Consider the following 72,089-nt stretch of genomic DNA (forward strand, 5'->3'; position numbering starts at 1 on the left):
CACAACATCCCCGTAGTCCAAGAGTGGCAAAAATGTGGCAGCTACAAGCCGTTTCCTCGCACATGTGGAGAAGCAGGCCTTATTTCTAAAAAAGAATCCCAGTTTTAATGTAGTTTTATTTACATGTAATGGTTTGGTCCTGCCTCCAAACACGGTGCGGCACCGGCACTTTCTAGCAGAGAGTGAGAGCATGTGAGGAGGGATGCTAGTAGGCTACTTACGTGTGTACCATCCATGTCTCAATGACTAACAAAGTCAGCCTTTCAAAAAAGAAAAGAAAGGAGAGAAAGACAAGAGAGAGGGACTAAAGGGGTGGGTGTCCATGAGTGGTGGAAATGAGTCTGTTAGCTAAGCGTAGTCCATTGTAAATAATAATTTACTAAGCTGACATTAAGTACGTACTGTTAAAATCTTCACAGAAAATTCAGAGGTTTTTCATTTCACTGCTCTTTTAGCTGACATTTAATAAATGCAGGTACATCAGCTATTCATACTAAATCAGTTGTCCCTCCCCCTGGTGCCAGGACCAACCGATCCCATCTTTAGGCTCAGCAGCCCTGCTGCCCCCCCATAAGGCTGAACCTGAACCAGCTTTTCTCCCAACTGAAGGAGGTGAGCAGCATTGTGTTGAATGACATGCCATTTATCATATCTGAAGGGAGACTGGAATACAAAATATATATATATATATATATATATATATATATATCAAAACAAAAAGCTAACATCTAATTTAAATTGTACATTTCAAACACAGTATTTTCCCACATATTTAAGTTATATTTATTTGGCTTTATGCATTCATGTTGAGAATGTTCCATTCAAAAATGTTATTATTAAAAAGGCATTTACACCATAAAAGATGACTATTGAGATCTAATGTCAGGAATGTTAGTCTTATATCAAATAGTGAATTCTACTGCAGCAGAATGTTGCACGTCTGCACAGTGTTATATTTTCACTGCTCAGTGCCAGTAAATATTGTGCAGTTAGTATTGGACTACAAGATAGATGCAAGCCTGTACAGGTAGAGTTATTTAAAGCATAAATGAGTCGGTTGGGTTCTGGAGGTGTGGTTACAGCAATTGTGCTTGGTTGGCATGGCCTGTGCCTGGTGGTGGGGCCCAATAATGTGATATCTTTTCATGGGGCCCAAAATCCCTGGCGGCGCCCCTGCGCACAGCGTAAAGCAAATACTTTTGTTGATCTGTTCGGCAAAGTTAGGTTTGGAAACTATATAATTTACTTTTGGGCGGGCATGCATAACACGGCATAATACCGGAGCCCCGCTGCGGGGAAACGTTGGCGCTGTTCTGAGTTTGTTCTAATCTGTCAACATGACGGACGGCTTTCAGATCTTTCCGTCATTGTTAAAAAAATGTGGTTAACGCGAACTCTGGTTCCAGTCAAACCTAAGGGGAATTGAATTTGATAATTTGTTACTACTCTATAGTGTGTCATTGTTTATTCGTATGTATCCAACAGGACTCTTTTTTTAAGGGACTAAAATAATAAAGTACAGTGTTTCCCCTAGGATGGAGTCATAGCAGCGGTGCTAAGGCGCGTGGGCCCAGCATAATGTGAGCGTGGAGCGTGTGGAATCTTTTAGTGTATGCGCGTGCGAAGTGCGCCCCGCCAATTTTTTTCTATGTGTCTGCCAGCACAAGAAAGGCTCTTGAGGCCTAGTACCAGGGCCGGTTCTAGCCAATTTGCTGCCCTAGGCGAGATTTTATATATAAAGAATAAATGAAAAATCTCTACAAAAGACAAATACACTACAAAAACAGAAACTTATTGACATAGGTAATATACGTCAAAATGGCTTCAAATGTATTGGGGGTTGAGGGCACGAGATAAGTTTGTGCACAGATGGAAGGCTGACAGGCAGGTAGGCCATCCAGTTATTTTAGCCGGGCCGGCTAAAATGATTGGTCGTACTTTTTACAGTACTACGGCTTCCACAGATGAAATCTTTTTATGGATTTTTTGTCAAAGCACTTAAGATATTCATTGCTATCGGGATGTTAAGAGCATTCCATGGAATATAACAAAAAGTGTATCTCGAGCCGGTTTCTCAAACTTACCTACCCCACCTTTAACATTTATTTATTTATGCATATTTTTGTATCTCTCCAACTTTAAACAATATTTTTGGTTTACTGTCTTATATACAGTGGAATGATTTCAAACCTGTTTTTATTTATCCTAATAATTATAAAGGAGTGCCTTGGAAATATGTGTTTACATAATTTGTAAACACATATTTGTTTGAGACCCACTGAGATAAAATTAAACACTCAGAGAGTCCTTTACCTCACTGAGCCTCTCAGTCTGACAGGAGAGCTCTCCTCCACCCTGGTTGTAGAAACATCTACTTCTTATATCCGTTAGCGCAGCTAGCACCAGATTATAATAACAACGGTGTTCTCTCTCTCTCTCTCTCTCTCTCTCTCACTCTCACTCTCACTCTCACTCTCACTCTCACTCTCACTCTCACTCTCACTCTCACTCTCACTCTCACTCCCATGCTCGCACTTTGGCTGCGGGCGCCTGATAAGCCAACATCCCCCACTTTCATCACTTACAGCGCCTATCGTACAGGGCAAATTAAAAGTGTAACCGGGGTGAAAAGGGTGTTACATTTACTTAATTATGAATGTTGTTACATCAAGGCCAAAAATTAGGATGAGCGCCAACGGTCAAAACAATATTTTCTCCTCCTAGAGCTACCCCAGATCTGGCGCCCTAGCAAAAAATCGGCGCTGCCAGTACATACAGTGGCAATGTCTCAAGATTTAGCAAAAATACACCATTACAATATTTGTATATAGGGGAAACACTGAAGTATGTAAGCTTTATTACATATACGGTGGCACTCTGTGTTGGGGTTGGCAGGTAATTTTATAGTTTGAATTCAAATGGTACTAAAGGAATGTAACAACATGATGGCTCACTTAATCAAAACAACTTGCCTAACAGGTTCATTAACTGTCCCAAGCATATGGCCCAGAAATGCCCCCCCCCCCCCCCACTACCACAATCACGCACATACACACACTCATACACACACATTTGAAAGCTCAACGTATCCACACGAATCACAAAGGTGACTTATGTTGGCTTCAAATAGACATTCCCAGGTCAGAGCGGGGGCCATTCTTATCTTTACTGTTGCTATTTTAATGATAGCAACGAGCTAACTTCCCCACAAGCTTCCATATAAACCAATTTGTGACAAACAACCCAGTGCTTCATCCACACACTCTAGCCACAGCGTAGGAAAGCACATTACAAGATGATTGACAATTGTATCTACTGCTAGGGTCCCCGCACTGGCATGTGTCACGTATTACGTTATGCCTGTTTTTGCATTTCATCAACTGCATGTGCAATTATGTGTCCCATATACCTGGTGCCTGTGTGTGACCTGTTTTCAATCTGAAGAAGCAGTTTCAGCCTTCTTCTCCACTTCCTAGGACATTCCCGCCTGATGGCAGTGATGGAGAACGAGACGTGGAGCCAAACTGCATACGTCCCCCATTATCTCCTCCATGGTGACCCTTTCGCCTCGAAACTCTCCAAAGAGGCTGATATCATCGCAGCAATTTACATCTGCATCATAGGTCAGTCCGATTGCAAAATGACCTTCTTTTATCCCTTCATTTATGTATTTTTCCCCCACTTGTTGTCTGAATGTTGCTGCAATCAAGCTGTATGCTTATGTGTTATCATCAGCATAGTGTATATCCAACATAATCTGCAAGGCAATATCAATCAATCGAAATACTTCAGAAATACTTCAGTTTCACTCAAGATGTGAGTCTGACTCCTGGCTAACACCGTTAGCTCGTCTGTCTGACTCATAGGTTACGCCGTTAGCTTGCTCTGCTCTGCCACCTCTCCTATCTGCATCTGGTTGCGTGTGCGCATGTATATCTTCTGTGATTACAGAACATTTTTCAAATTTAGCAGGCAGACTGCAACAGGCTGCATGCACGGTTGGCGCATGTGAACTTGAAATTAATAAACAAGATTATTATGATGATGACAATGCATTTGTGAAGTGACCCAATTAGAAGAAATTCAGTTCAATGTACAATTTATCAACTTTGTATTGTAGACTTTCAATGAGACGTACAGGCTGATTTAGATCAGATATCAATAATTATTTCCACATGAGCCCCCAAAAACATTTAAAATCTCTCTGATGAACCCTGGGACACTCCACCCATAAACTCTAATGGAAACATCACATACATTTTCAAGAGGGGGTGCTCCTGTAAAAACAGGGTGTTAAATTGCTCTTTAATAAGAAATCTGAAAGCTGAAACTGTTTATGCAGATTTCAACCAGGAAGCTTTTGCAGACACATTCCCAAGGCACATCTAGAGAAACACCTCAGTATGGAATCTACTTACGAAATATTGTGTTGTGATATAATTTAATTTGCTAAACAAACACGCACACACTGCCATTTGCATGCAGTGGAAGTGAGAAACAGGAAAAACAACCACATGAATTCAAACGTTTTAATCTGTTTGTTGGTTTGTGTGAACACACGTCCCACACAAACACTTGACATGAATTGTTTTATATATCATTGAGCTGAGGAGATGCTGGTTGAATGTAAATGCATTACATATAAGCGATCATAGGCTTATGTGCTTTTGGCTTTCAATTGTAGTCATCATCTAGCTCCTTCTGTTCCCCTGCGGCACAAATTGGCTGTCATCACCTTTATTCCCGCTTCACCTTTATCTGCTTTGTTTTTTTTATCTGCATGGAAATGCAGCCATAACCATTATTCCAATAAAATTAAAATAAAAAGTCATAGTGTAGGCATTATGTGTACAGATTATACACATGCAGCATGTTAAATAAAATGAAAGCAGTATAAAGCCTGTCACAAATCTTCTAGCAACCCCGGTTGGTGCCTTGACACAGTTAGGAATTCATTGGGAACATAAAGCCTTACTACAAATAGGAGATAAGAATAGAGATGTTTGAATGACTGTTGTGTGGGTTCACAGCTCAATAACCTCACGTTGACATTGTTTGACACGTTAATTGTTTGAGTTCAGCAATCGGATGGCTCAATCAATGGAGAAAAGAATACAAACCCCATTCAAAACTGGAGTTTACTGACTGGGATAATCGTCTGTTTAGAAAATGTGACTATAATTGGAAGAAGTGTGTGTGTGTGTGTGTGTGTGTGTGTGTGTGTGTGTGTGTGTGTGTGTGTGTGTGTGTGTGTGTGTGTGTGTGTGTGTGTGTGTGTGTGTGTGTGTGTGTGTGTGTGTGTGTGTGTGTGTGTGTGTGTGTGTGTGTGTGTGTGTGTGTGTGTGTGTGTGTGTGTGTGTGTGTGTGTGTGTGTGTGTGTGTGTGTGTGTGTGTGTGTGTGTGTGTGTGTGTGTGTGTGTGTGTGTGTGTGTGTGTGTGTGTGTGTGGTTGTGTGTGTGTGTGTGTGTGTGTGTGTGTGTGTGTGCGCGCACTGAGACAGACTTTATATGTTTTCTTTGTGGTAAGGATAAAAATAATTAATAATTCTGCACAATTACCACACATTATGCCTTTATTGCCCAATTCCATTTACAAACTTAAAAGAATGAAATCTGTGTTGAAAACGTCGGGTTACGTATTGTAACCCTTGTTATATAAACACAGGCGGAGCCCTCTACTGGACTCTATGGGTACTACCTTATCATGCAAGCATTCACCTACTGAGATTTCTATAGATGTAGCCGGCCCCGGGGCAGGCCTACCTGAATGCGTGCGCATCTCACTTCCCTATAAAAGGAGGCCTCGCCTCCTGACCACCATCCTACACCACTCTTCAGCGAGCGGTATAGGACAGACAGTGCCCCCAAGGTAGAGGGCTCCGCCTGTGTTTATATAACAAGGGTTAAAATACGTAACCCGACGTTATATCTCTCACAGGCTCCGCCCTCTACTGGACTCTATGGGTACAGTGGGCGGAGCCCCGATGTATGCACGCACTGTCGTCCATCACACCGTTCCACCTCACTGTCCCTGACCGGCTTTAGCAGCCACTGCGCCTCACTCACCTCTCCCTCGGTTGTAACCGTGGAGAAGTCCGGGCTGCGGCCGATAGAGCACACCCTGACGCGCTTGCCTCGCAAAAAAGTGTGCTCAAAAATAGTGCTGAGGACTCCCGTGCGTCTGCCCATAGGCAGACAGGGAAAGTCCGCAGCCCTGTATGGGTTCACTATGCACTCTCCCTCCTGAGTCCCTAAAGAGCACGGGGAGAACGCAAGTGCCCCCTCTGTCCCCCCACTCAGCCATTGACCCTGTGCAGAGTGTGTAGGGACTATAGTATGGAGGGCTCTCCCCCTCCTGCCTCCAGGCAGGCGAGGGGAGCCCTTCAGCCCTGTAAAAAAAACTGCTGTTTTCCAGGAAATACACAAAGAACAACATTATATACATTTATGTTGATTTATGTTGTATAAGTCAGTAAAAGGTCCATCTGTTCCCAAAGCTGAACTTACAGGGTGTGCCTCGCAGAGATTTTTCACTAAATCTGAGAATACAGCTGCATCCAAATCACAGTTATGACTCTTTAAAGTTGACTGAACCACATCTCTTAAAACTGGACCGGAGGCAGTGCAGGAAATGAACTGAAGCTCATCTACTATTTCATCAATACACTCGTTTGGCACATTGAAAGTGCTCTCTAGTTTTAGGAAGAGTTGGCCAAACTTCTCTTTTATGAACCGAGATAAATCTTCTCATTCATCAACAGAGGGCTCAGGATTCTCCTCATCTTCCATAACCTGACTCATCCTGAGCAACAGTGGGATCAGGGTATTTTTTTAAGACTTCAGTTTTAAAGTCTTCCGGGCCATGTGCAGAATGTTTCCTCCGTCTTTGAGAAGTAAAGGTTGAATATATATTGGTTTTGAAGCTGCAGTTTTTGAACACACATGCGACAACTTCATATCTCCTCAAATGTCTGCCAAGATGCTCAATGTTTTGTCTCTCTGAATGAAACAAACTGCATAGTAGACAACTAAATGAAAGAACTGCCCTTGCTGTTGCTGACTCTGTGTGCTGTCGGGAAAAATGGACATAAAGGGCATTACATGTTCTAAATGAACAAGGGCAATCATTGTAAAGACAAGGGACTGACTGGCTCCGGGAAAAATGTCCATGTTTTAGCTTGTAGTGCTTTAACAACCCTATCCTTTTATTTGATTGAAAGTCACAGGTTTTACACACCCATCTCATCTTGTGGAAACTGGAAAAAAACATAAATACAAATGTTAACCTTTTCAAATCCAAACCATGTTACATAAACATTTCTATGTCAACTTAAACATATAAAAATAATAACTTGATAAACGTACTCATTAGTTGTCGAGAGAATTTGCTGAAAGGTTAATTTCCTTTAGTAGCCTGTGAAATATAGAAAGTACAAAATGTAATTTAAATGGATGTTTTTTTCCTTCATAATTTTACATTGGTTTTAATGGTATTGACTAAGGTACGGTGGCTGGGAAGGGCAAACGAGAATTACAAAGTGTGAAACACTTTAACAAAGCTTGAGACAAATTTTAATTTTATAAAACAAAATTACATTAGCAAAACACTTTTACCAAGGACATAATAATTTAACATTAACAATACAAAATTAACATGTCCCGAAACACTTTAACATTTGTTTAAACACTTTTACAAACTAGAAAATAAAACCGGAAAGAGAATGTCCATCATAGCTGAAATGACGTGCAAGTGATTGACTCAAACATTTTTCATGATCTCCAATTCATTTTTATTATGAACACAATAAAATTAAGAGACATATTTAATGTCTGCCAGCAGTTTTTTTCATTTTACATTTTTATTTATTGTCATTTCCATTCAGTCACAGAAACATGAATTTGGTGATTTGACTCAACACAACACAAGTGTGTTAACTTAAGTTTGAGTCAATCACTTTCACGTTACTTCCGGTATGATGAACATTCCCTTTCCGGTTTTGTTCTCTAGTTTGTAAAAGTGTTTCTGGATTTGTAAATTTGTCTCAGTTCTCGTAAAAGTGTTTCGCATCTTGGGAATTTTGTTATTGATAATGTTAAATAGTTTTTCACACTTTGTAATTCTCTTTTGCCCTTCTCAGCCACCATACTATGGACTCATTTGGGCCTCTTGACTTCAATATGACTGAAATGTTGCAATATTGCAAATGTTTATTTTGAAAACATTTCTAATCACCCAGCTACACACCATACGAATATTTTGTAAACTTACCTGCATAGTCAGGTGTCTTTCATTACTGGTGTACTTTGACTGCAGACACTCACTGCTGGAGAAAAGAAATGTCTAAAAAAAAGAAAAGGGAGAGGAACAAATGCGAAAGATAAGCTTACACAATACAATCACATCTAGTTTCAACAACTCTGACATTAGCTGGCATGCAAGCCTCTAGTTTTAGGAGTTAAACTGGCATTCATGGCCAATAAGCCATAACCAGTGGGTTGATTTTACATAAGATACGCTAAATTGTAGGGATGGGTATCGTTAAGGTTTTAACGGTACTACTACTTTTATCGATACCGCTTATCGATCCGGTCTTTTAACTGTACTTTTGGAGAAATAAATAAGGTAAACTAACTAAACAAATTGTGAACAAAACTAACATTGCTTTTTATTTAAATTAAATACATAATATTTCACATCAAAATAAACAACAATGTTTTAACAAATGGTATTAAATAATCTGATGACAGAATTGTAAACAAAATAGCTGAAACTTTAACAAATAAATAACTCTGTTACCTCTAATCATTAATTCATGTTTGTATAATTGAGTTAACTCCGTGTGTTGCTGCTAGCATACATAATACCTGACGTGGAAACGTTACTCGTGGATGGGGCTGCAGAGCTACTAGAAAGACAGTCGAACCCGGTGCATTTCTCCGTCTGAATGTGGTGCACTTACATGCTAAATTCTTATTGCACTTTGGGTAACGAGCATTGTCCACATCGAGACGGCTAAAGTTTAACCACACGTCTGAGCGCGTTCTCTCCGCCATCTCCTCCGTGTGTGTGTGTTGCTGCATGTAGCAGCCGCGTGTGTGTAATGGCGCGGGAGAGAGATCTCTCGTCTGGATTGGAAAAATCGAAAATACTAAAAATAATCATAGACGCATTTTGCAGTCTTCTTGCGTATTAGAAACGGAGTTGGCGACACTAAAACTGCAATATAATGTTTGTGTAGCAATAATACATATGACATATTTTTTACATGTCTGCCTACCGATAAAAAGACCGATAACGTCGGAGCTTAACGGTACCATGGTCTTTAATAATTCAGCCCCGGGGCCCGTTTAATACCGGGGCTCGGTACCCATCCCTACTAAATTGTGATATGTTTTGTTATGTGGATAGAAAATCACTCATTAGCTATGGGGTTTTGGTCATATCACATTAGGTCACTGTTAGTATTAAATACTGGCTGCACCAGGCAGCGTGGCACACAATCTAAAGCTATATAGTAGCTGACACAGTATTTTAGTATCGTAATGTAGCGCGAACACCGGCTCCCCCCAATAAAAAACACTTTTTAAATAAGTGAGTCCGCCAATGCCATAGCTTTATCTGAAACGGCGAATTACCCTCTAGTCGACGGGTTTGAATCTCTGAATAACCCACTAAAAACTAACCCACATAAGTTGATATCTGATTTATCCCACGTGCTGAGTTAGCTAGCATGCTAACGAGCTAACCGGCTAAGCTGACTGAGGCGTCAGTCAGCTTAACGTACGTTTTTAATATCTGCATTCAGCTGACAAGATAACATGAATGTAACCAGTTAACCAAGCGCATAAATATACTCACATGACTCCAAATCCACGATTATTCAACACATTACCGGAGGTTCCATGCCATCTTCCACTCAGTAAATTGTCCTCTTCTCCCGAATCTCTGTACCGTGTGCAACTACTCTGACGTCATAGGGCGTCACCCACCTTCACTTAAGTTGCCCAGGTAAACTTTATTCGCTTTTAACCGTTTTACAATCAACACAATACTTTAGGTAATATTTACTTGGTTCTATGGTTAAAATGTACTTAACACAATGATGATACAAAATTACATGCAAAATGCAAGTAACACATTAAATAAAAGGAGACATTTTGAGTTAAAGCACTAAATTAGTAATTTCTTGTAGAAGTAAAATACATAATCTAAGTAATATTTACGTTTTTATCAGTGTAGAGTCTATGATGTGGTTGAGGTAAAGTGTCAGTGGGGGGGGCCGGGCCTTGTTTAAGAGGCCGGTAGCGGAGGAGAAGAAACTGTTCAGGTGGCGAGAGGTTCTGGTCCTGATGGAGAGAGGTTCAGGTCCTGATGGAGCGCAGCCTCCTGCCAGAGGGGAGGGGGGGGGGAACAGTTTGTGTCCAGGGTGGGAGGGGTCAGCCACTATCTTCCCTGCCCGCCTCAGGGTCCTGGAGGCGTGCAGGTCGTGGAGGGATGGCTGATTGCAGCCGATCACCCTCTCTGCAGAGCGGATGACATGCTGCAGCCTGCCCTTATCCTTGGCTGTGGCTGCAGCGTACCAGATGGTGATGGAGGAGGTGAGGATGGACTCCATGATGGAGGTGTAGAAGTTCACCATCATCGTCTTTGGCAGGTTGAATTTCTTCTGCTGCCTCAGGAAGAACATCCTCTGCTGTGCTTAAGAAACAAGTGGGTGTGGTCAAATATAATTCAGACGTCGAGGTTCCAACATTGGAGCTGTCACTGGTTATTGAGAAGGACTGGTTAGAGTGGGCGATGGAATCTGGGCTGATTATGAACATTTCTGATTTATTGCACTTGAGTTAAAGTAAGTTCTGATGCATCCATAACTGATAATCAGTCATACAGGAGGTGAGGGTCAAGTGGGTGGTAGGTGTGATGGTCTTTGAGGAGAGGTTCAGTTGAGTGACATCAAACTAGCAGTAGAAACAGACGCCATGATGCTAGAATTATCTGAGGGGAAAGATTTACACTAAGTTATTTAAATAATTATAACCTTATAATTCTCTTGTTATTGCTACCTTTTTGGACCTGTGGGTTTATGAGAATTAACTGCATGCAGCCACTGGAAACGAGGGTTAATCAGAATGACAGTAGACAGTAAATATGTGTATCATTACAAAATCAATTGATTTAATATTTATTCTTACAAGATCCAAAGAAGTAAAGCACCCTCTCACACAATGTTACAATATATATATATATATATATATATATATATATATATATATATATATATATATATATAGTTACATGTTCATACAGATTACCATAGTGACAAACTGTAAGCTATTTTTAAACTACATTATACCTCTCAAGGGATAAAGGTTAACCCCGTCAATGGTCGCTGTGTCAGTGCACATTATGTGTTCATTGTACTGAAAGACACAGGATCAATTCAAACTGAAATGTCTTGTTTGTCCTGAGGTTCTGTCACGTTCTTGTCAAACTGTTGAACAGAGAAACCTGAACTGTTGATGTCAAGTGAATACAAGATAGGCCATCAAAATCAATGGAGTTGTTAAGGAGAGTGTTAGACCATGAGATGGTAGCTACTGTCAACAGTGTAACATGTTGATGTAAAATGAGGTTTTAGTAGGAGGCGTTCCTTACCATGCTGCCATCTCGTTTTGTTTGCACTTTAAAATGGAATCACTTTGGACTAATATTTTAAACAATACTGTTGTTTACATTTCATTACATTTACAGTGTTATATTATGTGCTGAAATCGCTGGAGTGTTACATTCAAATTAGCCGTTGGCTAGCTAAATGACTAAGTAGCTATTTTAAACACAAAGCAGTCATGCTTAGAAGGGGTCATTATTTTCCAATAAAACATGGTGATAGGATAGAGGGATTGATTACCATACTGTCATCTCCTTGTGTTTGCTTTTTAAAATGAAAAATGAAATACTTTAAATAATACTGCTGTGTACATCACATCACATTGACATTATTATGTGGTGAAATAACTGGAGTGTCACATTCATATTAGCTTTTTGTTTGGCTAGCTTAGTATCTAGGTGGCTCTTTGTCTTTGCTTCATGCTTAGGTTGGGTTATGGTTTTCAAATGTAAGTTTAGCCTTTTCTCGCTCAGTGTATGTTTGTTTTATCGCAGTATTAACAAATGTTTGTTTTGATATCTTTGATCTCATGTTTTATCATGTTTTTTGATATATCTGCAATATCTTTTCAAACGTGTGTTTTTCATAAGCATTTACATGTAAGCAAGCCTTGCACCCTCCTCTGTAAAGTATGTATATTGGATGTCTGAAACCTCAAAGTAAGCTGTACAATGTGCTTTTCCAAGAAAATATGGATGTGCAGATGGAGAATCATGTACTTCCTGTCATATTAACTAGAAAATCAAATAAACCTGTGTCTGCAGGGTAGGTTCTATACTTATTGTTCACTGATTTCAGTATTTCTAGAATTGTGCTTGAATACAATAACTCAATATTTATATAATGCACACATATCCAAAATTGATAGCCTGTTTTTGGGCCTCCAGGAAAAAAACTAGTGTGCATTGAGTCAAAAGAAAATATATTCCATCTTGCCTTACAACCGCATTTCAGCGGCAATAATGCATTCAAATGTCTTAACAATTGTGTCTCAGAATTAAAAAATGGTCTCTCTCTCTTTGTCTTTGACAGGAATCTTGTCTGCAACAGGGAATGGATATGTTATTTATATGACCATCAAACGCAAGACCAAGTTGAAGCCGCCTGAACTCATGACTGTTAATCTAGCCATCTTCGACTTTGGAATATCAGGTACTGGCTTATTTGTGAAAAGATATATTAAAAGGATGAAGAATATGTATATAAAAAAGCATTAAATAAATAAATGTAATATAATATGGCTTGAAAAACTAGTGGAGGAAGATAATAGTGCCAGATTTGAGTCATTACGCGAGGAAAGTAGATCATTTTTAAATAGTGAAAATGTTTTTAAGATAAATAATGTAAATTCCTTCTATGATAATAGAGCCCCCCACTGATGAAATGCAGCAAGCCTGATTTTAAACTGCAATCATCTCATTAAGTGTCTGTTAGTACTTGGTAATACATGTTGATTTAATAGTCTCATATGCAGGGTGTCAGAGGAATTACATGATGTGTTATCCCCATAAATGTTCAGTGCTTGATAAGACTGGGCTGTCTGTTTGATGCTTTTTCATTAATTGTTTTGTTTTCTATTTCACCAGACTTATTCATTATCTAGTATTGCATTGTTCAAGTGTTTATTGGATTTCTACCCAATTAACTTTTGGGTTTGTTTTTTGCTACATTCTCCTTCAGCTAATACAAGAGGAACTGATTCGTAATTCATGTTTATAGAGAACCGCAGTGACGCGTCCTAAAACCCGGAAGTAAGTTAGCATTTTCACCACGTCCGGTTCCTTCGACAAAAAGCAATGCAATTTCTCCATAGGATTTTGGAAAATAGCTCGAAATAAGGTCTGTGTTTGACACAAATTGAAGAGACAGATCACGTTTTGTTCCACGACATTAAATGCATCAGCAGTGTCTCCGCTAGTGATTTTTGAAGAGTTTAGGTGTCTGAAAAACGATGGTTGTTAACATGTGGCTGAATAAGACTACAGAAGTTGTCCAGGCCGTTTTACGTCATTACAACGAACACGTAAAACACTCCCGCTAAGTTTGTTTGCCCTGTTCTGCTTGAAAGCAAGTACCTGCCTCCTGCAAACTGTTCAAACAAACGCTTCAACTTGTACCATTTAGAATCTGTATGTTTGAATATGGATCTTAAGTTGGCGTGACGTTGAAGCAGCTGTAGTTCGTTTATAGCATAACGTTAGCATTTTGCTTCTGGCGACTAGATTTATGATTAGAAAATTATAAAAGTAGGGTAGACATGTGGATATTATCCGGCTGAACAAAACGTGATCCGTCTCTTAAATGTGTGTCAACCACAGACCTTATTTCGAGCTATTTTCCAAAATCCTATGGAGAAATTGCATTGCGTTTTTGACGAAGGAACCGGAAGGAGTTTACTTCCGGGTTTTAGGACACGTCACTGCGGTTCTCTATTTGTGTACTATGCAATCAAATTGATTTATAAAGCCCAATATCATAAAGTACATATTTTCACAAACACATTACAAGTGTACAGCTTACAACAACATGTCTCCTAAAGGTAGTTGTAGTTGTCATGGGGAATACTCAGCCTGTGAAAACAGTTGATGAATGTATTTTGTAGCTCATAATGGAATTCGTGGCTATGGAGATGGTGCCAGTGATGTAACTGGTTGAGATTGTATTTTGCACTTTAAATCAGAATACCCCAGCCTCAGTTGCATATATTTATACAATTCTCAAATCTACAGTATATGTGACTTCATGACAGTACAACTATTACGGTACGTCTACACAGCAGCGTTAAAAAAATCTTGGAGGTGGGCGTATCTGAAGCTTGGGGATTTTTTGCGAACAACCAATCACATGAATCTCCCGCCCGCGACATACGAAGCAAAAAAGCCCGAAGTAAACTGGATATAAACTCCCCAAAACAGGCGAAAACATACCACTGTCTCTGCCACCTCCCTCCATGCCTGGCTCCTCCGGTTTATATCCCGGTAGGTCTGGTCATAAAGCACCGGGTGATTGATTCGCTACCGCTAATTTCTCCTCCATTTTTTGGAATATGAGGAAATGACCTGCGGTATGTCTCTCCCAGCATACACGCCGTTTGATTGGCTAGAGCTTGAACTGTCAGATTTGCGTACACGGGATTTGATTGGCTGACGCTTCCACCTCAGCCTCAAAAGTTGAACATTGTTCAACTTTGAATCCTGAAAATCCTGAAAATCTCCGCTCGCCTGCCCACAATGCATTTCGGCGAACAGTGAGGGAAAGTGACGTCACCCCATTCAAAGTGAATGGGCAGAAGCGTTTCAAGATTTTTTTAACGCTGCTGTGTAGACGCACCGTTATTGAAAAGTAACACAAAATGAAATAAATAAATAAATATAAAAAAATACACTTTTAATGTTTAACCTGTTAAAGGTGGGGTAGGTAAGTTTGAGAAACCGGCTCGAGATACACTTTTTGTTATATTCCATGGAATGCTCTTAACATCCCGATAGCAATGAATATCTTAAGTGCTTTGACAAAAAATCCATAAAAAAATGTAATCTGTGGAAGCCGTAGTACTGTAAAAAGCACGACCAATCATTTTAGCCGGCCCGGCTAAAATAACTGGATGGCCTACCTGCCTGTCAGCCTTCCATCTGTGCACAAACTTATCTCGTGCCCTCATTGGTCATGTGCGCGTTCGTGTGTGTTGGAGGAGGGGCTCTGTAAGGAAGTGGGAGATTTTTTCCGGCTGTGTATTTTCAAATTCTAGCACACAAAATTACCTACCCCACCTTTAAGCCAGAGAGACCCCGGTACCGGGGCACTGCCGCAACATCTTGCAGGAAACAGTGTCTGAGGGCATGTTCATTTAATAAACTATGAATGTTTTATATCCATGTAACGGGAAGAAAGTCATCTAACTGATCTTTTTTTTTTTTTTTTTAAACCACAATGCTAACGCTGAGCCTCTGAATTAGCAACGAGCGAAAAATGCTAACAGATTACTGCACCGAAAATCACTCACAAAACCTTATTATTTATCTTTTCTCCACATCCATGACATCGTTTCACATCGTGAGGTGACTCAGAATCGAAGGGTCCCCTCATTATCACTGAATTATACGAAATCGCGACGTTATAAACAAAAACAGACATCAAAACATGTGGCGCTAGGTAGCTAAAAACGCTAACATGGCTTACCTGTATCGTAGTCTGGTCAAAAGTGGTCTTCTATGGCATTAAAACGATAAAACCGCTGCTGAAGTTAATCCAATGTGTCTGTGTCCCTTTGAAATGATTTCTGATAATCCATGAGCAATAAAACTGCTTTTCCATTTCTAGATGTCAGAGCTAGAGTGTAGGTTCACTCTCATGCAAAACTACATGCGCAAAGCCCCCACCTTTTTGTTTTACAACGAGTGTGTGTGGGGGACTCCCCCTTCGATTCTATTGGCTCTAACGGTCAGAAAGAGGTGTCAACCATCAAAATCGACAAAGGGGGGCCAGAGATATGGAAAAAAAAACATTTCCACCCAAATCACCTCAGAGGTGGAGTGTTTTTGGCTAAACCTCTCTAAAAAGGTCAAATGTCACTTGTTTTGCATCAATCTTGATACAGGGTACTTATTATATGTTGTACTTTGGATTCCTAAAGCTTTTAGTCTACCTTACCATCATCCAAGGGTAGTATTCACTATAAGTAAAAAATAATTTTTGGATGGACACTATAATTTACAGTTTTTTACTATGTAAAATCTGAATTTTCTTTAAAATAAAAATCTATATTGTTCTGACTTTTCTACATCCATTTATTCATTGTTTGTTTGTTTGTAACCTTTATTTAACCAGGTTAAAAAATCCCATTGAGATCAACGATCTCTTTTTCAAGGGAGACCTGCGGTACATTACTTACACATAAAAACAACAGAAAACAAAAGGACATCACAACATAATTACAGGGGTATACCGTAGCAACCTATTTACAGTGACAGGTATCCAATAACATTTCATCCAGCCGTGCTTTAAAATGATGCAAGGGAATCAAAATGCTCAGTTTCATCAATCATTACTTTGAGAAAAAAGATTATTAATGCAACCCTTTTAGAAGGCTGCTGGGAGTCTTCCCAGCATCTTCTACTGAAGCTTTCAGAGTAAATCGCCAGAAGCGCCGACACCTCCTCATCATTCCACCGCTCCCATGTTTTCTTTTGTGTTGCCATAAGTTAGTCTCTCTCCGTTGGTGCGCTGGGCTAATGCTAATGCTAATAATGCTAATGTGAGCAAATAAAATGGCGGCTTCACCAAAACTTTTCTGAGTCTTACAGGGCGTGGTTTGCAATTCACCCAGCCAATCAGAAATTGGAACCTTTTCCTCCCCAGGAAAAAAAGTTCTTGTTCCAGATCTTTTTGGTGTGAACGCAAAATCCCAGGAAATATCGGAAAAATTCCTGGGAAAAGTACTCCGGTGTGAAAGTGCCTAATGGTAGGGAAACAATGCATTTAACATCATGTGACTAGTAGTATTCGACACAAAGGTTTAAATGATGCCAAGAGTCTACAGTCATAGTAGTGCCTCTATGAAGCTGCACTTTAGCATTTAGCTCAACACACTGGAATATAGTATGTTAACATACTGACAAGGTCAGTGCTAACATGCTGATATTCATCAGTTTAAATGCTTACCGTGGTCGGTAGTTTAGGGTAGTTTAGCGATAGCATGCTAGCGCATCGTGATCAGCACCAAACCAAAATTAAAGTTGATGCTGTTGTTTTAGCACGTGGTTGAGGTTGGGAAGGTGTTTGCAACAAAACGATTTGCAACAACACTATTTGCAAAAAACATCATGTTTGGTTTAAAATAAGCTATGACCTAACATCATATGACCAATAAGTGACATAGCATCATCAGTAAAGCTAACTCACCTAATGGTTTTACACAGGAAAAAAAAGTAGGTCCCCTGGGGGGAAGTTAGACAATGTTTGAATAATGTCCATTCATAAGCTGTAGCTGAAGGGGATTTACATAGAATCACAACATCCACAAATCAAACAGCTGGCAGAATGTAATCAATTGTTTTCGCATTTATGAGACGTGGCATTGTTTCTTGTCATGTGGTTTCACTCAGACTCCAGGCCTATGAATTTAAATGTATGGAGAACTTAGGCTGACCATAATATTTAAATGCTACTTTTAGTGGACTGCAGATTGTTTAGAACATTTTTGTATAAATAGGTTTAACATAATCATTGTAAGTTTAAGTAATGAGACAATAGGTCATCTTGTTCTTCTTCTAATATGATTTGAGCGTCGTAGTAGAAACCACGAGACACTGATGATCAAGGTCAAATTATTGTCAGCATTCAATTATTCTCTTTCAAGAGATGGTTCTAACTTTAGCAAGCTTAAAAATAGAAATTTAGCAGCATTCGAGAAGGTGCAGTCTGCTTATAAATCCATGTTTGGACCATTAGAAAACTGTATATGGACATTTCTAGAAACTACACATTTCCAAGAGGTTATATTAAGAAATAACTCATGTGTTTATTTTGCCCCTGATCAATCAAAAATTCTTTCAAGGATTGTTTTAAAATTTTGCACACATTTTAAACTTCAATATCAGGGATATTGTGTTAATTTAATTGTGCGTAGCCATGATTATGATTAATGTTTGATTATTGTTCAGCCCTACGTTAAGAAAATTGAAAAGAAAGCTAAAAAGCTCACTGTAATAATTTAGGCTAACGTTATAAAGCTCTTCATGGTTAGTACAAGTTATTTTCTGCTTAACATAACGTTACCTCACTTTATACGTTTGGTAAATTATCACTATGGCTTACACAATTTTAGACGTGACTTCCTTCACGTCCTTAAAGCCTGGTACGTGAAGTATTCAAGCATGGAGCTCTGCAGCAAGACATTTCTCAGGCATTCTGGTGAAGCGTGCATCAGTGTGAGATATTGACCTGTGTTTGCCCCGCTCTATGCAGTGTAAGGCCCCGGCTCCACGGGAACGCATACGGCAAAACGCATCGGAGTAACGCAAACGCAAAAAAGCTTCCGCCCACACGCAATATACACCGGATTGTGTCAAGCTCCACGAGACGGCTCCGTTTACATCCAACCGCTGGAAAAGCTGCAGTACATATGCCGAACCTGTACGTGGCGCTGTAACAAAAGCAGCAACTTCCTCCACAAAAGCAGCGAAGAAGAATGGTTGTCATGGCTGCACTTCTGTTTATTCTCCTTGGTGGGGGCCGACGGAACCGGGCAGAGTTTTTCGCCGGTCAACGTGTGTTAAAGTTTAAATCTTCCGGACAAAATTATAAAAGTGCCGGTCAAAGGTCTTCATTGTTATTTATTGAGCTTTAAAACAAATGAATAACGACGATATAATGATATATAATCATAAAATACACGGAGCCTGTCTCTTTTTCCTCTCTTCTGACAGCGTCAGTGTCTGTCTCATGCAGCAGCTGATCCTGTAATGAGTGACCCGACAGTAAAAATAAACATATTTATAACTAGTTTAGGTAGTTTGAGAGGTAATTAAAATAGCTAAGGGTGATGATCTGACTTGAAGTGTGTGTTTTGCTCCCGCTGCATCACAGCGGGAGGAGCTGCGTGTCTCCGTCCTGTCAGATTAGACTTCACTCGCGTTTATGTCCATATCGAGATAAAGATAAATAATCTGAATTCAGTGTGCAGTGTACTTTTGCGGGGGTGAGCAGCAGAGGCGGGGAGAGGCGGGGCTATTGCGTCGTCATTATCAGAAACAGATGACCGTATAGGCGACCACACGGCCCCGTTGGACCCCCCAGAGCGCTCCGTTCCCAGATCTATCCACCTTTGGACCCGTTGTCGTTTGCAGGGTCTGTTTCTACGTTTCCGTTACGGCGTCGTCTAGCTTAAAGGGCTATACGCATGAGAAATATGCGGATTCAACCCGTTTTCGTTCCCGTGGAGCCTAGGCCTGAATCAAGTAAACAAAGACCATTTGTGCTCAGGAAGTGAAGCCAGGTTATCAGCCCATGTGTTTGCCCCGTAGCTACAAATGCAGCTGGCTCGTAAATTGCCTTGTGATGCCATATTGAAAACAATTGAATACTTTTCTTCCAAAATGGGTCATCCAACCAGTTGAATACTGGCATAAAGGTCAGGACTTTTTGATAACTTGAATCAGCCAGTACACTGAATTCAGTCATCTGTTCTGTGCATGCAATAATTGAACCAGATGACAAATGTAATGCGTCATCAAATCCCACAATCCATAATAGGTTTTGATTGTATTCTATTCTTCCAGAAAGTTCAACAGCTTTCAATATATTAAATGTAAAAAGAGTAATTTTCATCCTTTGATTAACCATTCTGTGTTTACACAATGGTATTGAATTTATCAGCCCCCACCCCCTTATTCATTTAAATTACTGACACGTGCTTGACTGCTGCTTCTTTCCCCAACAACTGCTGCTGTGCTTTGTGCGCTATGCAAATGTTTTTGCTACTGCCAATAATAATATGCATATAATCCATCTGAGAGCATTTGGTAAATGTGGAATCTTGATTTCTAATTGTCATTTCAACCATGTCTTCTCATGCAGACTGTGAATGATTTGAAGGCATCAATATGTGTGCAGCACTCAATGGATTTTCGGTCTTTAAACGTTACAAACAAAGAAGCATGATCAATTAGGGGAAAAAAGGAATCACATTCATGTATACAAACCAACACATGTACATGTATATACTGTATGTACTGTACATCGCAATAAACCAATAATGGGTTATTGGCAATCCCATGGTTCCATTCCGATGTATGATTCAACTGTAAAAAACAAAATAGTTCTAGACTGATTCTTGATTGATTTAATTGACAGTGTTGCACCATGTTTAGGCTCTTCAACCACTGAAATGCATAGCAAACTTACTGGCAGGTAATTTAACAGATCTAGGTGAAGATCACTGTCTTACTAAACAATAACACAGTACACAGCTCTTTTACTTTGGAAAGTTAACTGCTATCATTTGGGGGTTAGGGTTTGGAAAAGATTTGCGATTTGTTCATTTGATGTCACATTACCTTTTTGGCTTGTAATGTCCAAGCTACCTAAAGGTCATTCAATTAATCATTGAATAAATTGCACTATTTTTACATTGAGAATGGATCAAATGAGTCGTGCATATTGAAAAAAGAGGCTACTCATCTTCAGGAAAAAACAAAAACAACAAAGCTCTGCAATTTCTCTCAGACCTACAGGGTATATTAGCCTCTTTCATTGGTTTTATTTAAGACCCCACAACTATTATGTCCAGGTGGACTTTCCAGCAGCAGCAGCGTGCAGCTATTTGCAGCATAAAAAAACTATAGTTACTCCACTGTACAGTACTTAACACAAACAAAGACAAAGTTAGCAACAAGCTTTTGCACAAACGGCACTCAAACCTTTTTATATGGTTTAACACAAGAGGTGGTGGACAGTCTGGCAGAGATGAACATTGGACTTAAATTAATCAGGTGGCCAGAAACACAAATCCAAATGTTGCTCATGTTGCTTCACATCTGCTGTGTTGCTGTATGCTATGAGGCATTATGGAACATATTAAGAGATAGGCTTAATAGCCAATATGACTAATATTATAAATGCATTCAAATGTATTAGACAGAACTTGCTCATGGCTGTTAAACTTTGACCCTTAGCACAGTGGGCACACAAGTTCTTGTCCACGTTACACTGAGTGTTTATGGTCCCTTCCATCCCCAAAAACTATCAATCAATCCGATTTGATTTATATAGCCCAATATCAAAAACAACATATACAAATACAGATAATGGGCGAGTGGGAGAGGGGATCTTGGTGTAGGTCCGCTAACGGTCTAAGCCCTCAGCAGCTTGACTAGGGGCTTTTTCAAAGTAAGCCTGATCCAGCCCTAGCTGTAAGCTTTACCAAAAAGGAAAGCCTTAAGCATACTGGTAAACGTAAAGGTGTCTATCTCTGTAACACAAACCTGGAGCTGGTTCCCCAGGAGAGGAGCTTGCGGACTGGAGTTTCTGGCTCCCATTCTACTTTTGGAACCTGTACGAACCACAAGTAACCAAGCCTTTTGAATCGTTTTCTAGTTAGGCAATAGATCACTATGAGCTATTTATGATCAGGGCATTGTAGGTGTGGAGAAAGATTTTTAATTCTGTTCTGAATTTGACCAGGAGCCAGTGCAGAGCAGCTATAATGGGACGAATATGAACTTGTTTCCTAATTCTTATCAGTACAGGCACCACAGCATTCGGGATCAACAGGAGTTTTAAGAGATTTATTGGGACAGCCAGATTATTAGGAATTATAATAATCCAGCGTAGGAGTGACACATCTATTGACTGTTTTTTTCTACGTCATTTGGAGACAGTGTGTGCCTGATTTTTGCATTGTTACGTAGGCGAAAGGATGCAGTTCGAGAAGTCTGTTGAGTGTAACATTAAAGATAACTGCAAATATATTAAGTGTTGCTGAATGCCATGGTAATTCCATCCATGTAATTGACATATTGTCAGTGTTTTACACAAGACAATTGCAGCACATCCAGGTTTTAAATGCCAAGTCACACTTGAAGTTTAGTTAATTGATTTGTTTCATCTAGGTTGATTGATGGATATAATTGGGTGCAATCTGCATCACAGTTAAAGTTTAGTTTTTTCTAATAATCTGCCTAAAAAAAGCATCTATACGGCAGATGGAGTAGGACCAAGTACAGAATGTTGAAGAACTCCGACTGAATTGGCATGTATGTCAATACATAGCACCTATATACAAACTGAGATCACTCAGATAAGGGACTTCAACCAGCTTAGTGCAGTCCCTTGATGCCAATCGACTGTTAGAGTCCATGTTATAGATGTGATGATCAATATTGTCCAATACTACGCTAAGATCTAACAAGACAGATACCAGTGAATTGTCTAATGAAAGAAGAATGTCATTTGTAACTTTCAACAGTGTTGTTTCAATCCTGTAATGCATTCTAAACCCAGAATGAAAATAAACTTCAATACAAAAGTATTGTAATGTAGAAAATCCCACAGCTGTTGCAACTTCTTTTCAAGCATATCAGAGAGAATGGGAAGGTTAGATATTGGTCAGGGGTGCACATAACTTTTTTAGTGAGTTACTCAGATGAGTACCAGGAGACAGCGTTTGGTACTCTCCAAATAAGTGCAGTCTTCCTCACTGTCCTCCTCAGTGTCTTCCTCACTGTCCTCTATTTACACTTCTTGCATGGTAGATGATGAAGATGCACCTCCCTGTCCCTGTTTAAACCTCCAATTTGCTTTCTCCAAACTTGTTGCCAAAACTGTGAAGTCCTTGCATTTCCTGAGGCCGCGTTGAAGGATCAAATACTAAGAAATGATCACATGACTTGAAGTAATATCTGATTTCAGAGGTGGGAAGGAACAAAGTACACTTATTCAAGTACTGTACTTACAGTAGGTACAATTTTGAGATACTTGTACGTTACTTGAGTATTTCTATGTTATGCTACTTTGTACTTCTACTCCAGTACAGTTCAGAGGTAAATGGTGTACTTTTACTCCCCTACATTTATTTAATACCTTTAGTTACTTTACAGATTCTGATTAATGATGTGAAATATCAAGTCTTAAATCAGACTTTAGTTACACCTGGAGTAAATTCACAAGCTACCCTGCAGTATACAAAGTCATTCAAACTAATTTTACAACACTTTAATGATCAATCATTATAAAACATATCATATATATTATTCTGAAATGGACCAATCTGCAAAATGACTACTTTTACCTTTGGTACTTTAACTATATTTTGATGATAATACTTTTCAAATTTTACTTGAGTAATATTTTGAATGCAGGACTTTTACTTTAAAGGTGGGGTAGGTAAGTTTGAAAAACCGGCTCGAGATACACTTTTTGTTATATTCCATGGAATGCTCTTAACATCCCGATAGCAATGAATATCTTAAGTGCTTTGACAACAAATCCATAAAAAAATGTCATCTGTGGAAGCTGTAGTACTGTAAAAAGCACGACCAATCATTTTAGCCGGCCCGGCTAAAATAACTGGATGGCCTACCTGCCTGTCAGCCTTCCATCTGTGCACAAATTTATCTCGTGCCCTCATTGGTCATTAACCTCTTAAGCACGGCGGTCCCCCCATTGGACCCCTCCCACCTTTTTGTTTTCGAGATAATGTCTCAGGGCTTCTTAACATTTATGAAACTATTAATGTGTAGCACCAGATTAACGGGAAGAATCTCAGCTAACTGAAGATATGAACCATTTTTACCAAAACAAAACACAAGTCTCATAAGAAGGGTCTAAATTACCCCTGAGCGAAAAAAATCTAACGCACTGCGGCACACAATTCAAGATAAAGATACCCTTATTACTTATCGTAGCTGCACATACAATAGAGCCTATTAAAGCTGAGACTCCACAGATTATTTAGGTATAGTATCATCACTGAGCGATCCGAACTTGCGACAGGAGAAGCAAACACAGACATCACAACACGTACCTTTACGGAGCTTTTACGGCAGATCGTCTCACCGTAGCTGTCAATTAAGTCAAAAGACGTGTTCAATGGCATTAAAACGAAGAAAAAAAATATCTACAACTGTTGATCCATAGGTTGATAATGTACCTGTACCTTTTAAAAAATTATTTATAATCCATAATTCCATTTTTTATGTAAAAATCGGAGCGGAAAAGTTAGCTGCTAATGGTAGCCACCAGAGTGTATGCAGCTTCCGGTTTTGGTCACGCGTCACTCTCACTCCTTATTTGTTAACGTTTTGGTGTGTATATAACTTTCCCTCGATTCCATTGGCTCTAGCGGTTATAAAGAGATTTCATTCATCAAAATCGAGCAAGGGGGGCCAGAGATAGGTCAAATCCACCCAAATGACCCCAGAAGTGGGGGTTTTTGGCTAAATCTCTCTAAAAAGGTCAAATTTCACTTGTTTTGCATCAATCTTGATACAGGGTACTTATTATATGTTGTACTTTGGATTCCTAAAGCTTTTAGTCTACTAACCCATCATCCAAGGGTAGTTTTCACTAAGTAAAAAATTATTTTTGGACGGACACTATAATTTACAGTTTTTTACTATGTAAAATCTGAATTTTCTTTAAAATAAAAAACATCTATATTGATTCTGACTTTTCTACATCCAACTCACAGGTTTATCATTACTTTGAGAATAAAGATTATTAATTTAACCATTTTAGAAGGGAAGATATGGTCATTTGTTGTGGGAATGTCATTTTCGAGCCTGAGACCTGAAAAACAGGCTCAGGGCTTAAGAGGTTAATGGACGTCCCTTTAAAATGACCGCTCAGAGGAGAGGAGTTCTCAGTTCTCTAACCGCCTGCTGTTTCCCCTTCTCTCTCCTCGGTTCCCCTCCTCGAGTCCTCCACTCGCATCTCCTGTGGGCGGGACTAAGTCTTGAGGATAGGAGTCGAGGAGGGGAAATTAGAGTATTGAGAAGCCTCTAATCCAGGCATCCTCAAAGTCCGGACTCTGGTCCGGATCCGGACCGAACCACAACTGTCTCTGGACTCTGAGCAAATTATACTTTTCATATGTATTATCTGTATTATCTGTGTTATCTGTGAGACATCGCCACAACGCAACGAGTCAAAATTCTCCGCTATGTCCACTGCAAACAGCGCTCTGCATGTACGACTGTTCCACTGTCTGTGTGTGTCTGTCAACGCATTGGTCCAATCACATTCAGCATCCCGTCAGCGTTTTTTCCCCCCACCTCTGCGAATCAGAGGCACAGTAGGGCGGGTCTTCGCGGAATGCGGGTGGGAAAAATGCGTGTGTGTTTAAAAAAAAAAAAAGTCAGAGCGAGAGTTAGCAGCTCATCTTGTCACGATCTGTCTGTGTTGTGTTTTGTCTTGTCTTTTTCTGTCTTTGGTTTCCTGACTTATTTTGAAAAGTGTTCACCCCCTGTCTTGCCTGTTGATTCCTGTCTGTTTTCCCTCCTACCTGATTGTCTGAATAGGCTTGTTTGAGACGAGCTGCGGCTCGCCTCGAAAGTAGACGAGAATAGCCGATCGCAGCCGGGGGAGGTCTCAAAAAGCTCGCCTGAAGTCGGACAGCTCGGAGTCGGCTTCTTCTTCTTCTTCTTCTTCTCTCGGTTTTTTGGCGGATTTCAAACAACTTCCGGAGTCGGCTTGACTCGGTTTGCATTTATAAATGCACACGGCATCTATTACACGTCTGTCCGTCCTGGGAGAGGGATCCCTCCTCTGTTGCTCTCCCTGAGGTTTCTCCCATTTCCCCTTTAAACTGTGGGTTTTTCTCTGGAAGTTTTTCCTTGTATGATGTGAAACGTAAGGACAGAGGGTGTCGTATTGTCATACTGATATTCTGTACAAACTGTGAAGTCCACTGAGACAAATGTAACATTTGTGATATTGGGCTATATAAATAAACATTGATTGATTGATTGATAAAGAATGGACAAATGTGTTTAATCGTTAATGTCAGATATGTACTAAGTAAATACATTTGTTCCTGCTCAAGATTAGATTCAACTTTATTGTTATTGCACAGATTACAGGTACTGAGACAACGAAATGCAGTTTAGCTTCTAACCAGGAGTGCATAAAGCAGTAAAGTGAAAAGTAATGTACACAATCTACAGAATAAAATATAGAATGAATTGAATGATGAAAAAACAGTGAGGGGTATGAATACACTATATACACAGTAGCCTAGCCTAGTATGAACAGTGTGTTGTATGAATATGCTAAGATATATAAAGTATGACAACGGTAAGCAGTGCAAGTATAGTATAAAATATATAGATATTAATGTCATGATGATAAACATTGTGGAACAATGATGAAAAATGTGAATGGAAGTGGCGACGTAAAACTGACACAAAACAACACACTTTTGCCGAGCCAATGGAGAGTTTCATCTCCAGCACGGGGTAAAACCCACCAATGAGCGCTCAGCTCGAGATACCAGCGATTCGTTTCCCATCAAGCATTTCGCTTCCGCAGCCCGGGGAGAGAAACTGCGCCGCCTCGCCACGCCTCGCTCTCAAGTCTGCGGGCGTCTTTGTCCCGCGAGATTTCAACGTCTCATGTAGGCAAGCCTCCAGAGCAAGTCGGACAAAATGACTAACCATCATGCAACGCACGAGCAAGACGTTGATCGCAATTGCGCAGGTCTGCGCAGGTCTCGCTTGTCTCAAACAAGCCTATTGTGTTCACCTGTTGCCCTTGTGTTTCTCCCTCCTTTACCCAGCTGTTTCTTGTTCCTTGATTACCCCTCCCTGTATTTAGTCTTGTCTCTTCCTGTGTTCCCCTGTCGGTTCATTGTTTGTTTTTCCTCCCTTCACGTCACGCTTCATGTTTGTCTCTCCGGTCTTCCTTCATGTTTCTCACGGTCAGTCTTTGTGTTGTCGTTTTCTGTGCTACCGTTTCTAGTTATGCCATGTTTTGTCTACCAGCTTTTAAATAAAGCTCGCTTTTTGTTTCAAGACCTTTTTCCGTTTTTGTAGTCTGCATTTGGGTCCTACCTTTTTCCGCGATCTTTACAGTGATCGTAACACATCTAGTTGCATCTGTACTGTAGCTAGTAGCATAGCTTCACCTACCGGGGTGGCATGGGGTGGCAACTGCCACCCTAAAAATAGGCCTTGCCACCCCAGTTGGCAGCTTTGTTTTGAAAGAAAAGTTGTGGCTCATCGGACATTTATGAGAGAAAGTCTCTAATGTCCGAGTGCAAGTGAATGCAGCACAAGACGCACGTCTTGTAACCCCTCCCCCGGCCCTGGCGCGAGCGTGGAAATATGATTGCCGGCGATTTCATTTGAACGGTACGGCACAAAACGAGAAGCATTCGGACCCAAGTACTGAAGGAATGAGGTATTTGCGGTCTACAATGACAGAGAAGAGACTGTCAAGTTTGGCTGTACTCGGCATTGAATCAAAACACACTAAAGCTTTGGATCTTACTAATTTTGTGAGGCGTTTTGCTGAACAAGATGGTAATCGCCACATTCAGCTGTAATAGACATGTCAACTTGATGCTCTGCTCACGGATGAGCATACAAAACTGTTAAGATGATGACCTTTGTGTGTATAACATTTTTCTTCTTTGTGGGGGTCTGCCCCCAAAAAACAGTTTTAAGTCCTGAGAAAGTCACATAAGACGGTGTGTAAAACTACACTGCCCAGCCAAAAGAAAGTAACCACTTTGATTTAACTAGGCCAGTAGGTAAGGACATTCCACTGGATAATAACTGAAGTATAAAAGAATGCATGACTGAAGTGATGGAGACCATGTTTGAAGGCAAACAAAAAGAGGAAATAACAGGTCAAATCAAGCAAATCCCCCTCTCAGATTCCACAGCAACCAGAAGAAAATAAATACTGGCTGGTGATTTGATTAATCAGCTTTGTGATGGAATAAAAAATGCACAGTGCATTTCCTTAGCTGTGGATGAGTTAAGAATCTTGTTGCAATTGTTTAAAAGTTTGAATGACCGTAATAAACGGACCTTTGTCTTATTGAAAAAAAAAATGTGGACTTTGTCTTTGGTTTTTTGGACATGTCTAGTAGTTTACTCCACTGAGTGTTGACAAGAAACACGTGTAGACGAAATGTGTTTTGTTTTGATGACCTATCACGTACGCAAAGGCACGTAGTGACACAAGTGACGTTACGCATTTCAGATTTTTGCCGCGCATGCGTACTTGCGTACCAGTTATGTGCACCCCTGATTATTATCAAAGAAGCTCATGAATACTGTACTACTGATGGCTATAGGAATAGAAGGCTCAATAGAGCTCAGGAGATCTTTCTCAGCCTGGTTACACTGCTGAACAGAAACATAGAATAATTCTTATTCTTAGAGTTAGTAGTGAGCTGCTCTGGCATTATAAGAACCCTTCTTTTCATTGTTAAGATTTTTTAGGCACACTAGACGAAATTCTTTCTGCTTGTTGAAACGTAATTATCCATTCAAGTTCTCAACTATGCTTCAGTTTGCATGAGCAATCCCTCATGTGTTATTGTCTTGTGTTTTGAAGGGTTGTTGGCATGGTGTTGGATTAAGTGCAGATGAAAGCACTTCCTTTAACTACAGCACTCCCAGAAAGACCTTTAGTATAATAACATAGGGGCACACCATTGGCTGCCACTCAAAACTAATTCATTGCTCTTAAGTAAGGGCCATTCAGCAACACACTTAAAAGTGGGGTAGGTCATTTTGGAGAAACCAGCTCGAGTGCGCTAGACTTTGAAAATACACAACCGGAAAAAATCTGCCACTTCCTTACAGAGCCCCTCCTCCAACACACACGAACGCGCACATGACCAATGAGGGCACGAGATAAGTTTGTGCACAGATGGAAGGCTGACAGGCAGGTAGGCCATCCAGTTATTTTAGCCGGGCCGGCTAAAATGATTGGTCGTGCTTTTTACAGTACTACGGCTTCCACAGAGGAATTTTTTTTATGGATTTTTTGTCAAAGCACTTAAGATATTCATTGCTATCGGGATGTTAAGAGCATTCCATGGAATGTAACAAAAAGTGTATCTCGAGCCGGTTTCTCAAACTTACCTACCCCACCTTTAAGTACTTGTTGTAGGTTAGGAGGCCTTTTAATAATTTGATCCCAATTTACAATGGAAAATGGAAAATTACCAATTTACCCTAACAATTTCTGGTCTCACTCTGCCCCTTTTGCATTGCACATGACCCATAGTTACTAACAATAAAGGTGTCAGCTTTAAAAGTCATGATCACATGATTTTGGTGATCTCATGACTGGTCTTTTTAAAGAACAAATGACAATAGACTTTGAGTTTGGTACTTATTATACCATGCTTCCATACTAACAAGCTATGCCAATATTTTTGGTAAACATTAGAATGTGAACATTGCCTTTGTAAGCATGTTGGGATGCCCACGTTAGCATCCTGCTGAAGCAGACTGCTGCTGCTATTACCAACACAGTACTGTCAGACAGATTATGAATTCAGGAATGTATTTTGTAACATTTTCTTACAAATTATAACATCACATACAGATGGAGCATCTTATTTCAGACTCCAGCTTACAGCTTCCTGCCTACTACCAGCCAGTTACCTGTCTAAGACCTGCCAAAGACCAGTATCTGGGAATGTTAAGCCCTCCCACTATTTTCCAAGAGGGCGTTGCCAGATTTTCAATTTCAGGATTTAACCAGGAGATGGCGCTATATATTAAATAACTATGGCCAAACTAAGACTTAGTTTTTCACAAGAGAAAATGCAGATATTATATAAAAAACTAAAGTTAAAATCTTGTTTTTAATGCCCCAAGAGCAATAAAAACACTTGTTAAAAAAATCCTGACTGAGGCTTTCATAAATTGCATTTAGCTGACGCTTTTATCCAAAGCGACTTACTATTTAATAAATGATAAATGATTATTCATAACAAATATGAGTGATGTGTGATTATTATTCATGCTATATACTGATATAGGGCTAAGTAAGCAATCAATCCTGCAAATTAACCCTTAGTTGTTCAATATATTTATTCAGACAATGTGAGTAGAAATACAGAGATTCTGCTCCCACCATCGCAATATTACAACATTTCCCTAAAAACTTACCAAAACGTAAACATTTTTAAAACTCTTTCATTTCTGCTCCAGAGGCCAGGGGTTAAATTGGGATTTGATATGTGGGGGGGGGCTCTGTTAGAAGGTGTGACGTGGGGGGGGGGGGGGAGAGAGAGTTAGACGCTCGTGAATTGTCAACGGGGGGGGAAGGAACACACGTTCACTAAGCCGAAAAAACTATATCCGGTCACAGTGATCTGCTATTTTAAAGTAAATTCAACACATATCGACCCTAAATATAGCATATATTAAGAACGAGAAAGTGTTAACATCGTTTTTTGTAAACATATGACAAATGTGCGAGGGTGATGACATCAGAGCATCGTCCTATGGGCTTAGCCCCGGACAGGTACAACAGGTATTCACTCAGAGGGGGGTAGGTACCCATTTACATGTCAAAAATCAACATACAGTAGGGGGGTGGGGGATGGTGAACGGTATGGTCAATGTTTGTAAACACAATCCCCAGGATGTGTCCTTATCAAACCAAAATAGAAAATGCAGATATTACGCTCAGACATTGGAAAAGTCTATGTTAAAAAGCCTCAGTCACCTTAATTCATGTAATAAAAACATCTCAGGTCAGTAACACTGAAAGCTAAATGTGCGTACGTAGCGCTGTAACTTCCTCCACAAAAGCAGCCTTCTGTTTATTCAACGTGGTGGGGGCCGAAGGAACCGGGCAGAGTTTTTCGCCGGTCAACGTGTGTGAAAGTTTAAATCTTCCTTATTGAGCTTTAAAACAAATGAATAACGACTATATATAATAATAAAATAAACACCGGCATTAAATAAAAAGTCATGAAAGAGATAAGGAGGAGAAAAGGTTTAAGGAAGTAAGCAAGGAATACAGAATGTCGAAATCCTCTGTTTCACGCGATGTTGAACATTGAAAAGTCCTTATAAAATGATAGAATTTAAAAGAGTCTTGAAAAAGCATGGTGATGGCAATAAATGCATTAATGAATCCCCAAAATCTACAGAATACATTTAATTTAAGGGGAGCAGTTACTGAGAAGTATATAATGAGAACTGCTACCAATGGTGGCCTATTTAGTTTATTAAGAAATACATATTTTTCGACTACAGGTCTCTTGGGTCAGTCTTTTCTTCCAAAAAGTTTGTGACAAGATGTGACGTTAACAGGTATTCACTCAGAGGGGGGTAGGTGAACCGGGCAGAGTTTTTCGCCGGTCAACTTGTGTGAAAGTTTAAATCTTCCTTATTGAGCTTTAAAACAAATGAATAACGACTATATATAATAATAAAATAAACACCGGCTGTTGTTATGCCTGCTGTAACGTTAAATTACTCCGTTCTCCGCTTAAGTCATTATGCCGTTACATGCTTCATAGTTGTATTTATCATCTAAATTTGCCGAAACAAGTTTAATATTCTGAAAGCCAAGACTTTGTTTATTTGAAATCAGATGAAAACAAACTGTAACGGACCCTGCCGTGTTATCTTGATATTTCCGGCACAGACCCTTTCATACCGGCAATGCGCGATAGAAACAACAGGAACTGCGACAGCATAAATATGCGAACACAAACCTACAGACTGCTGGAGAAGAGATATCACAGGGGGGGGTTGGGACACACACTTTCCGATGGCCAATTAGTTAGTAAGCTTGTCACTCAGAGTAACCTACAGTTAACTTAACTGTTGGAAAAGAAAGATCAGGGGGGGGAGAGAGCTGTGGGTGATGGGCCATTAGGTGTGTAAACACACAGCTGAGAACTGCCGTTTCATTCTGACTGTTTAAAAAACGGTAACAACGGACTATTTTTCTTCGCGGATGCATGTCAATTTCAATCAATACATACAACTATTTTTTAAATCAATAAAAACATTTTCTAAATCCATAAAAGCATTTCAATTAATATTGGGAGTCATGTCGTAACTTTGTTGAGAATGTGGCCATGTAATAAGCGGGATAATTTGCAGCGACTTCGTCATTATGGGGAAAAATAACACCCAGGGATCAAGATCCCTCCGCTACGCGGACCTTGATCTGCCTGACAAGGCTCCATTAAAATATAAATATTTTTAGTGAATTACTGAGTTTAGGCACGTTAATAACATTTTAATGAAGTTGAATACAGTATATTCATATTTGTCAGTGATTTCATGTCAATTCGGCGAACATGAACATAAATGATCGTGGTGAAGATGATGATTAAATTAGAATGAAAAATCGAGAGCCGGCTGCATTTCCTCTCGTTCGTTTTTTTCGACTAAACAACATTATTTTGTTAAATAACAACATGGTGATGTTTTGTAAATGATTACATGTCTTATTTAGCACAGACTATGATCCTATCCGTGACATATGGATCTTAACAAAGATCCGCTATACATTAGTACCAGACATACTGTACATCCAGCTTACTGTGTCGAAGTTGATTTCACATGACTCCAGTGTGGAAACCCACTGCACCCCCTGGTGGATCAATGATCCATTGCAGCTGGCTTCACAATAATTACATTTATTTATCACGGGGGCGGTATCAAGTCAGACTGGGGGCCGGCTCTTCATCACGGGCCGATCACGGACCAATCACGGACCAATCACGACCCTCGCGTTTCAAACTGTCTGAAATAAGATGCTCCATCTGTATGCACTACTAGTCAAACGTTTGGACAAACCTTCTCATTCAAAGATTTTTATTTATTTTTATTTGTTCTACATTGTAGATTTATACTGAAGGCATCAAAACTATAAAAAAAGACATATGGAATTATCTAGTAAACAAAAAGGTGTTAAAAAATCCAGAATATGATTTATATTTTGCTGGCTACTGCAGAATGCTGTGGTAGCCATGCTGGTAAAGTGTGCCTTGAATTCTGAATAAATCACCAACAGTTTCACCAGCAAAGCTCCCCCATACCATCATACTTCCTCCTCCATGCTTCACGGTGGGAACCACACATGCAGAAACCATCCGCTCACCTTCTCTGCGTATCACAAAGACACGGAGGTTGGAACCAAAAATCTCAAATTTGGACTCATCAGACGAAAGTACAGATTTCCACTGTCTAATGTCCAATCCTTGTGTTTCTTGGCCCAAACAATTATTTTCTTCTTGTTGTTCATCCTCAGTAGTGGATCTTTGCAGCAATTGGACCATGAAGGTCTGATTCACACAGTCTCCTCTGAACAGTGGATGTTGAGATTGTCTGCTACTTGAGCTCTGTGATCATTTATGTGGGCTCTAATCTGAGGTGCTTTAAGTTGCGGTTTCTGAGGCTGGTAACTCTGATGTATTTATCCTCCGCAGCAGAGGTAACTCTTGGTCTTCCTTTTCCTCATGAGAGACAGTTTCATCATAGCGTTCAATGGTTTTTGCGACTGCACATTTTCCGGATCGAATGGTCTTCATTTCTTACACCTCGTACACACGGTTCCGTTGGAAGCTTCAACGGAGAAGCTTCTCATTCACTTTGAATGGGGTGACGTCACGCTTTGCGTTACGTTGCTTCGCTTTGCCTGCGTTGCTCGTGGTGAAAGTTGAGAAAAGTTCAACTTTTCAAGCATCGACGGAAACGCCAGCCAATCAAATCATATGCAAGTACAAGCGCTAGCCAATCAAATTGCGTGCTTTGTGTGTGTGATTGGTTGTTGGTCGCGTTAACCCCAAGCGCCAGCCACGCCCACCGGAAAGCGTCAACGCAACGGAACCGTGTGTACGTAGCGTTAAAGTGATGATGGACGGTCGTTTCTCTTTACTGATTTGAGTGGTTCTTGCCATAATATGGATTACAACAGTAGTCAAATAGGGCTATCCACTGTGCACTAACCCTACATCTGCACAACACAACTAATAGTCTCAAACACATTAAGAAGGCAAGTAATTCCATAAATGTACTCTTGACAAGGCACACGTGTTAATTGAAAACCATTCCAGGTGACGACCTCATGAAGCTGATTGAGAGAAGCCAAGAGTGTGCAAAGCTGTCCTCAAGGCAAAACGGGGCTACTTTGAAGAATCTAAAATAAAAATAATATTCTGGATTTTTTAACACTTTTTTGTTAACTAGATAATTCTATTAAAATGTGTTCTTTCATAGTTTTGATGTCTTCAGTATTAATTTACAAAGTAGAAACCATTTTAAATAAACAAAAAACATTTAACCTGTTAAGCCCTGAGCCTGTTTTTCAGCTTTCAGGCTTGAAAATGCCACTTCCACAACAAAGACTATATCTTCACTTCTAAAAGGGGGAAATTAATAATCTTTTTTCTCAAAGCAAGGTTACATCTGTGAGTTGGATGAAGAAGTGTCAGAAATCAATATAGATGTTTTTATTTTAAAATAAATTCATATGGAACATAGTAAAAACATGTAAATTCTATCTCCGCCTAAAAAAAACCCATTACAGATAGTGAAAACCACCCTTGGATGATGGGTTAGTAGACTAAAAGCTTTAGGAATCCAAAGTACAAAATATAATAAGTACCCTGTATCAAGATTGATGCAAAACAAGATAAATTTGACCTTTTTAGAGAGATTTAGAAAAATAAAGTCCAGGCGGACTCACCTCTGGGTAATTTGGGAACCATCAGTTCCATTTGACCTTTTTCACTGTAAAAATCATTTTATTACTTTGAATTATCACTATAGGTATTCATTCCATCCAAATACAACTGTTGTAAAAAAAAATAAAAAAATAAAAAAAATATACAAAATGAAGTTTGACTCCAACTGGAGCAGATTTATTTAAAACTTTACAATTTAGCATGCCATTCCTCGTAACAATTTTTTTTGGAAGTGAAGCACAGAGGGACCTCACACTTCCTGCAGTACACAGCTGTCTTCACCTTCTTTTTGCCAGCATCATGGCAGTTCCTGCAGTTCTTCCTGATCCGGACATCTTTCCCATAAAACTTGGGCCCACATGTGAGTGGTGGTGGGGGTGGTGGTGGTGGTGGTGGTGGGGGGGGGGGTGGAGGTGTTCCAAATTCCAACATTTCTGCAGCAAGCTGCTCCCTGAAAGTCTTCTGTGTGTGTGGCTTTGTCCTGCTGGGGTCACTCGTCATCTTGTGCAGCTCCTTGTGGAATCACCTGGGAAATTGAAGTTATATGGCCATTTCTTCCTCCAGTAGTCCGATCGGTTGGGAACGGTGACGAGGCCTGAGAAAATTATAATGGACAGGAAAACATAGAAATCCCTCACAGTCAGCATTTTCCAAACATGCTTCTTTCCAGCCTGCAGTCTTTTCAGGGCGTTGGCGTTCGTGTTGGAAATGATTGTATGAACCACTGAAGCGCTAAAAAAAAGTCTGAAAATGGAGAGGGGAGACCATGCTACAGTGGGGTCGAGCGCTGGGCCTGGGACCCTGGCTGGTGTGAAATTCAGTGGCTCTGGTGTTTGGTCATTCTCCTCTCTGTTGTGCCACCCGAGTTCTTCTTCTGTCATTCTGGAAGAGGAAGAACCTTGGCCACGCTTCCTGCGTTTTACACATTTATCTGATGCTTTTCCTTTTCCTGGCTGAGGAGCGGGAGCCCCACCTCGGCCACGCTTCCTTTGGTTTACAGATGCATCTGACGCTGCAGAAAGCTGGTAGAAACCAGACGATGGTAAGTGAGTGCTTTTTGGATGCAGGCTGAGTGGCCAATACTGGTGCAGATCTCTTTCTGGAGGAATGTGATGGTGAGGCAGGTGTGGCAGGTGTGGTCTGGGTGAAAGTAGGCAGTGGTGAAGCCATTGCATCCTCATCTCCATCACTATGAAAAGAAATGTGGAAAAACAAAGAGATTAGATTAATTCCTGTAATTCCTGTTTCCTTGGCAGTAAACATGCCATTTTGAGTGTGTGAATCAAACCCATTTAGTGACTATAGAGCCATTTCATCCCCATCACTTTGAAAAGAAACACTTTTTTTTTTTTAGATAATGTCTCAGGGCTTCTTAAATTTATGAAACTATTAATGTGTAGCACTAGATTAACGGTAATAATCTCAGCTAACTGAAGATATGAACCATTTTTAGCTAAAAGAAACACAAGAGTAATACCAAGCCTTAGAATTAGCATTTTGCGAAAAAATGCTAACTAATGCTAACGGAGTTTTGCACAGCACTCACTCTCAAAATGCCCTTATTACTTATCGTAACTGCACAAACAAGATATCCGATTAAAGCTGAGACTCCACATATTCCATACATGTAGTGTCATCACTGTACGACCCCGAATTTGCGGAGCTTTCAGCCAGAAAAGAGAAAGTAAACAACATCCGGTTTCAAAAATATTACAATAATTACATCTTACCTTTTTTGATTTGTGATCAAAAGTTGTGTTCAACGGAATAAAAACGCTGCTCAAGGTTAATCCAATGTGTCTGTGTCACGTAGAATTTTTTACTGATAATACATCATCATATTTATGGCAATAAACTGGGTATAAAGTTTTGCAGTCAAGGCTTGTACTTTCAGATGTGCTTCGTTTGTTTCTCTATTACCTCTTAATTATTTATTAACTATATGAATAATCGTACACCAAATAACTAAGTAATAGATAAAAACAGAGAGATTACATACCTTTCCCGTGGTGGAATTTCATCATCAGAGTCACAACGCTCCGGGTTCCGTTCTGGCTGCAAGAGGTCCTCGTCGTCTGACTCAGAATCAACAGGTAACATGTCTGCATCGCTGTCAGCATTAGTCACCATTTCCATTGCCTGTAAAGTCGTAAGCATCTCTTTCCTGCAAGCCATTATTACAAGTATAGCAAGTATAGCAAAAGTCCTAAACGCCAATCTTGTAGTCTGCTCCGTTATCTGCTGTCCGCTCTGCGCTCTGGGTGCTGCTGCAATTCCTCTTGTTTACGTACTAAACACTGCGTAGAGTGTGGTGCGTAGTGTGTGTGCCGCTGGCATTCACAATTTATACTTTACGCAGGACCATATCTATGGAACCCATTGGTCGATTTGAGTGATTTACACCTTTTTCTTAACCATTAGATCCAATAGAATCCGATGGGCAGTTCCAAAATCTACGTAAACATTACCATTGCGGAGGTAATAGAGAAACAAAGGAAGCACATCTGAAAGTACAAGCCTTGACTGCAAAACTTTATACCCAGTTTATTGCCATAAATATGATGATGTATTATCAGTAAAAAATTCTACGTGACACAGAGACATTGGATTAACCTTGAGCGGCGTTTTTATTCCGTTGAACACAACTTTTGATCACAAATCAAAAAAGGTAAGATGTAATTATTGTAATATTTTTGAAACCGGATGTTGTTTACTTTCTCTTTTCTGGCTGAAAGCTCCGCAAATTCGGGGTCGTACAGTGATGACACTACATGTATGGAATATGTGGAGTCTCAGCTTTAATCGGATATCTTGTTTGTGCAGTTACGATAAGTAATAAGGGCATTTTGAGAGTGAGTGCTGTGCAAAACTCCGTTAGCATTAGTTAGCATTTTTTCGCAAAATGCTAATTCTAAGGCTTGGTATTACTGTTGTGTTTCTTTTAGCTAAAAATGGTTCATATCTTCAGTTAGCTGAGATTATTATTATTATGAGAGTGCTACACATTAATAGTTTCATAAATTTAAGAAGCCCTGAGACATTATCTAAAAAAAAAAAAGTGGGAGGGGTCCAATGGGGGGATCGCCGGGCTTAAGAGGTTAATGAGAAGGTGTTTCCAAACGTTTGGTACTGTACGTTCAAAGATTGAGACATGGCTCTGGTCAGTGAAGAAAAAGTGTTCAAAAGATATTAAAAAGTGGGGTTTGGTTTGACACATAAAAAGGAATAGATTGCACATTAATATAATACCTACACATATCAACAATAATTCCTATTGGAAAGTCTACAATAAATGTGCTTTGAATTTGAATAATGAGTAAATTATTTTTATTTAGACATTATACAACTGAAATGATGTAACTACTGCTATAATCCTCGCCAGGTTGACCTGTTTTCTATTAAGCCTTTTGAGGGTCCTAAAAGGACACGGCGTGCTGTTCCTAAATATCATGAAGATCCTATTCCGTAAATAAGATAATGCCTTAAAGATTTTCTTATACTGGCAGTTATATCTCAAAATATCTTGCAGTCCTATTAAGATGAAAATAATACATTTATTGATTAGAAAAAATAAAAGCATTAGTGATAGTTGTCGCTGACGATAATCTTATCTTGTCCGGAAGTGCATTGACCAATCGATATCAGACAGTCTACGGATCAAGATAGGCCAAATACATTATCATTATTAATATTCTACTGTAGATGACACATTTCAACTATGCACATATTCTCCAAACACAATAATCCTTGAGCTGGAGGACAAATAACAGCAATGGTTTTGTTACCAGGCTAGCCAAGCCAAAGGGCAAACAAAACAATGGCCTGATTTGTACGGCTGAAAGTTTCTTTGCTGTTTTGGTCATGCTATGACTTAGAATCTGTAAATATACTATTAAGCATCCGAACGTGTGAGCAACCTTGTGTTCTGGCCCTGCTGGGCTTCCAGCAATTCAAAGAATACATCACGTCTCATGTAATCTGATGTGCAGTATATCCCTTTCATGCCACGGCCGTTGGTCTGTCTAGGGGCCTCATTTATAAAGCTTTGCGTAGGATTCACGTGGGAAGGTGGCGTACGTAGGACAAAGCAAGTAAATACGCACAAACATATTCCGATTTATAAAACACTGCACACGCACGTCCTACGCCGGTTTCCCTTTATAAATCACATTCAACTCGAAATGCGGCGCAGCTTTTGCGGGCTTCACGTAACGCCCATAATTACCTATAAATAGTCAAAGAAACGGCCCGTATTAATATTCATTTAGACCAGGGATGGGCAAATTACTTGTAGTACTGATACCGTCCACTACACTCCTAGTTACGTCGCGAGCTGCGTACATGATTTTGTTCGGCAGCCAAATACTGCAAAATAATCTGTGACGCGTTTGTGTGTGAAACAGCAGAGTGCGGGTTGACAGGTGTCTGTGTTGACATTCCCCTTATTCTCATTATCAACTGAGTGGAGTCATGACTGGATCTGAATTGTTTTCGTGGTTTGTGTTCCAGCTGTCGATCAGCTGTGTGCAGCGTCTCCACTGCAGCCTGTGCATCTCAACCCCCCCGCAGCAACTCTATCCACCACTTAAATGAAATAAACCAAATGTGTTATATCAGCTACACAATTTACCAAATATGGTGTTCTTAGTTTCCATACCTCCTGTGTTTTATGAGCGACTTATCAAGTCTTGGCAAACGGCACAAAACATGATTAAACATGATAGTATATAAAACCATGCTCGTATCTATACAACCTATAGAAATGCAAAACGGCCTCAGTTTAGACATAATTCTGTCCTTCTGCTTACCGCATCATTTATGAGAAAACATTTCATAACATTAAAGGTGGGGTAGGTAATTTTAGAGAAACCAGCTCGAGTGCGCTAGAATTTGAAAATACACAGCCGGAAAAAATCTGCCACTTCCTTACAGAGCCCCTCCTCCAACACACACGAACGCGCACATGACCAATGAGGGCACGATATAAGTTTGTATCCATCCAGTTATTTTAGCCGGGCCGGCTAAAATGATTGGTCGTGCTTTTTACAGTACTACGGCTTCCACAGATGACATTTTTTTATGGAATTTTTGTCAAAGCACTTAAGATATTCATTGCTATCGGGATGTTAAGAGCATTCCATGGAATATAACAACAATTATAAAACGGACAAGTCAAATCAAGCAATCTGATTGGTTCTTAGCCGTGATATACTGAGCGTATACCACGGGTAGAATTGTAGTTACTTTTCACAACATTCAGTATCCCTCCGCGTCTGAGAAAAACTGTATACAGTTGGGCTGAAAAGCAAACTGCCTGCAGTTTGCTTTTCAAACTGGGACAAGAAAACAGCGGAGAAGTAACGGGGCAGAAACTCTCCTTTTTACGCAGCGGTCCAGACATAGACATCAAACGGCAAAACATATTCAGTGTGCAGTTCCTTTGGCATTAGGGCAGGGATATCTAGATACTTTCCAAGGTTTGACATAATGAATTGTGCTACTTTTAAAGCAAGCAACGATGTTTTCAAATCTAATCAAAAAGGTCCGCAAAAACGCTATCGACCAATCAGATTGCTTGATTTGACTTGTCCGTTTTATAAATATATTTACATTTCTTCCGTTACGAAGCAAACTTACAAAGCATAAGATGGAAACATTGAAGATTAACTTCGACCTCTGGGGGGGTCTTACTATGGAGGAGTGGATTGAGGAGTGCCTATCTCCAGAAAAAAAAGCACCTAAACGACGACATGCAGAGCTACGTGAAGAGCAGGTAGAGACCAACTGGAAAAGTACCACCATTCAAAAGCTTTCTGATGCGGGTCTTGAAACAAAGCAGAGAAATTATGACCGTTAGTGGCCACAGGTGCGAAAGCTCTCTCCAGAGCTACTGGAAGCCGAATCTCGGGGACCGGAGAAAGTGGAGCAACATTCTCGCCACGCCAAGCAACAGCCTAGAACAACCTCAACCTATACAAGTAACCACGTAAGCCATTCTAATGACAGTTTTTCAGTGGGTGCACAATAAATGGCAAAATACAAATCAATGAAAATAAATAGCCAAATAATGGATCAACGCTCTCTGTCTAATATGTTCGCTAGCTGTTAGTGTTGTTGCATAGCAACCACCTCGCGCTATGTTTTGTGCAGAAGGCTAGGTGCCTTCTCCTCTGCCAAAGCCCCTCTTACCTGTGGGGTTCCCCAAGGCTCGATTCTGGGCCCCATCCTTTTTCTACTGTACATACTGCCCCTAGGTTCAATTCTCACTAAACACAATATTCCCTTCCACTGCTACGCCGACGATGTACAGATATATCTGCCTCTCAAAGCAAATGTCAAACACTCACTACAGCAGTTGATGGACTGCTTAACAGAGATAAAATCCTGGCTGAGCAAAAACTTTCTCAACCTCAACGAGAGCAAGACTGAGGTAATCTTTTTTGGACCCCAACCTCCAGCCTCTCCGGTTGATATTCTGGGCTCTCAATAAAAACATCCTCCCCTCAGTCATGAACCTTGGAGTGACCTTCACTAGCACTTTTAAATTCGACAAGCAGGTCAGCACCGTAGTCAAATCCTGCTTTTTTTAAATAAGACTATTGGCCAAAACCAAGTCGTATTTATCTTTTAATGACTTAGAAAGGGTTATTAACGCCTTTGTTACCTCAAGACTGGACTATTGCAACGCTCTGTATGTGGGTATGGACCAGGCCTCAATTAAACGCCTGCAGCTAGTCCAAAACGCAGCTGCACGTTTGCTGACTGGCCACAAAAAGCGTGACCACATCACCCCAATTCTGGCCTCACTACACTGGCTTCCAGTTCGGTTCAGAATTGATTTTAAAATCCTTTTATTTGTTTTTAAAGCACTAAATGGGCTGGCTCCGGCCTATATAGCTGAACTCCTCCATCGCTACACCTCAGCCAGAGCTTTAAGGTCTGCTGACCAGGCTTAAAACCCGAGGGCACCGAGCCTTCGCAGCAGCTGGCCCTAGGCTCTGGAACACCCTGCCCCTCCATGTGAGGTCGGCCCAGACCCTAGGGGTTTTTAAATCTACACTAAAAACACACTTCTTCTCTCTGGCCTTCTAGTTAGAGCGGAGCATGACTCCTGACTTTTCCCTGTGTTTTTTCTTTTATATATATCTGTTGTAATTTATTGTCTTTTATTGTGATTGTAATAATGTGTTTTTATTACATGTACACAGTGGCGTTTTTATATGTACAAAAGTGGTGGGGCACAAAAAACTTAGATGTCTATAGCTTCTGCAGTGACGTGCAGTGAGGTTCATGGCTGGTGAGGCACTGGCACTGACTCTTCAGGTTTACAAATATTATATTTTGACCTAAACCAAAATATAATATTATTTTCAAAAGCTTTTTTTGTCTGATGCTTCGATTAATTTTAAACAGACAGTTCAACAAAAGGATACCCAAAAAATGTAATTTTATCATTTAAATATTGAATTGTTCTCTCTTAGTAAGATCCCATTTTCAATAAAATTGCGGTCTTACCTTGACTTGAAGATGAAGTCCATTTGCCTATCCTTCTGGACAAACATTTCTATTACTTTTTTGTAAAAGTCCTCCTTGTAGTTTCAAAAGTCTATCATAAATCTAATCGATAGATTTATGATAAAAAAATTATAAAAGTAGGGTAGACATGTGGATATTATCCGGCTGAACAAAACGTGCATTTATCTAACAGGTACGTTTCCCACAGATCTTATTTCGAGCTATTTTCTAAAATCCTATGGAGAAACCTCATTGCTTTTTTGTGCTTACTTCCTGGTTTTAGGACGCGTCACTGCAGCTCTCTCGTCTCCTCTTCACACACACCACACTTTTCGCGGCACACGTACTTACAGCCAATCAGCTCTGAATGATGTGAGATGACGTATGGTGGGGATGGCAGCTCCGTGCCCCTCTGGTCATTATTTTTTTGCCACACACATTAACGGGGGGAAATACTCTGAGCATGCGCAGTGTAGTTTTTACAGTCATCGTTCACTTCACAGCGAGAGGAAGGGGCATGATCAGGTTTTGTCCCACATGGCTCTAAACAGCTCAATAGGCACACACTGTGACTGTAGACACACTAATTAGAAGAACACAGACTAAAACAGCAATGTACAGACGAATCAGATGATTAAACATGATCTTAAAATATATTTTATATATTTTTTTATTTTTTTTTTGCATTTTTTGTAATCATTATTTGTAATACTTTCTGCTGACACTAGGTGGGGCTGTGCCCCACCTGCCCCTAATGACCAGTCGCCACTGCATGTACAGCACTTTGGCTCGACCAAAAATCGCTTTTAAATGTGCTTTATAAATAAAACTTGATTTGATTTGAAGGCAACGGAGGGACTATTTTATTTTGAACATCATAATTTACTAATAAAAACTATTTAAATTAGAGTGTATTTTTCTTTCCTATTGCCACACTTGGTAACCGTTTTATAAAAGCAATAGCTCACTTCAGGCCGTGATATATGCTCATTATATCACAGCTAAGGGGGTTGTCGACCCTCCGCGATACCACGGCCTGTCGTGAGCTATTGCTTAAGTGTATTTCGAGCCGGTTTCTCAAACTTACCTACCCCACCTTTAAAACAACATATTCAAGGTGGTTTTCAATAACATTTCCGTATTTATTTATTTCTCCAAGTTATGTTTTTGTGTGCACGGAGGAGTCTCAAACAGGCGTTTGTTTAATCATTTTAAGATTGGCTTTAATAATTTTTTGCAAATTAATTCTTCATATATGATACATGAGAGGTAACATTATATTTATGGTTTTATTTTCACATGTTTCTCTCCATTCTTCCTTCTGCCAACTGTGTCGCAGTTTCTCATCTCTCCCATTTTTGTGCGTACGCATGGGCCAGAGTGTCCGTGGAGGACCGCACACATTTGTTTTTTATAAATCGCAAAGATTGCTTAGAAACTGGCGTACGCCATCTTTTGAGCGTACGCCACGTTTATAAATGAGGCCCCAGGTCTCTAGGGAGAGCGTCACATCTGACACATAACACAACAAATTGTGAGCCGCTGCGGTTTGCTGCAAAAATAAGTACACTTGAGCCTTGTGCTTAATGCTTATATCATTAACCCTGGTTTGTGTGTGAAGGTTATTGCCTATTTCAAGGAAAATGCTATTACAAATCCCCCTGAAGATACCATAGCATTGACTGGAATTCTTAAACTGCTGAAACATTATACATTACATGCCTTGTGTGGATAACTTGGAGTTCTGAAAAAGAGATTATCGTAAGTGCAAGGCGTAAGACAGAATCACAATTTTATTTATTCATTCTTAACCTGTTAAGCCCGAGAGACCCCAGTACCAGGGCACTGCCACAACATCTTGCAGGAAACAGTGTCTGAGGGCATGTTCATTTAATAAAACTATGAATGTTTTATATCCATGTAACGGGAAGAAACTCATCTAACTGATCTTTTTTTTTTTTTTTTCAAAAGAAAACCCACAATGCTAACACCTTACTGCACCGAAAATCACTCACAAAACCTTATTATTTATCTTTTCACCACATCCAACACATGGATTCACATCGTGAGGTGACAAAGAATCTATTGACACCGACATTACCACTGAATTATACGTATTTGCGACGTTATAAGCAAAAACGGACATCAAAACAGGTGACGCTAGGTAGCTAAAAATGCTAACATTTTTACCTTGGCTCTGTAGTCTCTCCAAAGTGGTCTTCAATGGCATTAAAACAATAAAAACACTGCTGAAGTTAATCCATAGGTTAATCTAATGTGTCTGTGTCCCTTTGAAATGATTTCTGATAATCCATAAGCATTAAAACTGCTTTTCCGTTTCCATATGTCAAGGCTAGAGATAGGTTCACTCTGATTGAAAATTACATGCGCGAAGCCCCCACCTTTTCTCTTCACAACGTGTGTGTGTGTGGGGGACTCCCCCTTCAATTATATTGGCTCTAACGGTCAGAAAGAGGTGTCAACCATCAAAATCGAGCAAGGGGGGCCAGAGATATGGAAAATCCACCCAAATGACCCCAGAAGTGGTTTCTTTTTGCTAAATCTCTCTAAAAAGGTCAAATGTCACTTGTTTTGCATCAATCTTGATACAGGGTACTTATTATATGTTGTACTTTGGATTCCTAAAGCTGTTAGTCTACTAACCCATCATCCAAGGGTAGTTTTCACTAGAAGTAAAAAATAATTTTTGGACGGACACTATAATTTACAGTTTTTTACTATGTAAAATCTGAATTTTCATTAAAATAAAAAACATCTATATTGATTGACTTTTCTACATCCAACTCACAGGTTTATCATTACTTTGAGAAAAAAGATTATTAATTTAACCCTTTTAGAAGGGAAGATATGGTCATTTGTTCTGGGAATGTCATTTTCGAGCCTGAGACCTGAAAAACAGGCTCAGGGCTTAACAGGTTAAAGGGCCCATGTCATGCTTTTCCGGTTATTACCTGTCCCCTTGTGTGTTATGAAGGTTTTTATGCATGTAAACGGTGTGCAGAGTCACAAACCCTCAAAGTACACCCTGTAGCGAGTAAAACTCTAACACAGAAAATACCTCCCCAAAACGCCTCGTTGGAGATACGTCATTGTCCATTTGATTCTTCCATTTCGTGGAGCCGTTACGTTACGTCCACGGAGCCGTTACGTTAAGCCCCCGCTGATTGGTCCAAATTGACCAATCCACGGACTTCCTCACACACACATATGTGTGCAGGGAGCAGGCAGCTCAGCTGATTTCTCCTCCCTGGCTGCAGGCTGATAACAGACAGTTGGGATCGCGGCGAAATTCTCTCTGCAGACCCATTCTCACAGGGTTTATCAACCTTTTTCTTACTCAATATCAAGCCACACTTATTGTTTTTATTTCGGCTGTGACTTTGTGTGTGCTCAGGATGAGTTTGGCTGTGTTTGGCTGTGTATCGCTAACAAGGAAACAACACCTCCACGGAGCTCAGCACGATTCACAACGTCCCGACCAATCAGAGCACACTGTGCTCACAGGGAGGGTGGGGGCTGGAGCTATTGGAGCTACAACGAGCCGTTAAAGGCAGAGAGTGAAATTCAGTGAATACACGTAGTTTACAGAGATGCTGTATGAGAAACCAATGTGAGTTTGGAAAATTGCACAGTATAAATCTATTCTAGTAGACCTCAACAATGGAATTATGATCAGTGGAAATGGCCATGACATGGGCCCTTTAAGTAACTTAGTATCTTAAGTATCTTCCTTAGATTCTGCATGTGATCTGTAATGAAGATGGTTGGATGTAGAGAATACGCATTTAATCTTATCATAGTCATGTTCCTTTTACTCTGTAATTGATCCTTTCTCTGTCAACCCCCTCCTCTCTTTCTTCAACCCCATTTCCACTCGTTCCCATCCTGTTTTTCCTTCCATTCCACGTTTCATGCATCTTATCCTTCTATCTTCCTCTCCCTCATCTCTGTCCTTCCCCTTCTTTGTCCTTGCAGTGACGGGAAAGCCCTTTTTCGTTGTATCTAGTTTCTCCCACCGCTGGTTGTTCGGCTGGGAGGGTTGTCGTTTCTATGGCTGGGCGGGCTTCTTCTTCGGCTGTGGGAGCCTCATAACAATGACTGTGGTCAGTCTGGACCGGTACTTCAAAATCTGTCATCTCAGATACGGTATGTCCGGATCTCCTTTGACGTTGTTCTCCTAAACATCATGTAGAGTGAATTACAGAAATGAATGGCAATGTGTTTGGGTGAGCTTTGATTTAAGAGGGTTAGGGCAAAAACAATTAAGTAACTGTCAACAACCTGGACCCAAACCTATGACTGGAATATACATCTTTCTGGTAATTCTAATACTCCCTTGTTAAATCTAATGCAATTACAAAAGCAGACTGAAATGTATCATAGAACTCCTTCAAGGCACATTGGGGTACTTCTGACTTAAGTATTAACGGCCCTGGACATGAATTACTATAATTTGTTCAAGTAAATCTCACAAATTTGAGTTATCCTCAACCTAGTTTCCCGCTTTGTCTACATCTGAGACCTGACATGCTGATGCAACTGCACTCAGAAAGCAGCAACTTAGATTATTCTTGTTTTCTACATTCTGTCGGATTTGAATTGTCTTAAAATGGGTTGCACATTATCAACTGAAACTAATAATTGCATGGTTGTATTGAAATTATGTCATTTCAGTTCACAAATGATCTCTCTCACCACTAGTCCACCATCATTCTTGTGTATTTTGTCACTCTTAGGCACATGGCTAAAGCGCAGCCACGCCTTCCTGTGCCTGGCCTTCGTGTGGGCGTACGCAGCCTTCTGGGCCACGATGCCCCTGGTGGGCTGGGGGAACTACGCCCCGGAACCCTTCGGGACCTCCTGCACACTGGACTGGTGGCTGGCCCAGGCCTCTGTCTCCGGACAGACCTTTGTCGTGGCCATCCTGTTTTTCTGTCTCATCTTACCAACAGTCCTCATGGTTTTCTCCTACGTCATGATTATCTTCAAGGTCAAGTCATCCGCAAAGGAAATGTCACAGCTTGATGCTCGCATCACCAACAGCCACAACCTTGAGATGAAACTCACAAAGGTGGGTGACTAAAAACAGACATAAGGGGATTCAGTATAACCTTTGAGCTATTGTTTGAATCTTCTTTGTATTCCAGGTGGCAATGCTGATCTGTACAGGTTTCTTAATAGCCTGGATTCCTTATGCAGTGGTGTCAGTGGTGTCAGCGTTTGGTGAGCCGGACTCTGTGCCCATCTCTGTGTCCGTCATTCCCACGCTGCTGGCCAAGTCCTCCGCCATGTACAACCCCATCATCTACCAGGTGGTGGACCTGAAAAACTCCTGCGTCAAATCCTCCTGTTTTAAGGCTATGAAAAAACGCAGGCATTTCAGAAAGCCAAGGTAAAACATGCGGTATCTTTCTTTGTTTTTTCATTTTTTTAGATGTGGTTACGGTTGGGTTTTTATTTCAATACCGTTTTCATATGCATGAACTCTAAACTGACAAACACAAAGAAAAACTGAAAGAAGGGTTACTATTTTGTTTGTATTATATTTAAAAAAAGAATGGTTGGAGGATATTATGTATTTATTTCAACAAGGGCCATGCATACAAATACATTAATCTCAGATTAATTAATCACAGGTTGGACTTTACACATTAATGTACTTTGAGTTAATGTATATATATACATACATATAAACATACCAAGCTAATTACAGGGAATGATCAGATACGTTCAATAATTGTCCCTGGAAAGAAGGGAGAGATTGTTTTAAAGGGGACATATTTCGCAAATGTTTTGCTTCATATTTATATTTAGTGCTTCTACCATGACATCTTTTTTTATGTTCAAATAGTGCTCTATTTTTCTCATACTGCAGCACCTCTTTTCACCCTCTGACTGAAACCAGAGCAAAGTCTGCTCTGATTGGTTAGCTGGCCGGCTCTGTTGTGATTGGTCAACCGCTTAGAGATGTGTTGTAAATTCACGTACAATGTGTATCTTTCTAGCCTTTATTTCTGTGATTAATGAAGCATGCCGTTCATGCGTGGCACAGTGCTGCCTTAGCATTAGCTCGCTTTAGTTATTTAATTCACGCTTCATATTCACTGGAACGTTGGTTTTTTGTGTGGCTACCAGCTGACTAGGAACTACAGATGTCATTGAGAATTTCCAGGGTATATTAAACCAATCATTGCATCACATTACAATACATTACATTACATGGTGTTGGGCTTTTATCCAAAGCGACCGTAGATATACCAGCAATTTACTATATTGCCCAATGACACCTTGACATGTTGATTGCAAGGAATGGGATTGAACGTGACCCCCTGATTTGCAGATCAGAGCAATACCCCCCTGAGCCCCAGATCAGATATAAAGCATTAGTTCGAAGAACTTTATTTTGGGATTATGATTTTCTGATTCATTTATTGCTGCCCTCACCTGCTAGAGAAGCAGCCCATGGACTCGGGGCTCAGTCGCAGCTGTGGCGGACCTGTGTTCAATTCCAACTTTGAGGCTATTTACATGGGTCTTCCCCTCTGTCTCTAATTTCTTTTAAGGATCTCTATTGTGCTGTTAGGGGTTTTCTATTTTTGGGTTTCTTTCCAGTTTTTGTGCATGTAAATGGTCTGCAAAGGCTAAAATCCTAAAGTTCCCTCCTGAGGGAGTTTCTCTTCCACACACTCCCTCCGACTGCCTGAAACACCTCCATTGGACCCCTTTGTTTACTTCTGTAACATAGTGACAACACTTTGTAACACTCGTGCTTCAATTGGCTAGCACTCTAACACATTGTATGTGATAGGCTAAGGGGCAGAACATTGCGCTTGGCCAATCACAACAAAGCCGGCTACCTAACCAATCAGAGCACAGGCAGTATGAGAAAAATAAAGACCTTTTGGAACATTAACCTCTTCAGTCCTAAGGCCCCCTCACAGGGGGGCCTCCCCAACGTTTTTTTTCTTTTTTTCGAGACTGTGTCTCAGGGCTTCTTAACATTTATGAAACTATTAATGTGTAGCACCAGATTAACGGGAAGAATCTCAGCTAACTGAAGATATGAACCATCTTTACCAAAACAAAACACAAGTCTCATAAGAAGCGTCTAAATGACCCCTGAGCGAAAATATTCTAACGCACTGCGGCACAGAACTCAAGATAAAGATACCCTTATTACTTATCATAACTGCACATACAATATATCCGATTAAAGCTGAGACTCCACAGATTATAAAGGGTATAGTATCATCACTGAGCGATCCGAACTCGCGACAGGGGAAGCAAACACAGACATCACAACACGTACCTTTACGGAGCTTTTACGGCAGATCGTCTCACCGTAGCTGTCAATTAGATCAAAAGACGTGTTCAATGGCATTAAAACGAGAAAAAACGCGGCTGTATAGGTTGATCCATGGGTTGATAATGTGAAAAATTATTTATAATCCATAATTTCCATTTTTATGTAAAAGTTAGCTGCTAATGGTAGCCACCAGAGTGTATGCAGCTTCCGGTTTTGGCCATGCGTCACTCTCACTCCTTATTTGTTAATGTGTTGATGTGTGTAGAACTTCCCCTCGATTTCATTGGCTCTAGCGGTTATAAAGAGATTTCATTCATAAAAATCGACCAAGGGGGGCCAGAGATATGGAAAATCCACCCAAATTACCCCAGAAGTGTTTTTTTTTGGCTAAATCTCTCTTAAAAAGGTCAAATTCCACTTGTTTTGCATCAATCTTGATACAGGGTACTTATTATATGTTGTACTTTGGATTCCTAAAGCTTTTAGTCTACTAACCCATCATCCAAGGGTAGTTTTCACTATAAGTAAAAAAATATTTTTGGACGGACACTATAATTTACAGTTTTTTACTATGTTCAATCTGAATTTTCTTGAAAATAAAAAACATCTATATTGATTCTGACACTTCTACATCCAACTCACAGATGTAACCTTGCTTTGAGAAAAAAGATTATTAATTTAACCCTTTTGGAAGGGAAGATATGGTCATTTGTTCTGGGAATGTCATTTTCGAGCCTGAGACCTGAAAAACAGGCTCAGGTCTTAAGAGGTTAAAGCATGGAAACAAAAATACGATATGGAAAATGGGCTTAATATGGTGCCTTTTAATAAAGGCACAGTTAGCAAAGAAAAAAAATATTGAAAACAAATTATTAATTGAAGTCAAACATGTTTTAAAAATGTTTTTATGTCCCTGCAGGTTTTACACCATCTCTGGCTCGATAAAGGACAGATCACCACCCAAAGAATCTCAAATGGAGATGTGAGAGACACTTTAGACTGTGTAACCCTTTTACCTATTCTACTTCGGACAGTTTGCCTTGTTCCCTGCCCTCTGTGCCCTACACTTATCCAATCACACGCTGCCTGTATCCTGCTATGACCTCATCAACAGCTCACTGTCCCTAAGTGTCGCTTCTTGTTTTTCACCCACGTATCTCCGTATTCCTACCACAGCACCTCACCGTCCCGCACACATCTTTCTGGCAAGGTTTTGATTATTCTGTGGAGTTGAGTTGTCATACAAGTGATGTGTTGTGTGAGTTTCTTGACGTTTTTCCGTAGACATACTGTCTTCTATTGCCATGAAGAAAAATACATCACAGATGTTCCTGACTGACTGACTCAAGTGTTGTTCTCACAACTCGGCTTGACTGAGGTTTGAAAACCTAAGAAGTTTCTGATCAAGGCGAGTCACATCCAAAGCTATAATTTTTTCTGAATCCAAATCTTACAAAAGTGTGAAATTGCTATAAAGATTTAAATATATTTTATATATATATTAGTTTCTAAACCTGCAAATAAAGCAGAAAAAAAACCCTGACGTGAGCCCTTTCTAAACAGGTTTTGGGTGTGACCGTCAAGCTCTAAGTCGTGTTTTTACTGTTTGTACTGGCTGTTGTGTTTTGTACTCTTACACCTGTTGCTTGTATACCCTAAATATGTCTAAAAAAAGGACTGAAATACACCATGCTTTACTTTCACCAGGTGTTACACACAATGAGATTTTTGAGTTATGTGTCTCAAACAATGAAACAAGACAAGGACAGTTACATTTTATTGCAAAACCATTCAGTTTGCATTTAAAACCGTTTATGGTGTGAGTAGGTAATGGATTGCTGCACAAACGTTTATGGAAACACAATATTCAGTCAAAGAATCAACTCCAGAAGTTGATTTGGTTTGCATAAATGGAATGGCAATCCTTAACCACCTACAGTTGGGGCAATGGGTACAGAAGCAATTGTGGTTGATTTAGGGACCATTTTTAAAAAGTGTAATTGTTGGTTTGATGTCTGTTTTTGCTATAGGCCAAAATAACTATCATTTTAAATGATAAATACAAATCATTGTTTATTTTTTGGTTAATATGCTTATAAACCTTCTTGTCTAGAGTAAGACGAGAAGATTGATGACAGTCTTTGTTGAGTATGAAGTTAAAGACGGGGCAATTTGCTTATCTCAGCATTAAGACTGGGAGCAGCTAGCCTAGCCGAGTTACAAAGTAACATATTATAATGTAATAATATAAAAAATGTTTCGTAACAAATAACACGTTTTTTGCTTTTTATATACCTACAAAAGCAAAAAAAGCACAGAAAGACAACATTTGTTTCCGAGAGAGGGTTATTAGCTGTGACAAAATGTAACCATTAGGCCTTATTGTCATTGCATGGTTGCAAGCATGCTACGCAGACACTAGAAGGTAACCAGCTAAAACACTGCATAGCTCTTTTCAGAGAAAGACAGTGAAGTCTTCAGTGAAGACATTCCTTTGTTTGACTGTCTTTGAAAGTTGTGAGTGGGTGTCACATTGACTCAGTTTCACAGAGTGCTGTATGACGATCAGCTTAGAATCGCCCCTACTCTCCGCCGTGGAAAACAAAATAGAAAAAAGACATGGTACCAAAAGAGTAGGATTTGAACCATGCAATGGAAATGAGGCAGTGGTAACAGGTGGCAAAGCGCTGTGTCTTCCTGTTTGTGAATGCATTCAAACAAACAAAATATTTAACATGTTAATTAGTTAGCATTTTCCCTGCTACCAGTTTATGCTAACCCACTTCTCCCTCCAACTTCATACTTAATAGAGATACAGTAAAGGACTCTGGAACAACTACGACCTTCAAATGCTACATTGTTAGTTAAATAGGCATAGCTAGCATGTCTACTTCAACCAGTTACCGTGCAAGCTTTTACAATACTACCTACCTTTAGTTGTTGTCCCCTTTACTCCCCACTTGCATTTGAAGAAAGTAGCTTTAAATTGTAGGGATGCTTAAACGTGGTTTTCAAAATGAGTTTGAGCAGAAGTAAACAAACCATTCAAGCTAGCTACAGAAACATAGCCTACTGATGCCTTTAGCCGTAAAAGTCTAATAAAAGACGAATGCTTTGAAGGTCGTAGTAATCATATGGAAGTCGCCCTTACCTTCGACAAGAAAGTGGTTAAGTGTTCCCTTAAAATGAACATGTACTTGGTTGAACGTTGTGCCTTTTGCACACGCCTGATGTCTCATTCTCAAAAATGTTCTATAAATGCATGTTTAATGTTAAAGTATGCACATCCATGGATTGAAGATAAGCAATACAAAAAATATATTGATTCGCTTTTGCACTTCTGTCTTGCACACCTTCATTCCATGAACCAATGTTACGACCTGCCCTCTACTCCGTGGTAGTGGCTCGTGGGGAGACCCGCAACATAAAACAAAACACGCAAAAACCAGTACTTGATAGCGATCATTTCTTTGAAGTACTCACACAAGCAAACCGGCAAACTAAAAGAGGTCTGGAGGACTGGCCAAAAGAAACAAAAAGACGGAGGGAACCCGAGCCAGCCACACCACGGGCCGTAGGAACCAGAGCTTCCCTCCCCTAACCAGAAATCAAATAAATACCCTATGGGAAACAAAATAAAACAGGCTAAACATAAAAACATCAGAAGATACACGGTCTACAGCTCAAACGTAGCAGACAGATAATCAAAAGAAGAGTGTCTCCCGGCGTAAGCCTCTTGTTTTCCTCCAGCACTCACCGCTGTGAAGGGGCTTGAGTCTTAAGTGTTTGGACATGTCCTACTGTCTGAAACACCTGACTGGCCTATGTCAAACACTTAGCTAGTGACACGTACTCAGCTGGTCTAAATGTATCCATTAGGCACATGCAGGGTCTCTTTGAAAGTTTAGGCACACAAGTCCACTAAAGACATATGATGGTCATGTTTTGGGACCTGAAGACTTTTTGGTTAATTCATATTCCATTTTCACTTTGACAGATCTATAGCAATTTTGGTACCACTTTACAATAAGACTACCCTTATAAAGGGTTTACGAATAGTTTGCAATTCATTTATTAATTAGGTTGTGAACACTTTATAAATCATTAATAAGTTTTATAAGACATGAGAAACAGGGCAACTGTGACCGGTTGCTTGCCAAATAGTGAGCCCACATTTATCTGTACTGCTAAGCCTTATATTGGCTACTTAGCTTACTTCGTCTTCTTCATCAGCCAGCATCCTTGGTATCTGTTGTTCACAGAGTTGATTCTCGCTAAGTAGCCAATATAAGGCTTAGTCATCTTGCCAAATAGTGAGCCTGTGTTGATGTATGAAAACTATGTTAGAACTGGTTTATAAATGGTTCTTAATGATTAATAAAGTGTTTACAACCTAATTATAAACCCTTTATGAATCCTTTATAACGGTAGTCTTATTGTAAAGTGGTACCGCAATTTTACTAAAGTAAGCTAGTTATGATTTGTGCCTAAGCAGGACAGAAATGGCTCAGAGGCGCATGCATACGTTTTCAGCATCAATAATTATTTAAAAGTAGTGTTGTTGTCATCGTAAGTTATGTGTGCTTCAGTCTGTGTTTTTTATTTAAAGATTCCCAAAACATATGTTGTCCAATCATGGCTTAACCTTGTACTGTCTTTGTATACCGTACGCTAAACTGTCAATCCATATTTTCATTTGGCACAGATGTGACTCTATACAGAGCTAAGGGACGGGCAATAAGGGTGTTATACTTACACAAAGCCATATTTATTGAATATTCAAGACAAAAAACAACAGTTTTATAGAAAATAAAGAACATTTGTACAATCTGATATAATCCAATCAAAAATACATGAATGTTAATTTGGCCACAGTTTGTACATTGATGGGTGAATTCAGTAAGCATGTGGCTGCTAATAGAGTGGTGCAAAAATGACGTTTTGTTGTCGTCCGACCCAGAAGTTAGCATCGTAAGAGCTCCCTCGACAAAAAGCAGTGGGATTTTTCCAATGGATTTCAGAATATTTCTGAAAATAAGCACCGTAGCAAACACATGTTTATGAAACTTACACATAATATTCAGCAGGATAATCTCCACATATTGTCAGAAGACACAGAGAGAGGGAGAGTATATAATGTCTTATACTCAAATTGCCTTTTACTCTTTAAAGTCTTATATGTGTTTAACAGAGACATATGTTTAGGTTTGACATTCCAGGAGGGTAAAAGGTGGAGTAAAAGGTGGATTTGCAAATGGTTAAGGACAGAGGGGTTTTATGGGTAGGATTTTTTTTTTTAAATATATATAGTGGGACTGTAAGCTGTGTTCGGGGTGCAGAACCTCTTTTTCCTCTGAGGATGAAGTTGCTCTGACACATTAAAGCTTCAGACATTCACCATTTACTGACGTATTTTATGAAGTAGAACAAATCACGAGAATCTCTTCAGCTTGCTTTAACCACAGATCTTATTTCAGGCATCTAACAAAAAAACGTAAAAAACAGTTGAGACAAGGGTACATATCCATGTTTTAGGAATCCTGCGCCATTCTATAGCACCATGCTATATTGCGTATTATCACTATCTGCCACGTATTAAGGTCTGATTTGCAAAATAAATTGCGCTAATTATATCACGATATATTCTCAAGATGTGGGTGCGTGAAATAATACACCTCTGCTTGGACCACTGCAGATTTAGGTTGCATTTTATCCTTTTGCATTTCTATAAATGTTCAAAATAATCTTCACAAAAGTATTCATAAAGTATTATTTATGGGGTGCTGCTGTATTGGATACCATTACATTCCTTTCTAAATGTCATCATGTTGTTTTGGCCACTGAAATGGTCTAATTAGTATGTTTTCTTGTAGATCTAGACCTCCATCCACATGTTCTTTGTATAAAATCCACTTAATGTAAAACAATGCTGCACCAAACCTTTTACACCCACCTGGCGTTGCTTCGATCATGTCTGCACTTTCTGCATTGTTCCAATATTTCTAGTCTAGTTTGACCCCATGACTTGCTGCTTGGCTTTAAATGCTTTATCAATGATGACCAATGTAGTAGTATATATTTTCAGACTATAGTGTTTTGTTTCCTATTGTTGTGGGTCATGTGTTTTGTCTGTACAAGTTTTTTGTCTTTGTACAAGTTAAAGGTAAAGTGACTTTTCATTTTCCAATAAGCACACATACTGGTTGGCTTGATCAGGACTGATACAACTAATGTTTATGCAAATAGTGTACGTTTTAACACAGGCTGGGGTGGGTGTGCTCTTGGTTCATTTGCCAGATCTACAAAAAGCTAAAAGTGGTCATGAATAATCATAAATTCAAGCCTTAAGGTTTTACAGATGACATGGTCGAACTGATCCTGGCCTGCTGTTAGACGATAGAGTAGATAGAACTGAACTGAATCTCAGGTATTGGATGTTTTGCTGTTTTCAGTCTGATGGTCGATGAGGAAGTATGGAGTCATGTTTGTGCAAAAAACGTTTTGCAAAGAAAAACAGTTTTGAGATTTCATCATGTACATTTCTGTTGTTGTATTTACACATTTAAATATGTAGTACTTTGTTTTGTCACTTCCATGCACACGCTGACATATTAATTGTAATAAACTGTTACACTTTATCCGAATTTACAGCTCTAATGTGTGTGCTTTATTTAAAATGTACAAAATGTAACATCTTTGAAGATACATTAATGTCTCCTGAAGTTGTACCTGGAACTCAAATTGTATTAATCAGTCACATGAGTTGCTGGTGTAAATAACTCTGAAAGTTATTTGAAATAAGATAATAATTAGCATTTCAGAGTCATCTCCTGAATGCAACAAGAGCTGTTTCATAATGTGAATAACCTGAGAATTCTAAAAAGCTAGTTATTCCTACAAAGAACACAGGGAATCATTGTCCCTTCCTGAGTGATATTTTACAGTACTGCTGTCTCAAATACTCACTAATTCACTAAGTGTATTCATCCACAGCTATTAAAATAATCCCTGTTTATCTTCCTGTCTGGGTAAGGCTTTCAAAAGACCCCAGCTGTTTTAGGTTAATACATTAAAAGAAATTAGAGTGCATATTTGTGTCCGGTTATTAAAGATGTATGTCATCAGCATGTACGGAAAGGAAACAACTGAAGTGATAAACAAGTAAAAACCCATAAATACAATACATAATGACATGTAAAAATAAAGATAACAAATGGCATCAAACACTTGAAAACAGAATACCTCAAGAAATCTTTGCCACAAATTGGCCCCCATATTTATTCTTCCTGTTAGTGTTCTATGTTACAACAATGCTGGTATTGTTTACACAATTTAAATGTGTCTTAAAGGTTTGTAATTCATGTGACAGTCAGGCGGTTCATTGATATTTATCAATGGTCAGTTTTACAGTTCAACACATCATTTGTTAAAAACCGTGCCCAAAACCACAATAAGCTTCAGAAGCACAGACATTATTTTGACTGAAATCTGCAAATTATGCAACAAAAATATTCCAAATAATTTCATTCCTTACATTTAGTTCCCATCTCATATGCATTTAAGTATCACAAGTAAGTAATATGAACTTCTTGTTAAATTATGTCATTAGTTTTTAATTAATTGAATCTGACATATTTTATTAGCTACTGCAATTTGATCAGAAATCAGTAAGAATCTTCTATTGGTAGAACAATTGTTTGTGCTATACCTGTTTTATAATGAAATAGTGAATGAATGACAGAAATGTTAACTGGAAATATTATTTACTGACATATTTTATGAAGTTGAACAAATCACGAGAATCTCTTCAGCTTGCTTTAACCACAGATCTTATTTCAGGCATCTAACAAAAAAACGTAAAAAACAGTTGAGACAAGGGTACATATCCAGGTTTTAGGAATCCTGCGCCATTCTATAGCACCAATGACAGAAATGTTAACTGGAAATATTCGCTTTTTCATTGAAATATTACTGATGTCCTAATCCAATGTCCAAATCTTTTTCCTATCCTAATGTGACCTGGGGCCTCATTTATAAAGCTTTGCGTAGGATTCACGTGGTAAGGTGGCTTACGTAGGACAAAGCAAATATGCACAAAAATATTCCGATTTATAAAACACTGCGCACGCACGTCCTACATCAACTCGAAATGCGGCGCAGCTTTTGCGGGCTACACGTAACGCCCATATTTGCCTATAAATAGTCAAAGAAACGCCCCGTATTAATATTCATTTTGACTGACTGCATGAAGAAGATCGCAGGAAATGACGACAGAACAGCTAAAAAAGACATCTCACACCGTGTCAGATTTTGGTTCTTTTGGGGAGGTCGAGATAAATCATATTGTTTGGTGGATGCAGTTTGAACCAGAGTAGCAGCATGGAGGTCGGATCGTCACCAAAATAAATAAATAAGTGGTCCGAAAAAAGTTAAAGACAAAATAAATACACATAACCTTCCTCAGGCAGTGTGTCAGTGTGTTTGTGCCGGGAACAGGAGACACCCCCTTGATGAGAAACTGTAAGAAATGATCGGGGAATCCCTCCGGAGAGGAGTCATGACGACTGGATCTGAATGATTTTTTGTATTTGGTGGTTTGTGTTCCAGCTGTCGATCAGCTGTGCGCAGCGTCTCCACTGCAGCCTGTGCGTCTCAACCCCCCCGCAGCAACTCTATCCACCACTTAAAGGAAATAAAACAACTGTGTTGAGTTATATCAGCTGCACAATTTACCAAATATGGTGTTCTTAGTTTCCATACCTCCTGTGTTTTACGAGCGACTTATCAAGTATTGGCGAACGGCATTAAACATGATAGTATATAAAACCATGCTCGTATCTACAACCTATAGAAAAGCAAAATGGCGTCAGTTTAAAGTAATTCTGTCCTCCTGCTTACCGCATCATTTATGAGAATACATTTCTTAACAAGAGAAAATAATCGAGGGGTGATCAATAATATTTCCGTATATTTTTATTTCTCCAAGTTATGTTTTTGTGTGCACTGAGGAGTCTCAAACAGGCGTTTGTTTAAACATTTTAAGATTGACTTTAATCAATTTGTGAAAATGAATTCTTCATATATGATAAATGAGAGGTAACATTTTATTTATGGTATTATTTCCACATATTTCTCACCATTATTCCTTCTGCCAACGGTGTCGCAGTTTCTCGTCTCTCCCGTTTTTGTGCGTACCGCGTACGGATGGGTCAGAGTGTGCGTGGAGGACCGCACATTTTCCTGTCAAGTTTGTTTTTTATAAATCGCAAAGATGTCTTAGAAACGGGCGTACGCCATCTTTTGAGCATACGCAACGTTTATAAATGAGGCCCCTGGTGACTGAATTGAACTGATTTTGTTGTCTTATTTCTGTGAACTTAGGGTTTCAAATGTAACATGTCTGCTTGGAAGGGTCACCAGTTAAATTCCAAGAATCGATCAAATACAGAGTGCACTGGCATTTGAGAGGTGCCAGTTTGACCCCAGGGCAATATGTAGCTGCCCTTGAGCAAGTCACTGGACCGAACCCTAACCTTGAAGCTTCTCCCTGGGCACTATGTTAAATAGGTTTTTATGCATGTTGATGGTATGATAGGTTAAGGGTCTGGGCATCTTTAAGCAGTTGACCAATCACAACAGTGCCTACCAGTTAACCAATCAGAGGGCCCTTTTAATAGCTGCCTACTGCTCCTAATACTAGGATAGGGCAGGTCTCCCTTGAAAAAGAGATCGATGATCTCAATGGGACCACCTGGTTGAATAAAGGTTTGAATGAATAGGTTAAATGCAGAGACTACAATATTACATATCTGCTGTAGTTCTGTATTTATAGAGCCCTGATGAGAAGACTTCTGGACAAACAGGAAGCACTGCCGCCAAAACTGAAAACTTGACGTGGATCATAAATATATCAGCAATTAAACAACATCTTACATTTCTTTTCACACAATACGTCTCCTTGCAGTATCAATACTAATTCGGCTGACTTTTATATTTGATCCAATTGGTAGATAGGTTATATTTACACCATAACGGTGCACAGCTGATATAAAAGGACTTTTTAAAGATAATACTGATTTTCTTTGAATATAAGAATGTAAATACTGAGTTGAGAGAATAGTCAGGGGATTTGGGTGATGGGAGACACATCTATGGATTCAGAATTTCAATAGCTTACTGTTAAATGACGGATATACCTTTCTGTCTGTGATGTTTTACAAATCAGATATTAGAAGTAAAACATGTGAAATAATATAGCAATATCCTGTAAAATTATGTGAAAACATGAATAAAACTACACATCTTCAGATGTTATACATACACAAGTGTCCTACACTAATAATACAAAGTTATTATGGCTGTGTGTACCTTGTGTGCACCGCCTAGTAGGGGTGGGCGATACCACAACATCTGGATTCGATCCGATACCAAGTATTTCAGGGCCCGTATCGCCGATAACGATACCGATACCGATACTTTTTTAAATGAAAAGCTTCTTATGTACTTTCAAGTAGGGGAGAGCTGCTTGACATGATTTTTGAGCTGAATGCATCATAAATAGACTAAATCTGAATTCATTTTCATGATTAAAGACAGGACAGTTTTTATAGACAAATAAACGTTTTACTTTTGCAAATGTAAAGTGCAAACATGAAAAATAACAATACAAAGTGACCACAGTAGCGAACTGCCTTCTTGCACACATCACAGTTCGCTAAGTTTTCATTGACAGTTGTGAAATAGCTCCACACAACGCTCCTCTTTCTCTCAGCCATCATGCGTGTGTGTGTCGCACTCGCGAGTCGCTGGCTGCTGCTGTCCTGCCCTGCTGGCTGCTGTCAGTCAGCTTGATAATCGGCGTTCAGGCAGGGAGCGCGCTGCGCGTGCGCGAGCCTCGGGAGAGGAGGACAGCAGTGGAGAGAGAAGAAAAGAGCGCATATACTTGTGTTCGTCTGCACATAGTTTTTGATGAAATTGACGAGTAGAGAAGAGGGGGGAAAAGTATAAAAGTATCGATCCTATTGGCTCTAGTATCGATATTTTGAAACGTAACGTAATAGCGGAAGTATCGATATTTTGGGATCGATCCGCCCTCCCCTACCGCCTAGTGGTTAAAGCACGTTATTGAATTGGTTGTGTATATGATATGTCAATGAACCTTAGAAAATCTTGAAATCTTGAAAGTGATGTGCAAAATAGCCATTATATACAGTCTTTAATTAACTATTAGTAGAGAATAACGAGTAATGAATATACTTTATAGGGATCTGCAGATAAATGTTTAGTCTTCTCAAGCAGCAACTATCAAATATCTCTCCTGATTGTTGGCACTTGACAATCACCTTTCCCTGAATTTTACTCAGGTGTAACTAAAGCCTGATTTAAGGGTTGTTTATATTTCACATCATTAATCAGAATCTGCAAAGTAACTAAAATAAATGTAGTGGAGTAAAAATACCAGGTTAACCTCTGAATTGTAGTGGAGTAGAATTGCTGTTTTGTTTAGTAATGGATATTGAATATGGAATAAAGGTTTTGACAAGACCTGGTGTAACAATAATCAAAAAGGACATTAAAAGAGCTCCAGATGTCAATGATCTAAACAAAACAGCACACCTGAAATGTATATTTAAATACTTTATTAAGGGCAGTGAATTCGTTTTTTCTGTATGTTTTTCAAATCAGTGTTATACAGTAAGTGTCATAGACAGTGTTACATTGCTATTATTATCCTTAAAATATATGTAAAACAAAACCACTTATGATCTTTTTATTTGAGTGGTTTACTAATGACAGTTAATTCTGTTTTTGCTATTGATGGTTTCATTTTTGTGAAAAATAATAAAATAATAAAATTCAATAACGTGCTTGTCCACTAGATGTGCCTTTCTATCAGCTGTGCACCGTTATGGTGTAAATATAACCTATCTACCAATTGGATCAAATATAAAAGTCAGCCGAATTAGTATTGATACTGCAAGGAGACGTATTGTGTGAAAAGAAATCTAAGATGTTGTTTAATTGCTGATATATTTATGATCCACGTCACGTTTTCAGTTTTGGCGGCAGTGCTTCCTGTTTGTCTAGAAGTCTTCTCATCAGGGCTCTATAAATAGAGAACTACAGCAGATATGTAATATTTAATGCAGCCGAACCGTGTATTACAATGCCGTTATGTGATGACTTTCAAAGAGAAAAGAAAGCACAGTCGGAATAAAGTATTATTTAAAAAAAATGTTTTCGGATTTCACATCGCATAAACACCATTTCCCAACGTGCATTGCGACTAAACCATCGAATCACCGAGCTGAGGACCTTGCCTACGTCTGTTTCCGGTATTTTTTATGACGGATGTATTTTGTTATACACACATTCCTTCACATTTAAATTTAAATTTACATTAAAGTATTTCGTGAGGCCTTCTAAAATGTTTTTAAATATAACTACGGTTCTAGTTGAAGAGTTTGTAAATTAACATGAACCGAAGCTGTTGCCTGGCAACGCAATCGCACAACGTCACGTCCGTTAATTCCACATCCACACCTTTATACAGTCTATGATCCACACACATGGATTAACATCGATTTAATACATTAATGTAGCCTTTGTTTCTGCTAAAAGAGGTGTCGACCAGCTGGGGCAACAAGAAAATTGGCGAAATCGAGTGTGACTATTAAAAAATAAATCATTAATATATTAATATTGACAATAACAACCGACTGTCGGGGTAGCATTTGCTTGGCATTTCCGGGTATATCTCCACTGGTTGGGCCATGTTAACAATACCGTGTAACTGTCACGTTTGAAGGGACGAAATCGTGACATCTTCACGTCTCCCAGCATGGTAGATCGTCACATGTTCACGTCTTGCCGTGATACCGGGTTGGTTTATTCCTGTCTACATTGCATCCCCGCATCATCCGCCTGTGCGCATCAAAGACGCAGACTCATTGTTCCCACTAAAGTAGGGGTGAGTGTAACAAGGAGGCAAAGTTGACGTTCAGTGTGTTGCCCGGAGCATATAAGGATGTATCCACGATGTTAAAAATGTTAAAAATGTTTTAAAAAACGTTTAAAACATAAAGATAAAAAGGTTTTAAAAAGTTATTGTTTAACGTTTTAAGGAGGTGACGCTACTCAGCCAATCAAATCAGTGCAGTCAGTGAGTCAGCACGATAGATTCAAACACACACACAGAGACGAGACAAGAAGAGAGAAACAGTCAGAGTCATTTCAAATGGCGGAAGGTAGACAGCGAAAACAGAGCATTTAATGACATTTTCTCTTACTGGACCTCTTTGAAATGCAATTGAATACCCCTGCATATAGCAACAACAACAATAATAATAATAGCAATAATAATTGGGAGGGGGGGCGCGGCTGTTCTTATGTTCTCTGAGGGGAGGCTCACCTTCCCACACTTTGAAAACCCCTGGTCTAAAGGATAAAGAGTATTAAAAAGCGAGTCAGTGAGTTTATCTTTTTATGTAAACAGTATACATTACAGCTTTTCCTGGCTCCTTGGAGTATGAGCAAATTCCAAACACAAATCAACGATCGTAGAATACAATTGTCATTTCAAAACACATGTCATTATTTTAAAGGACAGCTGTTGTTGGTGTTGTGTTAATGTGGAGTGCATTATTTGTGGACCTGGCACAGGTGTGTAAGCTACTTTTGAATGTTTTTTGCAAAACGTTCATGTCTGTCATAATCCTAGTGTTTAGTTTATGTTTTTAGTTTTATTTTGAAACGTTTACTGCACCTGTGCCATGTCTGTTTTTAATTCCAGCCTTTGTGTGTTTTCCCACCGTTTTGATTGTGTCTCCTGGTCTAATTAGTTCCACCTGTCAGCCCTGCAACCACCTGCACACTGTTGTAGCAAACACCTTGGATGGTGGCTTAAAGCCAAAGATGAGGCTGGTTCTATTTAATAAAGAAAGGAATTCAAAACACCGGAATTAAAGGTTATAACAATAATCTCATTTTACTGGTAAGAAACAAAACACGTATACAAGTTTTACAGAGTACTCCGGACTTCAGGTTTCTACTGCGGTGCGATACAGGTATCGGGACCAGCCAGTCAGCAAACAAGAAGCATTTTACATGCAAAAACAACAGTATTCATATTCATATTTTGGGGCGGAGAAGTGTTAACTTCTTCCTTCCCATTTTACTCCGAAGCGAATCAGAGAGTCCGTGGGGAGGAGCTGTGTGAGCTGCTCACTCCCCCAGGTGTTTTTACTGGTTGGATTCACTTCTGGTCGGGTCCAATACAGCGAATCAGAGTTCTGAGCAGAACGTGAGATTCTGAAGTTCACAAGGGCAGAGTCAATCTTATCTCTGCACCTATATTCACTCCCTTACTTTCCCATGGAATATTTCACATAAACTAGTCTTTCTCAGACAATTAAACATTGTGCACAGATATAATGATGCCCAGAAAGAACCTTGAAAAGAATATGTGTGTGTGTGCTGGTGGGAGAAGGTGTATGTGTGTGTAACAGGATCTCTGGGTCAGTGAGTTGTAAGTGAGAATACAATATCTATATATGTGATTACTTAAAACAGTTCAAACAATACATGTTCACTTCAATACAGTTTAGAACCATATCTGTTTACTTCAACACCTGCACTTCATCCCATCATTAGTTCAGATTATATTTAAGTCTGGATGTTTCTTCAGTCTTTGTTGGCTCCTTGTATGTTGTTTGTCGTACATCAGGAAGTTTGTTCAGTTTTGCCTTGACTTGCCATTCACCTTTCGCTTTAAGCCTTAGTGCTGACAGGCCCTTTTCAATTAAGGGAAACCTCAAGGTTCTTTATTGTCAATCTGACATAGCTACAGAGTAATTATGTAGTTGAAAATCTTATGTCACAGGCTTCTCCAACAATGCAACATAATAACATAATAACAATAAGAGCAAGAGCAATACAAAAAGAAAAATAGTTATAAAATAAAGTGATGATGTGGAATAGTGCAGTACAAGTCTATATACAAGTTATTGGAATGATATATATATATTAGGTATTAGATACATAATACTGAGTAGCAGATGAATGTTTTGAAGTTGTTTCAACAGTTCCATTTGTCTCACTGCCCGCGGGAAGAAACTGTCTCCGAATCTTCTTGTCCTTGCCAGGATGCTGCGGTAACGTCTGCCAGACGGCAACAGAAAGAACAGTTTGTGGCTGGGGTGATGGGGGTCTTTGATAATCCGTAGTGATTTCTTCCTGAGCCGCTGGGAGTAAAGGTCCTCCATGGATGGCAGCTCCGTCCTGGTGATGTGCTGTGCAGTTTTCACCACCCTCTGTAAAGCCTTACGATCGAGGTCGGTGCAGCTGCCGTACCAGGCCGTCATGCTGCCAGTCAGGATACTCTCTATCGTGCACCTGTAGAAGTTGCAGAGTATCCTGGAATCCATTTTGAACCTCCTCAACCTGCGGAGGAAGAAGAGCCGCTGTCGAGCTTTCTTGGTGATGGTGGTGGTGTGAAGAGACCATGTCAGGTCCTCAGTGATGTGGACCCCAAGGAACCTGAAGCTTTTGACTCTCTCCACCGTAGTCCCATTGATGGCGATGGGGGTGTGTCCCTCTCCCTGCTGCTTCCTGTAATCCACAATCAGCTCCTTTGTTTTGCTGATGTTGAGATGGAGGTTCTTATCCTGGCACCAAGATGTCAGGTTTTTGACCTCCTCTCTGTACGCCGTCTCGTCATCGTCTGTGATCTGGCCGATGACGGTCGTGTCATCAGCAAACTTCACGATGGTGTTGGAGCTGTGTGTGGCCACGCAGTCGTGGGTGAACAGGGAGTACCGGTGTTGAGAATCAGGGTGGAGGATGTGATGCCTTCGGCACATTAGATGAACAGTGTGCTTTCAGCTTAATGGCAACAAATGGTCTGAACTGAAAAGCGTATCCAAATTTGGTGATGGAAAGCTTTTCTGTCCTGCAGGGAGATCTATCCTAGCCGGGCCATATCGCCCAACAACAATGTTGGACCTGTTAGAAATTAAAATCAATGTTGATGTGGCGTAATTTGAATGAAATACACTGTATTTCATTTAAATCTGTTTTATTCTGAAAACCGAAGATTCACATGTGACTTCCGGTTTTTCCGCTGGTGAATTTCGTCATTTCCGGTTAACATTAGCTTGTGGCGAAATGCTACGTTTTCAAACCGTGAATTGAAGGTGAAATAACGTGATGTTGTACACTAAACACCCTGAGTTTAACACTCATTTATTGACGCTGGAATGAGGTTTATTAGGGAATGTTTAGATGACCACAGACATCAGAGTGATGTAATTTAGCAGCAGAAACCGACAGGATTTGCATTGGACACGCCCCCGTCGACGCCGGCCAATAGGAGAAGACTACAGGTCTTACCCGGGAGACCCAAGAAGGATCTCTCTCTCTCCTTGCCCCCAGCTGACCCGGACGCACGGGACCAACAGCTGGCAGGGGAAAAACCACCAACGAGCACATTTCTTTTGTAATTAAATGCTGTTAACTTGTATAAGCTTGCCTTGACTCTTTTCAGTCTCTCCTGCTCTCGGGGTTCAAGAATAACTAACAGACCTCAATAACGCTTTTGAGTATAAATGGGAACAGATCTTTAATCAGATTCTCAAAAAGAATTTTCCATAGCCTTAAAAGTTAGCCACCCTAACTGCAGGGTATTTCAGAACTTTTTGACTTGACAAGGAAAACCTAGGGGGTCAAAGAGATGTCAGTAAATCAAGCTGAGTGCTCAACGGGAGGTTTTAGCTTGTGATGAAACTCTCTATAAGCTCTGCGAGTTTTACATCCCCCACACTTTCATTATCATCTTTCTTGCACAATGTTTGTCTACTGGAATTTAATCGGCATTAAATGTATTTGATGGGTATGGTAATTTTTCACATTTAAAAAACAATTACTGTATTTTGTGCATTATCAAAAAAGTGCAAACCTTTCAAGAACGAAATGGTTTGGATAAAGAAAAGGTGCTTATTCCTTCTACATTCAGTATTTCACCCTCAAGTATTGATTTATTTTGAACACACACGAGTCACACTCTTTTCTACTGCTGCTGCTATATATCATCTTCACTTGATCGTAGTAAAATCGTTAAGCCTCGATTTAATTAACTCTGAATTTTGCAATGTTTTGATGTATCGTATGAGTCGGACAATTAGTTGGATTCAAGCTATAGTCAAAGCATAAATATCTGCTGCAAAGGCTGAAACCAGCAGGGTGCACTATAAGATCAATGAGTCACATGTTCCACAGGGATAATAATTGTGGTGGCCACATGTATAACTGTATGGATCGATGAAGGGAACGTGTTTAGCGATTGTGCTACAAAAGAAAAAGAAAACACAAAACTTTCTCTGAAATTGTGCACGGTAAAAGGATCCCCTTGACTACAAATTGAAGCGATAACAAGATTTTGAGTCACCAAAACACTTAAGGGACTGTTCTTTGTTAGATCTGAAAGCCTCCTGCTTCAGTGACTAATCTATCCAAAAACAGGTCTCACTGCTTGAGTAGTTGGTTGTGCAATACCTGATCAATAGACCCCTAAGCCCCTGGAGACTAAACATCATGAAAAGGACAGAATGGTAGGCTGTTTACCAAATGTTATTACCTTCAGCCCCATGACACCAACAGTTCAGGCTATTAAGACAATTTTTAATTAAGTTAAAGCAAAAGATATCCTGCTGAAACACTGATTTGAGGAATGTATGGAGCATTATGTGCATCAACAAGCTTCTTTTTTTTAACCAAAGAAACAGAGAAGGGTGAGTCAGTGCCAGATGGCTCTCTGGACGTGGGAGGGTCAGGGTTAAGTTAGGGTTAGGTTAGGGAAAAGGGCAGTGCTCTGCAGGAGCGCTGCGTGGGGCACTGGCTCTCGGGGATAATATTGTGGTTAAAATCCTTCTAAAAAAACTCCAAGGAAAATACATACAAGGTTTCTAAAAGCCCGGTTAAAAATAAGAATACAAAATAAGTAAAATCGATTTAAAAAGCAAGAGGGGATCTGGGGCCTCATTTATAAAGCTTTGCGTAGGATTCATGTGGGAAGGTGGCGTACGTAGGACAAAGCAAGTAAATACCCACAGAAATATTCCGATTTATAAAACACTGCGCACGCAGTGGTGACGGAGGCAGAGGGGGACACCGATGTTCAGGGTGCACCGGATGAAGCCGGTAACCACATTTATATAGCCTACCCTTGTTTGAAATTAGAGTAAACCAAATGCATTCAAGTTGTGTTATATCTGCTGGAAAATTTCAAAGCGTGAAGCATGTCAAGGAACTTGAGCATCTGAAGTGTACTTTTTGTGTACTTTCGGGTTAATAATGTGGCCTTTTTAGCAGATTAACTAAAGGTGTGCGGCTGCTGTGGTGGGGAAAGATGAGGCTGAACTTACAATGGGGTTTAATGGAGACATGTTGAACGTTTTTGTCACTTCATGCCCTCAAGAGGCATTTTCTTTAATTATTTTGCTTAATTTTTTTTATTTTTCAAGCTACGAGATGTTTTCCTACGTTTGTCATGAAAAATTATGTCTCAGGAATGTAGGGTTTGGGAATTATGGCAGGTTTAAAAGAAAATATGAAGGCAAAATTAAATCTGTCCTCCACTCTAGCTGTGACATCACACACTCTAAAATCTGAAGAAGGTCTCTTTACCAAGGTCTGAACAATGTTTAATATCTCTAAAAGTATGAATCGGATTTAAAAGTTGTTTTACACGAATAATGTCAGAAAGATGTGTAACATTTTAAAGTTGGAATGAGGTTTCTGAGTGAAAGTATGAAGGAGCAGTTACATGTAGCAGTTGAAGTCGCATGAAGATTTTTCAAGTCTGAAGAGTTTCTCCATTGACTTCCATGTTAAAAATGTGATGAATTATGGGATATATCTCTGGAATTATGAATGAGAAAAGTAATAGCCATCAATTCCCGACCGAGCTGAACGTTTTGATGTTTGAACGGATTATCTGCGATGTGGATTGTGGGAGCAGAAGAGGCGCAAAATAACCCGGCGGAATAATAAAGAATTTTGTGCATCGAAGAACAAGTAGTTGGAATGCTGTATCAACATTCCCACTAAATAACCCACTTTAGCTTAAACTAGAGAATGCAATTCCTGTAGAAATTGCTAGTGGGAATGCTTTATGCTGAAAAGCTGAAGCTAAACTGCTATGCTGAAATGTAATGTGTAAGAAGAAAGTGAAGAATTTAGATTGAAATGATACATGAACACTGGGGGCTTGAATGTGTGATGAGAGAAGAAAATAAAAGGCTTGGAAAAGCAGTAGAATATTCTCTCTGCAAACATTTGAAATAACTTGATGGCGAATGATCTGTCGCCATGCCAACGGCATTTGATGACATCCCATAATACGCTTAGATGCGTTGATAGCTGCATCGTTACCAAACCTGTGAAGTTTTGGGCCGTTTGGAGCATTTTCACTGAAGTTATGAGAAAACCGTGTTTCATGGTGAGCATTGTGTTACCATGGCAACGGCAATTGAAGAAATCTCAAAACTGTCCCGTAGATGTCTTCATGGCTGGACTGTTAGCACACATGTGAAGTTTGAGCACTTTTTGAACATTTTCATAGGAGTTATATCGACATCGTCTTTTATGGCGAGGGATGCGGAATATGATAACACGGCATATAACACCCCATAATTGACGTAGTGCTGTTGAGGGCTGGACCGTTAACCATTATCTGAAGTCTGGTGCTGTTTTGACCCTTTTCATAGGCGTAACATCGTGTTTTATGGCGAGGGATGGAAACGTTTGGAAAGCGATTCCATGGAAACGCTTCCATGGAAACGGCATATGGTGAGATGTCAGATTTGACGTAGAGCTGTTGGACCAGTGATATACAGGTGAAAATTGTGGGACGACCGGACCGTGTCCATTGGAGCTACAGCGACATCGTGTTTTATGGCGAGGGATGCGTTTCCATGGCAACAGCCTAAGATAAGGCGAGTGGTTGATGAGGGGGATGTAAATAGAAGGTCGTGGAGGCGTGTTTGACCATGCTGCGATGTTGTTTAATTGTTGTGAGTCCGGGTTCATCATCCTTGTTATTGATAGCGATGGAAATTATTACGATCTTGGCTGTTGAGATTGGAGGGGTGCACTTGAAAAGTTCCATCAGATTGTAGACGTTGGCTCCAGGGTAGGAATCCAGTTGTATATTTGGGTTGGTATGGGGTGGTGTCCGGTTGATGTTCGAGTCTCCCAGTATCAGGATGGGTTTGGTGCCGGAAAGGGAACAATCTTGCACCTTCCTCTGTGCTCTGGCTATATGATATGTCGGTTTGTAATGGGTTGGGGAGGCGGAGCTGGTTGGTTTGAAGAAGGGGCGAGTGGGAGCTAGAGGAAAGGGGGGAGGTTAGGGTAGGGTGAGCAGGGAGGGGGGGGGTAACAGGGAGAGGTGGGAGATTAGGTTTAGGAGAAGGAAGAGGGGGAGAGGACGTGGGAGGGGAGAGGACAGGATAAAAAGGTTTCAAGTGATAGTTAAAACCAGCCTATGGTGGTTTATAAGCCGGTTTTGTTCCTCCAGAGAGTGGTGATGGGCAGGGAGCCCGGTGTGCCCCCCCGAAGGGGCGCACAGCAGTTTTGTGGCCTCTCAATCCAGAAATAAAACCTGTTTTGCAGGTTTAAAAACAGTAAAAAGCAATAAAAGGCAAGTCTTTGTGGGAGTCCTGGTTGGTGGTGGAGGCTGGTGTCTTCAGTGTGCACACACTTACTGTAACTCCACTCACCGTGTTGTTGATGGTCCCGGGCTCCTCAGACGCTATTGCTCCTGTTAAAAACGCTCTGCCTGGAGTTGTTGAAGAGGAATCCTGTGAGGCTGTGGCTGTTAAAAACAATCACTAATAAAGTTTAAAAAGGAATTGTAAACACAATTAAAAAAGGTTTGAAAGGGGCGGGTTTCCTCAACGTTTCGCCTATCCGGCTTTTTCAGGAGGAGAGAATTTAATTTATTGTTAAATATACCAGTGTATTGTATGTTGCATTGTTGCCGGTGCCTGGGACTTAGGTTGTCATTGCCAAAAAGTACTGTGGAGCTATTCTGCGCATGAAAATTACATGTCACTTGTAAGTCGCTTTGAATAAAAGCGACTTACAAACATTCAGTGTTGTGGACAATCCCCACAGGGACAATTTGGGGTGAAGTGTCTTACCCAAGGACACAACGACATGCTGACTGCAGCGGGGTTTGAACCCATGTTCCCCTGATCCGAAGATCAGCAGACTGAGCCACAGCCTCTGAATTCAAAGCCTTGGAAATTGAAATCTGTATAAAAACATAAACCCGTCTTCATGAATGCAGAGGCAGCCATCGCATGTCCAGTCACACAATGAGATATTATTCTGCCATTTCTAATTACAGTTCAAATCTGACCAACTCTTGATTTTTTCGGACCTTTTGAAACAAACCCCATTCCTTTTTTCTTTTTTTAATCCATCACAAATTTAACCAGAGTATACTGTTGCAATCGTGTGCAATAAACCAATTGTAATGTGTAATAATCTTTTATGAAAAAAAAAAACCATACATTTGAGAAAAACACTTTAAAGGTCTCCTATCATGCAAAATGCACTTTTGTATGTATTTTATACATAAATATGTGTCCCCGGTGTGTCAGGGAACTCACAAAGTGTCAGAAAACAAAACCCTCTCTCTTTTCCTCCGTACCCATATCTCTAAAAACAGGAGTACAACTGGGCTGATCCAGATTTGCATCCGATATGAAGTAATATCTGAAATGTGGGCTGGCTTTACACCCTATCAGATATGTCGCTATCAGAAACAATGCGAGACGTGTTTTATGGTCTTTGCTTACATTAGCAAGCATCGCTAACAAAAAAATCAGGAAATAAAAAGGTACTCACCTTGTGGTAAACCCGCAAGAGAAAAAGTATTTGAGCCCCATACTGTTTCAGAAATAATCCTTGATGTGGTTTGGAACATGATATGGAGTTTAATCACGGCAGCATTTAGCTGAATATCTGCCGGTAGAATTCTGAGCAGGCATTAGCTCCCCTTCCAGAATCAGCACTTCTCTAACATGGCTGAAATAGAGGGGTATGAGGCATGGCTAGAATGGGTGATCTGTTTGGTATTTTGAGCAAAACACTTCATAGACATGTTTTTTATATATTTGTATATATCTGAGACCTATAATATATGCCTACATTTAGTATAATAGGAGACCTTTAATATGTTATTTATGTCACTTAGTTATTTTAAACTGCTGCTAATTATTATTTTTTGCCATGGTTGTGTACTTATTTTATTTTATTTTTTTGTTTTTTATTACTAATGTGTGCTTTTCTTTTCTATAATAACTTGTTATTACCTGCTATGCTACTTTTGC

The 72,089-nt window shown here is 39.8% G+C and overlaps 1 protein-coding gene across 1 annotated transcript; it reads left to right on the forward strand.

Moving 5' to 3' along the window:
- Positions 1-552: 552 nt before the first annotated feature.
- Positions 553-50,981, forward strand: opn5 (opsin 5). Its single transcript, XM_034150417.1, has 7 exons — positions 553-612; positions 3,477-3,623; positions 12,701-12,820; positions 46,362-46,532; positions 47,123-47,457; positions 47,534-47,778; positions 50,612-50,981. Exons 2-7 carry the CDS (start codon positions 3,491-3,493, stop codon positions 50,676-50,678), a joined length of 1,071 nt encoding a protein of 356 aa, XP_034006308.1. The 5' UTR covers positions 553-612; positions 3,477-3,490; the 3' UTR covers positions 50,679-50,981.
- Positions 50,982-72,089: the final 21,108 nt, after the last annotated feature.

This window comes from Trematomus bernacchii, unplaced genomic scaffold, assembly GCF_902827165.1.
Source record: "Trematomus bernacchii unplaced genomic scaffold, fTreBer1.1, whole genome shotgun sequence".
Classification (NCBI taxonomy): domain Eukaryota; kingdom Metazoa; phylum Chordata; class Actinopteri; order Perciformes; family Nototheniidae; genus Trematomus; species Trematomus bernacchii.

Excerpts from the sequence above, each read along its gene's own strand:
- opn5 (XM_034150417.1), top strand. The coding sequence starts at position 3,491 with ATGGCAGTGATGGAGAACGAGACGTGGAGCCAAACTGCATACGTCCCC. Across the intron at positions 3,624-12,700 it reads AATTTACATCTGCATCATAG|GAATCTTGTCTGCAACAGGG; the intron begins GTCAGTCCGATT and ends TGTCTTTGACAG. Across the intron at positions 47,779-50,611 it reads AGGCATTTCAGAAAGCCAAG|GTTTTACACCATCTCTGGCT; the intron begins GTAAAACATGCG and ends ATGTCCCTGCAG.